This window comes from Aegilops tauschii, chromosome 3 (assembly GCF_002575655.3).
Source record: "Aegilops tauschii subsp. strangulata cultivar AL8/78 chromosome 3, Aet v6.0, whole genome shotgun sequence".
NCBI classification, from domain to species: Eukaryota; Viridiplantae; Streptophyta; class Magnoliopsida; order Poales; family Poaceae; genus Aegilops; species Aegilops tauschii.
In genome coordinates this window covers 597,359,566-597,431,654 of record NC_053037.3, presented here as the reverse complement: position 1 = coordinate 597,431,654, position 72,089 = coordinate 597,359,566, and the positions used below count along the sequence as shown (strand labels likewise).

The following is a 72,089-nucleotide window of genomic DNA, read 5'->3' as shown; positions in this document are numbered from 1 at the left end:
GCTTGATACGTCTCCAACGTATCTATAATTTTTGATTGCTCCATGCTATATTATATTCTGTTTTGGACATTATTGGGCTTTATTATTCACTTTTATATTATTTTTGGGACTAACCTATTAACTGGAGGCCCAGCCCAGAATTGTTGTTTTTTGCCTATTTCAGAGTTTCACAGAAAAAGAATATCAAACGGAGTCCAAACGGAATGAAACCTTCGGGAACGTGATTTGCGGAGCGAACATGATCCAGGAGACTTGGACCCTACGTCAAGCAACCAACAGGGAAGCCACGAGGTAGGGGGGCGTGCCTACCCCCCCCCCCCCCCAGGCGCGCCCTCCAGCCTCGTGGGCCCCCTGTTGCTCCACACCCGTACTCCTTCCTCCTATATATACCTACGTACCCCCAAACAATCAGATACGGAGCCAAAAACCTAATTGCACCGCCGCAACCTTCTGTACCCACGAGATCCCATCTTGGGGCCTGTTCCGGAGCTCCGTCGGAGGGGGCATCGATCACGGAGGGCTTCTACATCATCACCATAGCCCCTCCGATGAAGTGTGAGTAGTTTACCACAGACCTTCGGGTCCATAGTTATTAGCTAGATGGCTTCTTCTCTCATTTTGGATCTCAATACAATCTTCTCCCCCTCTATCGTGGAGATCTATTCGATGTAATCTTCTTTTCCGGTGTGTTTGTTGGACCGACGAATTGTGGGTTTATGATCAAGTTTATCTATGAACAATATTTGAATCTTCTGAATTCTTTTATGTATGATTGGTTATCTTTGCAAGTCTCTTCGAATTATCAGTTTGGTTTGGCCTACTAGATTGATCTTTCTTGCAATGGGAGAAGTGCTTAGCTTTGGGTTCAATCTTGCAGTGTCCTTTCCCAGTGACAGTAGGGGCAGCAAGGCACGTATTGTATTGTTGCCATCGAGGATAACAAGATGGGGTTTTTATCATATTGCATGAATTTATCCCTCTACATCATGTCATCTTGCTTAAGGCGTTACTCTGTTCTTATGAACTTAATACTCTAGATGGATGCTGGATAGCGGTCGATGTGTGGAGTAATAGTAGTAGATTCAGATAGGAGTCGGTCTACATGTCTCGGACGTGATGCCTATATACATGATCATACCTAGATATTCTCATAACTATGCTCAGTTCTGTCAATTGCTCAACAGTAATTTGTTCACCCACCGTAAAATACTTATGCTCTTGAGAGAAGCCACTAGTGAAACCTATGTTCCCCGGGTCTATCTTCATCATATTAATCTTCCAACACTTAGTTATTTCCTTTGCTTTTATTTTACTTTGCATCTTTATCATAAAAATACCAAAAATATTATCCTATCATATCTATCAGAGCTCACTCTCGTTTGGCCTCAGCTGGATCTAGAGTTCGTGGGACGTTAGCGAGCTGAACGTGTGCAGATTGCGGAGGTGCCGTACTTTCGGTACTAGGATCGGTTGGATCGCGAAGACGTTCGATTACATCAACCGCGTCACTTGAAGCTTCCGCTTACGTTCTACGAGGGTACGTGGACTACACTCTCCCACTCGTTGCTATGCATCACATAGATCTTGCGTGATCGTAGGAATTTTTTTGAAATTACTGCGTTCCCCAACAGTGGCATCAGAGCCAGGTTTATACGTATATGTTATATGCACGAGTAGAACACACATGAGTTGTGGGCGATAATAGTCGTCCTGCTTACCAGCATGTCATACTTTGATTCGGCGGTATTGTTGGATGAAGCGTCCCGACCGACATTACACGTACGCTTACGCGAGACTGGTTCTACCGACGTGCTTTGCACACAGGTGGCTGGCGGGTGACAGTTTCTCCAACTTTAGTTGAATCGAGTGTGACTACGCCCGGTCCTTGTTGAAGGTTAAAACAGCAAACTTGACGAAAAATCGTTGTGGTTTTGATGCGTAGGTAAGAATGGTTCTTGCTAAGCCCGTAGCAGCCACGTAAAACTTGCAACAACAAAGTAGAGGACATCTAACTTGTTTTTGTAGGGCATGTTGTGATGTGATATGGTCAAGACGTGATTATATAAATTGTTGTATGAGATGATCATGTTTTATAACAAAGTTATTGGCAACTGGCAGGAGCCATATGGTTGTCGCTTTATTGTATGAAATGTAATCGCCCTGTAATTGCTTTACTTTATCACTAAGCGGTAGCGATAGTCGTAGAAGCAATAGTTGGCAAGACGACAACAATGCTTCGATGGAGATCAAGGTGTCAAGCCGGTGACGATGGTGATCATGACGGTGCTTTGGAGATGGAGATCAGAGGCACAAGATGAGGATGGCCATATCATATCAATTATATTGATTGCATGTGATGTTTATCCTTTATGCATCTTATTTTGCTTAGTTCGGCGGTAGCATTATAAGATGATCTCTCACTAAATTTCAAGGTATAAGTGTTCTCCCTGAGTATGCACCGTTGCTACTGTTCGTCGTGCCGAGACACCACGTGATGGTCGGGTGTGATAAGCTCTACGTTCACATACAACGGGTGCAAGCCAGTTTTGCACATGCAAAATACTCGAGTTAAACTTGACGAGCCTAGCATATGCAGATATGGCCTCGGAACACTGAGACCGAAAGGTCGAGCGTGAATCATATAGTAGATATGATCAACATAGTGATGTTCACCATTGAAAACTACTCCATCTCACGTGATGATCGGACATGGTTTAGTTGATATGGATCACGTGATCACTTAAATGATTAGAGGGCTGTCAATCTAAGTGGGAGTTCTTAAGTAATATTATTAATTGAACTTTAATTTATCATGAACTTAGTCCTGGTTGTATTTGCATAACTATGTTGTAGATCAATAGCTCATGATGTAGCTCCCCGTTTATTTTTTGATATGTTCCTAGAGAAAAACTATGTTGAAAGATGATAGTAGCAATGATGCGGACTAGGTCCGTGATCTGAGGATTAACCTCATTGATGCACAGATGAATTATGTCCTTGATGCACCGCTAGGTGACGGACCTATTGCAGGAGCAGATGCACACGTTATGAACGTTTGACAAAGCTCGGTATGATGACTACTTAATAGTTTAGTGCACCATGCTTTACGGCTTAGAACCGGGACTTCAAAAATGTTTTGAACGTCACGGAGCAAACAAGATGTTCTAAGAGTTGAAATTGGTATTTCATACTCATGCCCGTGTCGAGAGGTATGAGACCTCTGACAGTACTTTTCCTACAAGATGGAGGAGAATAGCTCAACCAGTGAGCATGTGCTTAGATTGTCTGAGTACTACAATTGCTTGAATCAAGTGGGAGTTAATCTTCTAGATAAGATAGTAATTGACAAAGTTATCTAGTCACTATCACCAAGTTACTAGAACTTAGTGATGAACTATAATATGCAAGGGATGACGAAAGTAATTCCCAAGCTCTTCGCGATGCTGAAATCGGCGAAGGTGGAAATCAAGAAACAGCATCAAGTGTTGATGGTTAACAAGATCACTAGTTTCAAATAAAAGGACAAAGGGAAGGAAAGAGGAACTTCAAAGAAGAATAGCAAGCAAGTTGCTGCTCCCATGAAGAAGCCCAAAGCTAGACCCAAGCCTGGAACTGAGTGCTTCTACTGCAAAGGAAATAGTCACTTGAAGTGGAACTACCCTAGATACTTGGCGGATAAGAAGGATGGCAAAGTGAACAAAAGTATATTTGATATACATGTTATTGATGTGTACTTTACTAGTTTTTTTTGCAACCCTTCAGTATTTGATACTGGTTTAGTTGCTAAGAGTAGTAACTAAAAACAGTAGTTGCAGAATGAACACAGACTAGTTATGGGCAAACTGACGATGAGTGTTGGAAATGATTCCAAGGTTGATAAGATCACCATCGCACACTCCCTCTACCTTCGAGATTAGTGTTGGACCAAAATAAATGTTATTTGGTATTTTCGTTGAGCATGAATATGATTGGATCATGTTTATTGCAATACGGTTATTCATTTAAGTCAAAGAATAATTGTTGTTCTGTTTACATGAATAAAACCTTCTATGGTCATACACTTAATATAAATGGTTTATTGAAACTCGATCGTAATGATACACATATTCATAATATTGATGCCAAAAGATGCAAAGTTGATAGTGATAGTGCAACATATTTGTGGCACTGCCGTTTAGGTCATATTGGTGTAAAGCGCATGAAGAAACTCCATGCTGATGGGCTTTTGGAATCACTTGATTATGAATCACTTGATGCTTGCGAACCATGCCTCATGGGCAAGATGACTAAAACTCCGTTCTCCGGAACAATGGAGCAAGCAACTGACTTATTGGAAATAATACATACTGATGTATACGATCCGATGAGTGTTGAGGCTCGCGACAGGCATCGTTATTTTCTGACCTTCACAGATGATTTGAGCAGATATGGGTATATCTACTTGATGAAACATAAGTCTGAATCATTTGAAAAGTTCAAAGAATTTCATAGTGAAGTGGAAAATCATCGTAAGAAGAAAATAAAATTTCTACGAACTGGTCGCGGAGACAAATATTTGAGTTACGAGTTTGGTCTTCATTTGAAGCAATGTGGAATAGTTTCGCAACTCATGCCACCGGGAACACCACAGCGTAATGGTGTGTCCGAATGTCATAACCGTACTTTATTAGATATGGTGCAATCCATGATGTCTCTTACCGAATTACCACTATCGTTTTGGGGTTATGCATTAGAGAAAGCTGCATTCCCGTTAAATAGGGCACCATCTAAAAATCCGTTGAGACGACACCGTATGAACTGTGGTTTAGCAAGCTGTCGTTTCTTAAAATTTGGGGTTGCTATGCTTATGTGAAAAAGTTTCAACGTGATAAGCTCAAAACCCAAATTGGAGAAGTGCGTCTTCATAGGATACCCAAAAGAAACTGTTGGGTGCAGCTTCTATCACCGATCCGAAGGCAAGATCTTTGTTGCTAAAAGTGGATCCTTTCTAGAGAAGGAGTTTCTCTCGAAAGAAGTGAGTGGGAGGAAAATACAACTTGATGAGGTAACTATACCTGCTCCCTTATTGGAAAGTACTTCATCACAGAAATCAGTTCCAGTGATTCCTACACCAATTAGTGAGGAAGCTAATGATGATGATCATGAAACTTCAGATCAAGTTACTACCGAACCTCGTAGGTCAACCAGAGTAAGATCCGCACCGGAGTGGTACGGTAATCCTGTTCTGGAGGTCATGTTACTTGACCATGACAAACCTACAAACTATGAGGAAGCGATGATGAGCCCAGATTCCGCAAAATGGCTTGAGGCCATAAAATCTGAGATAGAATCCATGTGTGGGAACAAAGTGCAGACTTTGTTGGACTCGCCCATTGATCGGCAAGCCATTGAGAATAAATGGATCTTAAAGAGGAAGACGGACGCTGATAGTAGTGTTACTATCTACAAAGCTCGAATTGTCGCAAAAAGTTTTCGACAAGTTCAAGGTGTTGACTACAATGAGATTTTCTCACTCGTAGCGATGCTTAAGTCTGTCCTAATCATGTTAGCAATTGTCACATTTTATGAAATCTGGCAAATGGATGTCAAAACTGCATTCCTTAATGGTTTTTTTAAAGAAGAGTTATATATGATACAACAAGAATGTTTTGTCAAATCCTAAAGGTGCTAACAAAGTGTGCAAGCTGCAGCGATCCATCTATGGACTGGTGCAAGCATCTCGGAGTTGGAATATAAACTTTGATAGTGTGATCAAAGCATATGATTTTATACAGACTTTTTGAGAAGCATGTATTTACAAGAAAGTGTGTGGGAGCACTACAACATTTCTGGTAAGTATATGTGAATGACATATTGTTGATCGGAACTAATGTAGAATTTTTCTGGAAAGCATAAAGGAGTGTTTGAAAGGAATTTTTCAAAGAAAGGCCTCAGTGAAGCTGCTTACACATTGAGCATCAAGATTTATAGAGATAGATCAAGACGCTTGATAAGATTTTTCAATGAGTACATACCTACACAAGATTTTGAAATAGTTCAAAATGGAACAGTCAAAGAAGGAGTTCTTGCCTGTGTTGCAAGGTGTAAAGTTGAGTAAGACTCAAAACCCAACCACAGCAGAAAATAGAAAGAGAATGAAAGTCATTCCCTATAACTTAGTCATGGGTTCTATAAAGTATGCTATGCTATGTACCAGACCTATTGTGTACCTCACCATGAGTTTGGCAAGAGGGTACAATAGTGATCCAGGAGTGGATCACTGTACAGCGGTCAAAATTATCCTTAGAGGACTAAGGAAATATTTCTCGGTAATGGAGGCGATAAAAGAGTTTGTCGTAAAGAGTTACGTCGATGCAAGCTTTTGACACCGATCTAGATGACTCTAAAAGTCTCGATCTAGATACATATTGAAAGTGGGAGCAATTAGCTAGAGTAGCTCCGTGCAGAGTATTGTAGACATATAAATTTGCTAAATACATACGGATCTGAATGTTGCAGACCCATTGACTAAGATTCTCTCACAAAGCAAAACATGATCACACCTTAGTATTCTTTGGGTGTTAATCACATAGCGATGTGAACTAGATTATTGACTCTAGTAAAACCGTTTGGGTATTAGTCACATGGCGATGTGAACTAATCACATTGTGATGTGAACTATTGGTGTTAAATCACATGACGATGTGAACTAGATTATTGACTCTAGTGCAAGTGGGAGACTGAAGGAAATATGCCCTAGAGGCAATAATAAAGTTGTTATTTATATTTCCTTATATCATGATAAATGTTTATTCACTATAGGGAAAACCGTAGCAGTAGCAAGGGTATTTTGCATATCAGTAGCGCGGGACGTCGCGCTACTGATAAGGCGCTACAGCTAACGTGTAGTAGTAGCGCATGTCGTCCCACGCTACTGCTATACATGGATAGCAGTAGCGCGCTTTGGTGAAGAGCACTGCTGCTAATATCTGCAGTGATTTTTAGAGGGAAGCACTACTGGTAAGGCAGCGCTACTGCTAACTTTCTTCCACTCGCTACTGCTAGTTTTATTATTTTTTTCTGCATATTTGTTTTGTATTTGAATAGGCTTTATACAATAATCTTTAGCATATCATACACATACAAATGTAATCATAGCATATACATACAACTAGTCTCATCAAATCATGTCATCATCATAATCATCATCCAACACAAAGTGGTCTCTCGTCATCATCTCGAAAATAGCGATACAAGTCTCGATTATTTGCAACTACATCGTCATCCATATCTAAACAATGATATATGCGAGAAGAGCTATCACTTTGAGTGAGAGCGGAACTATGCAGTACATGAGGTCGTATCCCTCTCTCGCATTAGCGTGAACCTAAACTAACTACTGCCTGTCGCTTGGAAACCGGAAACCGGTACACCTGGGCCTGACACTCCGGCCACTCGTCGTATATATACTCCTGGCGTAGCACTTCTTCCCCATCAATGATCTATGCACCTGCATCGTCACATGAGTCGATGATATGCAACATATATAGTTGAGCAACAGAAAGAGACAGACTTGGCAAAAATAGAAGCAACATATCAAAAGCATAAATAACAAAGTTGATCGTACCCAAAATGCCCTAACTAGAGTGATCGTCGCTAGTCGGGGAGGACGGTTTAATTGCATCACAAATAGAGTTTCGTCGTGCATAACTCAAAGTTTCGTCATACAGAAAGTATGGACTAAACGGACACATTGTCATATATCGACAATCACTCCAACATGTCGTGCCATCCATCCAAGTTAGGGAGATAGTCCCCGAGCCTAGTGAAAGGCTTCAGGTCGAGACGCTGAGAGGCTACCCGTGTTCGGACGTCTTCCCATGACATTTGTCCTTCTTCGTAGAACATCCCTGTTTTCCGACGACCTCCTTCACGATGATTTGGGCAAGTTCACACTGGATGTGATAGAACTCAGCTCGAAGTCGATGATCCTCGATATCTCCTACGTTCTTTGCCCATTGCAGAATATGGGCATCGCCGGATGTAGGTGACATGCGAAGGTTCTCGTGATCCCGTCTGTACTCCAGCATGTGGTGTAGGACATAGAATCCATCATTAAGAGAATCACTCGGTTGCTGGATGCAGCAGAAGTCGGTCTTATGGCCGAAGGCGAGCCTGCCGCCCCTTCTCTTCTTGTCCTTGACCTCTCCACCCCGTGCTTCGTAGTAAAACATAGCACTGTCGAGAACATCCTTGATGTGGGTGTACTCCTTTTTGTGAATGTTCTTCGACAAGTCCAAGTAAAGAGCGTGGGAGTATCGGGGGTAGAGGATGATGAGGACGACGCGCCCGCCGCTGCGCAAAATAAGTACACCTCAAATTAATTAGCCTCAACCGTGCAAATCAAAGGAAGGATATCCGCGCGGATGACTTATAGGGGATGATAAGGCACGAGAATCGCCTCCTTGTCCTTATTGGTGATCATGAAATTGATGATGTATTCCCTCGCGTATTCACGGTGCTTTGCGCAGACTCCCAAGAAGCCCTCGTGCATGAAGTACGGGTCAGCGACACAGATATGAGCTATCTGCTCAACCCCAATGATGTAGTTCATGTGCAAGGCATAAAGGCGGACAAACGTAAAATCCAGCTTCTTCACGTGAAACATGTCGAATATGTAATCGAATCAAAGGAAGAACTTATCCGCGGGGAAGAAGTCGACGTACAACAATTGCCTTCTTATTTTAGACGTTGTTGGGCCTCCAAGTGCAGAGGTTTGTAGGACAGTAGCAAATTTCCCTCAAGTGGATGACCTAAGGTTTATCAATCCGTGGGAGGCGTAGGATGAAGATGGTCTCTCTCAAACAACCCTGCAACCAAATAACAAAGAGTCTCTTGTATCCCCAACACACCCAATACAATAGTAAATTGTATAGGTGCACTAGTTCGGCGAAGAGATGGTGATACAAGTGCAATATGGATGGTAGATATAGGTTTTTGTAATCTGAAAATATAAAAACAGCAAGGTAACTAATGATAAAAGTGAGCACAAATGGTATTGCAGTGCGTTGAAACAAGGCCTAGGGTTCATACTTTCACTAGTGCAAGTTCTCTCAACAATAATAACATAATTAGATCATATAAAAATCCCTCAATATGCAACAAAGAGTCACTCCAAAGTCACTAATAGCGGAGAACAAACGAAGAGATTATTGTAGGGTACGAAACCACCTCAAAGTTATCCTTTCTGATCGATCTATTCAAGAGTCTGTAGTAAAATAACACGAAGCTATTCTTTCCGTTCGATCTATCCCAGAGTTCGTACTAGAATAACACCTTAAGGCACAAATCAACCAAAACCCTAATGGCACCTAGATACTCCAATGTCAGCTCAAGTATCCGTGGGTATGATTATACGATATGCATCACACAATCTCAGATTCATCTATTCAACCAAGACAAAGAACTTCAAAGAGTGCCCCAAAGTTTCTACGGGAGAGTCAAGAGGAAAACACGTGCCAACCCCTATGCATAAGTTCACAAGGTCACGGAACCCGCAAGTTGATCACCAAAACATACATCAAGTAGATCACGTGAATATCCCATTGTCACCATAGATAAGCACATGCAAGACATACAAGTGTTCTCAAATCCTTAGAGACTCAATCCGATAAGATAACTTCAAAGGGAAAACTCAATCCATAACCAGAAGATAGAGGGGGGGAAACATCATAAGATCCAACTATAATAGCAAAGCTCGCGGTACATCAAGATCGTGCCAAATCAAGAACACGAGAGAGAGAGAGAGAGAGAGAGATCAAACACATAGCTACTGGTACATACCCTCAGCCCCGAGGGTGAACTACTCCCTCCTCATCATGGAGAGCACCGGGATGATGAAGATGGTCACTGGTGATGGATCCCCCCTCCGGCAGGGTGCCGGAACAGGGTCCCGATTAGTTTTTGGTGGCTACAGAGGCTTGTGGCGGCGGAACTCCCGATCTAGGTTATGTTCTGGAAGTTTGGGGATATATAAGAGGTGTTGGCATTGGGAACAAGTCAGGGGGTGCATGAGGTAGGGGGCGCCCCCAGGGGGTAGGCCCCCCCGACCCTCGTGGTGGCTTCGGGACTCTTCTGGTCCATCTCCGGTACTCCGTGGGCTTCTTCTGGTTCAAAAACAACCTCCGTGAATTTTCAGGTCAATTGGACTCCGTTTGGTATTCCTTTTCTGCAATGCTCAAAAACAAGGAAAAAACAGGAAACTGGCACTGGGCTCTAGGTTAATAGGTTAGTCCCAAAAATCATATAAAATATCATATAAATGCATATAAAACATCCTAGATTGATAATATAATAGCATGTAACAATCAAAAATTATAGATACGTTGGAGACGTATCAAGCAATCCCAAGCTTAATTCCTGCTTGTCCTTGAGTAGGTGAATGATAAAAACATAATTTTTGATGTGGAATGCTACCTAACATATTTTTCAATGTAATTTTATTTATCGTGGCATGAACGTTCAGATCCAAAAGATTCAAGACAAAGTTTAATATTGACATAAAAATATTAATACTTCAAGCATACTAACCAAGCAATTATGTCTTCTCTTAATATTGGCCATGCTTCATTTTTGTCACACAAAATGCTCCCATCATGCACAACCCCGATGACAAGCCAAGCAATTGTTTCATACTTTAGCATTCTCAAACTTTTTCAACTTTCACACAATATATGAGCACGAGCCATGGACATAGCACTATAGGTGGAACAGAGTATGATGATGGAGGTTGTAAGGAGAAGACAAAAAAGGATAAAGTCTCACATCGACGCGGCTAATCAACGGGCTATGGAGATGCCCATCAATTGATGTCAATGTGAGGAGTAGGGATTGCCATGCAACGGGCGCACTAGAGCTATAAATGTATGAAAGCTCAACAAAATAAACTAAGTGAGTGTGCATCCAACTTGCTTGCTCACGAAGACCTAGGGCATTTTGAGGAAGCCCATCATTGGAATATACAAGCCATGTTCTATAATGAAAAATTACCACTAGTATATGAAAGTAACAAAATAAGAGACTCTCTATCATGAAGATCATGGTGCTACTTTGAAGCACAAGTGTGGAAAAAGGATAGTAACATTGCCCCTTCTCTATTTTTCTCTCATTTTTTAATATTTTTTATTATTATTATTTTTTGTTTGGGCCTTCTCTCTTTTTTTTATGGCCTGTTTTTTTCGTCCGGAGTCTCATCCCAACTTGTGGGGGAATCATAGTCTCCATCATCCTTTCATCACTCGGACAATGCTCTAATAATGATGATCATCACACTTTTATTTACTTACAACTCAAGAATTACAACTCGATACTTAGAACAAAAAATATGACTCTATGTGAATGCCTCCGGCGGTGTACCGGGATGTGTAATGAATCAAGAGTGACATGTATGAAAAATTATGAACGGTGGCTTTGCCACAAATACAATGGCAAGTACATGATCATGCAAGGCAATATGACAATGAAGAAGTGTGCCATAATAAACGAAACGGTGGAAAGTTACATGCCAATATTTCTCGGAATGGCTATGGAAATGCCATAATAGGTTGGTATGGTGGGTGTTTTGAGGAAGATATAAGGAGGCTTATGTGTGATAGAGCGTATCATATCACGGGGTTTGGATGCACCGGCGAAGTTTGCACCAACACTCGAGGTGAGAAAGGGCAATGCACGGTACCAAAGAGGCTAGCAATGATGGAAGGGTGAGAGTGCGTATAATCCATGCTCAACATTAGTCATAAAGAACTCACATACTTATTGCAAAAATCTACAAGTCATCAAAACCAAGCACCACGCGCATGCTCCTAGGGGGATAGATTGGTAGGAAAAGACCATCTCTCATCCCCGACCGCCACTCATAAGGAAGGCAATCAAAGAACACCTCATGCTTCAAATTTGTCACACAACGGTTACCATACGTGCATGCTACTTGACTTGCAAACCTCAACACAAGTATTTCTCAATTTCCAATTACTCAACTAGCACGACTCTAATATCACCATGTTTATATCTCAAAACAATTATTAAGTATCAAACTTCTCATAGTATTTAATGCACTCTATATGAAAGTTTTTATTATGCCCATCTTGGATGCCTATCATATTAGGACTAGTTTCATAACCAAAGCAAATTACCATGCTGTTCTAAAAGACTCTCAAAATAAAATAAGTGAAGCATGAGAGATCAATAATTTCTATAAAATAAAACCACCGCCGTGCTCTAAAAGATATAAGTGAAGCACTAGAGCTAACGACAAACTACTCCGAAAGATATAAGTGAAGATCAATTAGTAGTCGAATAATTATGCAACTATGTGAAGACTCTATAATATTTAAGAATTTCAGATCTTGGTATATTATTCAAACAGCACGCAAAATAAAATAAAATAAAATGACACTCCAAGAAAAACACATATCATGTGGTGAATAAAAATATAGCTTCAAATAAAGTTACCGATGAACGAAGACAAAAGAGGGGATGCCATCCGGGGAATCCCCAAGCTTAGGCTCTTGGTTGTCCTTGAATATTACCTTGGGGTGCCTTGGGTATCCCCAAGCTTAGGCTCTTGCCACTCCTTATTCCATAGTCCATCAAATCTGTACCCAAACCTTGAAAACTTCACAACAGAAAACTCGTAAGCTCCCTTAGTATAAGAAAATAAATCACCACTTTTGGTACTGTTGTGAACTCATTATAAATTCATATTGGTGTAATATCTACTGTATTCCAACTTCTCTATGGTTCATACCCTCTGATACTACTCATAGATTCATCAAAATAAGCAAACAACACATAGAAAACAGAATCAGACAAAAACAGAATAGTCTGTAGTAATCTGTAACTCAATACTTCTGTAACTCCAAAAATTCTGAAATAAATTGGTGGACGTGAGGAATTTGTCTATTAATCTTCTTCAAAAGGAATCAACTTAAAATCACTCTTCTGTAAAAAATGACAGCTAATCTCGTGAGCACAAAGTTTCTGTTTTTACAGCAAGATCACATTAACTTTCACCCAAGTCTTCCCAAAGGTTCTACTTGGCACTTTATTGAAACAAAATCTATAAAACATGATTACTACAGTAGAATAATCATGTTAACACGCAAAAACAGTAAGGGTAAATATTGGGTTGTCTCCCAACAAGTGCTTCCCTTTAATGCCTTTCTAGCTAGGCATGATGATTTCAATGATGCTCACATAAAAGATTAGAATTGAAACATAAATAGAGCATCATGAAGAATATGACTAACACATTTAAGCCTAACCCACTTCCTATGCATAGGGATTTCGTGAGCAAACAATTTATGTGAACAAGAATCAACTAGCATAGGAAAGCAAAACAAGCATAACTTCAAAACTTTTAACACATAGAGAGGAAACTTGATATTATTGCAATTCCTACAAGCATATATTCCTCCCTCATAATAATTTTCAGTAGCATCATGAATAAATTCAACAATATAACCATCACATAAAGCATTATTTTCATTATCTACAAGCATAGAAGATTTACTACTCTCCACATAATCAAAATTCTTCTCGTTCGGAATAGTGGGAGTATCATAAGAAACTCGAATACTATAAATTGTTTCCACATTAAAAGAGTAATGTTCAGAAAAAGGGTAATCATAATCATGAAAAGTTTTGTAAATATAATCAGCACTACTTTTTATAACATAAGTATCATCACAATAATCATCATAAGGAGCAACTTTGTTCTCATCATAATCAATTGAAACCTCTTCCAACATAGTGGAATCATTCCTAAATAAAGTCATGACCTCTCCAAATCCACTTTCATAATTGTCACAATAAGATTCAACACCCTCCAAAATAGTGGGATAATTACTTCCTAAAGTTGACACTCTTCCAAACCCACTTTCATCAATATAATCATCATAAATAGGAGGCATGCTATCATCATAATAAATTTGCTCATCAAAACTTGGGAGACTAAAATATCATCTTCATAAAACTTAGCATCCCTAAGCTTGGGACAAACATTAATTGCAGCAAATAAATTCTCAAACATGTCATTCTCATCATTAATAGTATGGATAGCACCAATAATATAGCAATTATCATCATCACAATGAGTAATAGGAGCAACATCATTTGGGAGGGATACCTTTTTACCTTTGCTTCTCAGTCTTTTATTTTTCTTCTTCACATTATGTGTGGGTTTAATCCTCTTTTTGGAGCTCCTTATTAATGAGATTGGTTGAATAGAAAACTCATCCTCGTTACCTTATTCATCATAAGAAAGAATAGGAGGATACGGGGAAACCTCTTCCCTTTCATTAGTATTCTCTTCATCTTCTATTTGTTTTCTTGTCTTTATGTAAATGGCAGTATAAGGATTTTCAATGCAATTCACCGCACAATACATATAAATTTCCTCTAGATCAAAATCAAGAACTTTATCAAGGATAAATTCTGGAAGATCCTTAGTTATACGTTTCATTTCTTCATAACCCAGAAGAAACTAAGTTCATTATGATGCGCAAGGGAAATCAAGTCATCACAATTTTTGGACATGATTTGATCATGAAACAATTTGCATTGGATATTTAAATGACCATGTTCATTGCAAAGTTCACAAGGATGGCTAAGATAATTTAAATTTTCAGCACAAACATCTAGCCTTTCTTGCAACCATTTAGTTTCTAAATACTTATGCCTCCTGCAAAATCTATCTTCCCTATTTGGTGTGTACTTGCAAACTCTACGCACTCCACAAAAATGACATGCTTATAAGAGACATTTTCATCATGACTAGTGCAATCATCATTAGTACTATGGATATTCAAAGAGTTCATACTAACAACATTGCAATCATTCTCATCATTCAAAGATTTAGTGCCAAACATTTTAATGCATTCTTATTCTAGTACTTGGGCACAATTTCCCTTTCCATCATTTTCACGAAAGATATTAAAAAGATGAAGCATATGAGGCACCCTCCATTCCTTTTTTTTGTAGTTTTCTTTTATAGAGTAAACTAGTGATAAAACAAGAAACAAAAATATTCGATTGCAAGATCTAAAGATATACCTTCAAGAACTAACCTCCCCGGCAATGGCGCCAGAAATTGCTTGATGTCTACTACACAACCTTCTTCTTGTAAACGTTGTTGGGCCTCCAAGGGCAGAGGTTTGTACGACAGTAGCAAATTTCCCTCAAGTGAATGACCTAAGGTTTATCAATCCGTGGGAGGCATAGGATGAAGATGGTCTCTCTCAAACAACCCTGCAACCAAATAACAAAGAGTCTCTTGTGTCCCCAACACACCCAATACAATGGTAAATTGTATAGGTGCACTAGTTTGGCGAAGCGATGGTGATACAAGTGCAATATGAATGGTAGATATAGGTTTTCGTAATTTGAAAATATAAAAACAGCAAGGTAACTAATGATAAAAGTGAGCACAAACGGTATTGCAATGCGTTGAAACAAGGCCTAGGGTTCATACTTTCCCTAGTGCAAGTTCTCTCAACAATAATAACATAATTAGATCATATAACAATCCCTCAACATGCAACAAAAGGTCACTCCGAAGTCACTAGTAGCGGAGAACAAACGAAGAGATTATTGTAGGGTACGAAACCACCTCAAAGTTATCCTTTCTAATCGATCTATTCAAGAGTCCGTAGTAAAATAACATGAAGCTATTCTTTCCGTTCGATCTATCCTAGAGGTCGTACTAGAATAACACCTTAAGAGACAAATCAACCAAAACCATAATGTCACCTAGATACTCCAATGTCACCTCAAGTATCCGTGGGTATGATTATATGATATGCATCACACAATATCAGATTCATCTATTCAACCAATACAAAGAACTTCAAAGAGTGCCCCAAAGTTTCTACCGGAGAGTCAAGACGAAAACGAGTGCCAACCCCTATGCATAAGTTCACAAGGTCACTGAACCTGCAAGTTGATCACCAAAACATACATCAAGTAGATCACGTGAATATCCCGTTGTCACCACAGATAAGCACATGCAAGACATACATAAAGTGTTCTCAAATCCTTAAAGACTCATTCCGATAAGATAACTTCAAAGCGAAAACTCAATCCATTACAAGAAGATAGAGGGGGAGAAACATTATAAGATCCAACTATAATAGCAAAGCTGGCGGTACATCAAGATCGTGCCAAATCAAGAACACGAGAGAGAAATCAGACACATAGCTACTGGTACATACCCTCAGCCCTGGGGTGAACTACTCCCTCCTCGTCATGGAGAGCACCGGGATGATGAAGATGGCCATCGGTGATGGATCCCCCCTCCGGCAGGGTGCCGGAACAGTGTCCCGATTGGTTTTTGGTGGCTACAGAGGCTTGCGGCGGCGGAACTACCGATCTAGGTTATGTTCTGGATGTTTGGGGATATATAAGATGTGTTGGCATTGGGAACAAGTCAGGGGGTGCATGAGGTAGGGGCGCGCCCAGGGGGTAGGGCGTGCCCTCCACCCTTGTGGTGGCCTCGGGACTCTTTTGGTCCATCTCTGGTACTCCGTGGGCTTCTTCTGGTCCAAAAACAATCTCCGTGAATTTTCAGGTCAATTGGACTCCGTTTGGTATTCCTTTTCTGCAATACTCAAAAACAAGGAAAAAACAGAAACTGGCACTGGACTCTAGGTTAATAGGTTAGATCCAGAAATCATATAAAATAGCATATAAATGCATATAAAACATCCTAGATGGATAATATAATGGCATGGAACAATAAAAAATTATAGATATGTTGGAGACGTATCAGGGTGCATTGGTCCCGGTTGATGCCACGAACCGGGACCAATGCTTCGTGTATATAAGCAGCACTTGTGAAAATTTCCATTCAGTTCTTCGATCTCTCCGACGACGCCGCCAGGCTGCCCATGCCCCGTCGTCGCCGTCGCTACCCCCGACGCCCCCGACGCCGTCGTCGCCCCTGCCACATCGTTGGCGTCGTCGTCGCCGCGCCCTGCCCCCGACACCGTTGCCACGCCTCTGCCCCGGGCCCTCGTCACCGCGCCCCTGCCCCGAGCCCTCGCCGATGCGCCCGACGCCGTCGCTGCGCCCCTTCCCCCGACGCCGTCACCACGCCCATGCCCAGGACCCTCGCCGACGGTCCGGCCGCCCCCCTTATTTCATCCCCGTCCTCCTCCCTAGCTAGCTTGCTCCTTCATATACATTTTTTTCATATGATTGTTAGATGATGTTGATGATAGATATGATGATGTTGATGATAGATGATGTATGCTTTTTTCGTTCATATAACTTTTTTGTTCATATGATGATTTTTTTGCATTTTAGAAAAATGTATATATGTATGTATGTTCTCCGTATATGTTCATGTATATGCAAAAGTTCAATTTTTAGAAAAGTTTTATCTATGTATGTTATTTGTATATTTTCATATGTGCATTTTTAGGTTAGTGCATTTTAGGTTAGTTGATATAGTGCATTTTAGGGTAGTTGTACTGTTAGTGCATTTTAGATTAGTAGATTTTAGGTGAGTGGAGAGGAAAAAGGAAAATAAGGAAAAACAAGAAAAGAGGAAGAAGGAAGAAGGAAGAAGAAGAAAGAGAAGGAGAGGAAAAACAAAAATAAGAAGAGGAAGAAGGAGAAGAGAAGAAGGAGAAGAAGAGGAGAGGAAGAAGAGGAGAAAAAAATAAGAAGTGGAAGAAGAAGAAAGAAAAGGAGAATAAGAAGGAATAGAGGAGGAGAAGAAAAAATAGAATAGAGAAAAATAGTAATATTCTATTTTTTCTCTATTCTATTTTTTTTCTCCTCCTCTATTCCTTCTTCTTCTCCTCTTTTTTTTCTTCTATTTTTTCTTCTTCTCCTCTATTCCTTCTTCTTCTCCTCTTTTTTTTCTTCTTCTTCCTCTTCTTATTTTTGATGGGGAACGAGGGTGTCGAGGATCGCCGAGCAGTTCAGGGTCGGGAACTAGGGTCGAGGGTCACCGAGGGGTCGAGGTTCGAGGATCGCCGAGGGGTCGAGGGTCGAGGTTCGAGGATGGCCAAGGGGTCGAGGGTCGTCGAAGAGTCAAGGGTCGAGGGTCGAGATTTATCAAGAATGCCCCCATTATGGATGTGCACAAGTTGATCCAATTTTTTTCTGATCTCATATATATATATATATATATATTCTTCTATATGTACGTTGTCTGTCAAAGTATTGAAGAAATCCATGGCTACATCATTAGCCGGAAGTAACAAACCTACGATGCTACGAAGCTCTTCAAAGTTGTTTTGGATAGGAGTTCCGGATAGAATAATTCACTTTTTTGTACGAATTTCAGCAAAGGCCTGACAAATAGCGATATTCGGAAGGCTCTTGCTGAACTTCGTACCAAAAAGCTAATTATCCTATCCGGGACTCCGTTCCGAAACAATTTTGGAGAGCTTCGTATCATTATGCGCCTGTTACTTCCGACTAATGATGAAGCCATGGTTTTATTGAATCCTTCGACACTAGACAACGTGACATATAGGTAGATGAGATCCGCAAAAATATGGACCATTTTCTGCACATCCAGAATGGCGCCATTTTGCTAAATCCCTTGTTTGACATTCATGAGAGAGGCGGTCCGGACGTCGGACATTCATGTGAGAACTCCAGTAACTCTTTAAACATGAGGGGGGACGTCGATCAACCCCCTCTTGCCCGACCAAACCCTAGAAGCATCGAGGCCACCCCAAACCCTAGAAGCGTTGCCGTGGCCACCCCAAACCCTAGAAGCGTTGTCGACGCCACCCCAAACCCTAGAAGCGTCGAGGCCACTAATTAATATTCCTTGTTGTGATTAGCTAGCTAGGTCTATATTTGCCACTAATATATCCAGCTCTCACATTTGTATATTAATTGCCATGTTGTAATATTTGCAGAAACTATGGAGCGAACAAGACTTGGAAAAACAACAGTTGTTGGGGGACATAATCCTCGGCGAAGGTGATGTCTTGTCGTTTCTCAATGACACCGATGGTCTGGACGGAGAGGGTGAAGGCTCCGGTGAACGAACAATGGAGGAGGAAGGACATGATCATGATGGCTCCGGTGACCAAACGGAGGAGGGAGCTGTTGCAAAGTCCGGCGAGGTATATATATTAATTAAGCCTGTGTTGACTAGCTAATTGATGCATTAATTGTTTTGGTATGTACATATATTAACTCTTCTTTCTTCTTTTATAGCCCTCCGGATTGAGCCAAACTTCGGTAACGAGACGATTCCCGAAGAAAATGTTGCGCCAGGATGAATGGTTCACGATCACAGCAATCTCGGACGATGGCCAACCGATTGAACCCAGGTGGACCAAGGAAGCATTTTCTGCTCAGTGCGGAGCCATTGTTAGGGACATCATCCCGATCAGCATCCAGCTATGGAATAAGCCTAAGAACTAAGACCCTCAAGTTTCTTATGTCACCGATAGACAGAAAGATGATCTTTGGATCTCGCTGAAGGAAAATTTCACCCTACCTCCAGAGGAGGATCCGAATAAGCCAGTTATAGAGCCACTGGTCAAGGCGTGTGCTCTTAAGAAGATGGCAGATCTATTCAGGAGGTGGAAAAATGAGTTAAAATAAACGTTCGTCGACAAAGGGAAGACTCCATAATTCACCGGCCGATTTGAGAAGATAAGAGATCGCTGGCCCGCATTAGTGGCCTATAAGACATCGGACAAGAGTAAGAAGATGTCAAAGACAAACAAGATAAATGCTGCAAAGAAGTTGTATCACCATCGCAGGGGGTCAGGCGGCTTCTTGAAAGCCCGGCGGTTGTGGGACAAAGCCGAGAATGACCTGATTGCTAAAGGGGTCGAACCAGAGACATTGAACTGGCTAGACAGTTCAAGGACTTGGTTCTTATGGGTTGGGGGAACTTTGGACCCTGAAACAGGGAAGTGCGTTTGGACGGACGAGCAACATGCAATACCCGTCAAGAATTTTCAGAAGTATATCCCCGCAGCGCAGGACAGGATGTTCATTCTCGACAGAGAGAAGGACGAGATGACTGAGGACCTCGGGAATCCAGAGCACCCTGGACGAACACGAGGCACGTCAGGCTCCGTTGCATGGAAGGTTGGGTTTCCCGGCGCAGGTGGTTACAAAACCCAGGAGAGGAAGAGGAAACGGGAGCTGAGCGAAATGCAGAAGCTCAATGCAAGAGTACTAAAGGTAGAGGAACAAGTTGAGAGCCAACGAGCTACCGACCAACCATCTCAGCGGCACGAAGCTACCCCTCCATCTTAGCGGAGAAGCAGCGTGGCTTCCACGGAGCTCGTTCAGCAGCCTGACTTCACGGCTCCTAGCTACCCCGTGGATGCTCTCACGGAGGCTCAACATTGCCAGCTTATGACGAAATGCTAGAACCTCACCTTGAAGGCTATTATCGGCTCAGTTGCACCTCCTCAACCCGACGGGACTTTTCACTACCGTCTGATTCCACATGGCTATGCTGTTGTGATGGTGAATGAAGTAATGAAGGGATTTGATGAGCTCGAGCTTGACCACCCTACAGGTGAAGGGTAGATTCAGCTGGCTCTTGCTCTAAAGACTCCAGGTCTATGGCGGAAGGAGTACATCAAGCTTCCAAACTGGACGCCTCCGCCCTCCTCCTCCTCCTTTGGCGAGTCAGGGCACTCCGCCTCCTCCTCCTCCAGCGAGTGATCAGGGCACTCTGCCTCCTTCTGCGGCTACCCCAGCGCGTGAGGCCACTCCGCCTCCTCCGGCGCGTCTGAGGAGTCCGCCTCCTCCTCCAACTCGTCAGCAACGGCGGAAGACAGACGCCGCCGCTCTGGCTCCTCCGGCGCGTAGGAGCACTCCGCCTCCTTCTCCGCCTCGTAAGCAACAACGGAAGAGAGACGCCACCGCTCCGCCGACTAGCAGTACAGCTAGAGGCGGGAGGCAATACAGATACGGTCCATCTCTCAAGGCTCCGGAAAAGTTACCATACGAGAGGACCGAGGAGGAAACCGCGAAGATCTATGAAGCCCAAGTGAGGGATTTTTTTGCAAAGAAACCTCCACCTCCGAAGGAGATGATAGATCCGGTGAAACTGAAGCGCACTATCGATGCCCTGAAGTGACCACCACCGCCTCCGCCGGATTCCAACTATGTCCGCTGTCTTAAAAAGACATATCAAGATGCGCGGAACTCGGGAACTACTTCCAGTGATAGAAGGTTAGCAGAACAAAGAAGTGGGAAAAATACTCAGCTCGGCGAATAGGCGGACCAATCGTGCCCCCCGCTCAAGGTGTCTAGCGATATCGTTGCTAATCTGCCGGGGATGGTGCCCGGTACCAATCCTGCTGATTACCTGAACGATGATATAGTGTTTGAAACAATGGAGGTGGAAGAATTCAGATACCAGTACGGGAAGCCTCTCTTCAAAGATGGAAGTCCTCCTCTAACAATGATGATGTGAAGATTCCATGAATGGTACTTGGAAACCTGCAGGGAGTCTGGGAAGGATGTTTTGACGATGAAAATTAAAGAGGAGCACGACCTTGTTGGAACTAGTCTGGTCTATGTTGAATTTGACGAGTTATGCCAATTATACAATCAAAAGGCCCTCGACAAAACACTCGTGACTTGCTACTGTCTGTAAGTACTACTTCTATAATTAAGTCTCTTTATATAGCTCAGCTCTTTCATTGCATGTGTATATATAATTATCCTCACTATATTATGCAGACTGAAGATCGTCGAATGCAGAAAAGCACAAATCTATGACATTGGGTTCATTAACCCAAATATCATACATGAATGGATGGTTAAAAATAATGTCAAAGAAACCGAGCACAAGTTGCTACAATCGTTGCTCAAAAATCAAAACAAATATATAGTACTCTTTCCTTACAACTTCAAGTGAGTGTTACTGTCTTGTGCATATTATTTCCCTTATTACTCGAGGTTATAGTAATATAACTGATGAGTTATGCATGCATGTGCAGCTTCCACTTTATTCTCCTAGAGACTAAGCTTGAGCGGGGAGTAGTAACCGTCTTAGACTCGAGACGAAAAGATCCCTAGGACTATGCGGACAAGACTCAAATGCTCCAGAAGTAAGTTCAGTCGATCATTATTGCACCATATCGCAAACTTTGTTCATTTCCTGATATCAAGTAATTATTTTCTTTGTCTGGCAGGGTTTGGAAAGAGTTCACCGAAAGGACTCCGGGACTGCCGAGCGAGCTGCGATTTACACACCTGAAAGTAAGTACTACTACCTAGTTCCGCGTATCTCCCATTGATTCTAACTAGTTTCATCAATACCATTTAGCATTCTTGCTTATCAGTTTGATTGACCTTTATTTCTTGTAAAGTGCTTGTGGCAGGAACGTGGGAATGATTCTTGTGGATACTACCTTTGCGAGTTCATCCGCCACTGGACCTGTGAGCGGGGCTACTCTGAAAAACAATATGAAGTGCGTAAGCAAAAATATTCACAATTTTATTTTATTACCATCATTTGTGTTGAGTTTCATTCATATACATGTATTGACCCTCTTCTTCAATTTAGATCTAGCAAATGCGGGATGAACTCCTACCACAAGATCACATACGAGCAATTCAAGAGGAACTGGATACCATGTTATCAATAAAGCAGGAGAATACCATGTGGAAATTAATATAGAGATGAGATGTTAGGCATTGTAAGAGATCTTATATTGCTAGTAGCATCGGATAGATATACGAAAACTTGTTGTTCGACCAATCTCTCGGAGAAGGAGAGGTCGATCACTTCTCTCTGTATATGTTCATGAAGATCTTGTGTATTTAATGGTTCCTTCATTTTCTTACTAGCTAGCGTGTGGAGTTCTCTCTATACGTATTGTAGCTAGCATCGACCAAGCAACGGAGATAAGAGAGGTCACTTCTCTCTATTAGCTAGCTAACACAATATATGAAACCCCTAAATTAACCCTCCAAAACCACCTAACCCCCCCCCCTTTCAAAAAAAACAAAAACCCCAGCTCCTGAGCTGCTGACGTATGGATGACTTTTGGTCCTGGTTGGTGTTACCAACCAGGACTAAAGGCCCTCCTGCCTGGGCTCGCCGCAGCAGCCACGTGGAGCACCATCTATCCCGGTTCGTAAGCGAGCCAGGACAAAAGGTGTTGGGCTTTAGTCCCGACCCTTTAGTCCCGGTTCCAGAACCGGGGCTAATGAACCTCTGGAACCGGGTCAAATGGGTCGTTTTCTACTAGTGTCACTTTGTTCGAGAATGGGTAGTCAATAAGCTGTTGAATGTTCGTTTTGTTCCTACTGGTGATCAAGTTGCAGATGGGTTTACTAAATCCCTTTCTTTGAGGCAACTGGAGGCATTTCCACGCAACCTCAACTTAGATAAGTTGTGATTGATGGGGAGTGTTAAACATTGTACATATGGTATAACAATAAACCGTATATTGTGTGTGTGCGTGTAGTTGTTGTACTTCTAGTTAGGCTGTTGAGATTAGATCTTATCCTTGTTTGTAACTTGGAGATCAATCCACGCCATAACAAACTTGTAATCCTGCGGCCTTTGTGCCTATATTAACACGCACGCGTCCCTGCTAGCAGCATACTCTTAAGCCTCATTTTCTACACATTTATTGTGGGATTACACTAAACAAAGACGGAAAATACATGGACAACAAGTTTATCAAATCAGATTTTCTGGAGAAGTGCCATGGACAAGAAGACTCTTCTCACCTGTGCCTCTCCAGGTCCTCCATTTTTTAGGGAAACATTTGGGGACGGTGCGCCGGCCGAAGCTTCGGCCAGTCGCGTCCCACACGCGAACGCTGTAACAAATCCAAACGCGACACGTAAGGTGCAGGGGCCACCACTTCCATTGTCCTGTTTTCTTCTCCACTCGTCCTGTTTTCTCCCTTATCTTCTCGCCTGAGCCCCCCTCGCGCTGCGCTGCAGTTTTTTTTCGCCGCAACCTCCTCGACTAGGCCCGACAGCATCTCACCGGAGATGAGCTGCCAGCGGAGGTGGCTACCAACCCCCTCCTCCCACCCCCCCCCCCCCCCCCCGAGGTAATTCTTCCTTCGCGCGGGCACCTCCCTGCTACCTCTTGAGCACTATGTTGGTTTTCCCTTGAAGAGCAAAGGGTGATGCAGTAAAGTAGCGTAAGTATTTCCCTCGGTTTTTGAGAATCAAGGTATCAATCCAGTAGGAGATAAAGGGGTTGTCAATCCCTTCACGGTCAAAGCTCAAGTCCCTCGTACCTACACAAACAAATAAGAACCTCGCAACCAACGCGATAAAGGGGTTGTCAATCCCTTCACGGTCACTTACGAGAGCGAGATTTGATAGAGATGATAAGACAATATTTTTGGTATTTTTATAGTAAAGACTAAAAGTAAAGAAAGCAAAATAAACGGTAATAGAAATAGCTTGTTGTTGGGAGATTAATGTGATGGAAAATAGACCCGGGGGCCATAGGTTTCACTAGTGGCTTCTCTCAAGATAGCATAAGTATTACGGTGGGTAAACGAATTACCGTCGAGCAATTGATAGAATTGAGCATAGTTATGAGAATGTCTAGGTATGATCATGTATATAGGCATCACGTCCGTGACAAGTAGACCGAAACGATTCTGCATCTACTACTATTACTCCACACATCGACCGCTATCCAGCATGCATCTAGAGTATTCAGTTCATAAGAACAGAGTAACGCTTTAAGCAAGATGACATGATGTAGAGGGATAAACTCATGTAATATGATATAAACCCCATCTTTTTATCCTCGATGGCAACAATACAATACGTGCCTTGCTGCCCCTGCTGTCACTGGGAAAGGACACCGCAAGATTGAACCCAAAGATAAGCACTTCTCCCATTGCAAGAAAGATAAATCTAGTAGGCCAAACCAAACTGATAATTCAAAGAGACTTGCAAAGATAACCAATCATACATAAAAGAATTCAGAGGAGATTCAAATATTGTTCATAGATAATCTTGATCATAAACCCACAATTCGTCGGATCTCGACAAACACACCGCAAAAAGAAGAGTTACATCAAATAGATCTCCAAGAGAATCGAGGAGAACTTTGTATTGAGATCCAAAGAGAGAGAAGAAGCCATCTAGCTAATAACTATGGATCCGAAGGTCTGAGGTAAACTACTCACACATCATCGGAGAGGCTATGGTGTTGATGTAGAAGCCCTCCGTGATCAATGCCCCGTCCGGCGGAGCGCCGGAAAAGGCCCCAAGATGGGATCTCACGGGTACAGAAGGTTGCGGCGGTGGAATTAGGTTTTCGTGGTGCTCCTCGATGGTTTGGGGGTACGTAGGTATATATAGGAGGAAGAAGTAGGTCGGTGGAGCCACAAGGGGCCCACGAGGGTGGAGGGCGCGCCCTGGGGGGTAGGCGCGCCCCTACCTCGTGGCTTGCTTGTCTATTGCTTGACGTCCACTCCAAGTCCTCGGGATCACGTTTGTTCCGAAAATCACGTTCCCGAAGGTTTCATTCCGTTTGGACTCCGTTTGATATTCTTTTTCTGCAAAACACTGAAATAGGCAAAAAAACAGCAATTTGGGTTGGGCCTCCAGTTAATAGGTTAGTCCCAAAAATAATATAAAAGTGTATAATAAAGCCTATTAAACATCCAAAACAGAATATAATATAGCATGGAACAATCAAAAATTATAGATACGTTGGAGACGTATCACTCCCCCATCCATGTTTCTCTGCATAAGACAACGAGGACGGAGGCACGGGCGCAGCGAGGAGTTGCGACGGCGGCGCATGGCGACTGCGGCGACCTCGACGGCGGATTGCTACGACCGCGCGACAGGTGATGTTGCAACTGTGGCGCAAGTTGCTAGAACCAGACGACAGAGGAGCTGCGACCAGCGGTGGAATTTGTTACAACCATTATGCGCCTATGATGCGACCCCGATGACAGTGACAACGCTTTTTTTGTTGCAACAGCGTAGTGTTTTTGCTACTACCAGCGACATAAATTGCTACCTCCAACGGCGATTTTTGTTACATTCATTTGTGAATACGATGCTACCCAGACGACAGAGACATTTTTTTGCTGCAACCGAACAATGTTTTGCTACTACCGACCACAGGATTCGCTACATCATTCATGAAGAAGATGCAACCCTTTGACAACCACGACAACGTTTTGCTGCAACCACACAGAATGTTTGCTACTGCCATAGATAGTAATTGTTACCACCATTCACGGCGGTGACCGGTGACTGGAAATCAGAAAAGTTGCAACCGGCGACGAAAAAAGTTTCAACCCGCTAGAAAAAAAGCTTCGACCGGTGATATAGAAAGCTTCAACCGGTGACACGAAACGTAGAAAGCTACAATCGTTAACACAAAAGTTTCAACTATATATTTCAAAAGCTTCAACCAGAGACCGGCGACGAAAAAGCTGCAGCGGCGAGCCGTTGATGCACATGACTGTTTCTATGCACCAATGGTGCTGCGACGGATGCTGGAACCGGCGGCCCCGCCATTATTGGACCTAGCGGCCGCCATTACCGCCTGTTTTTGATGCAGCTGGTACCTTTTTTGCTGCAGCAGAGACGGCGAGTGGCGACGGCGAGCGGCACGGCGAGCGGCAGCCATGGCGAGCCAACGATGCGGCGAGCCACGAGGAACACGGGGTGCGGCAGACGGCGCCGGCGGCTACAGTCAACGATGCGCGGCGGATGAGGAAGACGACCATCAAGTCCACATCGAGCCCGTCTGATACGTGCATGATCGAGCGGTTCCGCACGCTCCATGTTAGACTGATCCAGTGGCCCAAGCGGGACCGGCCAAAAGTTTCAGTCGATGCGCCGGCACCTATTAGCGCCCTTTTTTCTAACAGCCACGACCCTGGCGCCAAAAGCCAGAAGGCAAATCACTGCCGACCGATGCCCCCAAAAAAATAGACCAACAAGGAAGGAGCCCGGCGGAATTAATATGTGAGACACCAAGTTTTAAATCCACGAAATAAATTCCATCCACAGGACTCGAACATTGGTCTGCCAAGGCACGCAGCCGTACTCTTGCTATTGGGCCGATGCACCAGATTGTGCCCAGACGCGTTCATGGTGTATACCCATCCCCCACAACCATCTGTCCTCTTCTTCCTCCGGTGACCATGGTATGCCAAACATGCAGAGCTCTCGATGTGCGACCAACAAGTGGTGTCACGAGAGCAGAGACTCCCGGCGGCTCCCTCGAATGCCCATAGCAATGCTGACGAATGCCGCAACCACCTAGATTTGCCGCCTCCAACGTGGCATCGGTGGAGACGTGGGGTGGGACCATGGGAAGGCATCATCGTTGAAGGAGGAGGCCGTGTCGTGGTTAGGCGCCGTGGGAAGGCTAAATTTCGTGTTTTGACCCTTTTTCGATACCTATTCAAGATTTGACCCTAATTTGAATTTTTTTCGAGATCTGACCCTTTTGCTACCGCCAGGGTCCATGGCGGTAGGTTATAAGTGCCTACCGACAAGATCCCTGGCGGTAGGGTTGCATGCCCTACCGTGAAATTTTGCTAAGTATTGAACATAGTGTGTGCTCGCGCCTACCGCCGAGCACCTTGGCGGTAGGGTTGTACATGCTACCGCCATTCTGTTTGGCGGTAGGGATGCTTCCTACCGCCAAGGTCCCTGGTGGTAGGCTATTACACCCTACCGCCATGGACCCTGGCGGTAGCAAAATGGTCAGATCTCGAAAAAAATTCAAACTAGGGTCAGATCTCGAATAGATATCAGAAAAGGGTCAAAACACGAAATTTTGCCCTGTGGGAACGGCGGGTCGTGGGGGTGTACAAGGAGGCCGTGTCGGGGACTCAGAGCGACCATGAGTAACTTTGGTTTTTACTCATTCCATGGGGACAAGGATTTGGTTTTCGGTTTGCCAATTTTACCACCTCTGAAAGAAAGGGACGAAATTTCGCATTTCGTATTTTTTAGAAAATTTCAGACGAAAAGAACAATCCAAAATTTGAATTTTACAAGAAAAATGGCGAAATATGAACAAAAAATACCGAAATTGTACCCAAAATTGAAATCTTGCAGCAAAATGAACAATAACAGTTCTTTGATTGCTTATACATTCACGTATGGCTTCAATTCAACGCGTCGTGGATGAGAGAAGCCAGCGGGCACTCAACCACGAAGCCCATCCGCCTCACCAGCTTTGCCGGCTGCCGCACAAGCATGGGTAGATCGCCAATCGCGTCATGGACAAGCCGAGGGTGGTGTGCTTGAGGAGGAGGCGGCGACTGAGCACATCATGCGCCAGGTAGGCGTCGCCGCTTATAGAGGAGACTTGTGGAGAATTTGTTTATTCTTAGTTCGGGGCTCTGTTTTTTTAGGCAATCTCGCGAAGCTTTTATTTCAAACCGTCACAATGTTTACAGGGACGAAGGAAATCCCCTCCGGCTGACCTAGCCATACATGACGACCAGGCCCTAACTTTAAAGCATGCTTCGCTAGATTGTGAGCCTCCTTATTGGAGCTCCTAAACTCATGAACTATATTACATGAAATAAAAGAAGTAGCCGTCAGCTTAATCTCTTCGATTATAGCTCCGTAGGCTGATCCACTCCCCGTCTTGATTTCTGACATAACGCCTTGGCAATCTGAAGCTAAATGTATGAGGTTCAGATTCAGATCCTGAGCTAGAGCCAAACCTTCCCTGGTAGCCAAAGCTTCAAGAGTCGTTGGATCACTGTTATTTTCGAAAACATAGGCCGACGCACCTAAGAAAGAACCTTCGCTGTTTCTGCAGATCGTGCCCACCGTTCCATGGTTTTCTCCTCTGCTCACTGCTGCATCCATATTAAGCTTCATAAAATTCTCAGGTGGTGCTAGCCATCCCGATCGTCCCGACACTGCACTCCCACGAGATTAACCCTTCTGAGGTAACGAAAGGAGCTCTCCCAGGTAAGTATTAACGAAGCCATGAACTGCAAATGGGCTTTTGAAGATATCCTCATGTATTGCCTTGCGCCTCGCCCCCAGATGGCCCATAGGGTTATTGCGAACCTGATAAACTCCTCCGATGATAATGTTCTGCCCACTACAAATATCCACTCCTTGGGACCTTTCTGTTGGTTGATACTTGATACGTCTCCAACGTATCTATAATTTTTTATTGTTTCATGCTACTATATTATCTGTTTTGGATGTCTATTAACCGAAGGCCCAGTGCCAGTTTCTGTTTTTTTGCCTATTTCAGTGTTTTGCAGAAAAGGAATACCAAACGGAATCCAAACGGAATGAAACCTTCGCGATGATCTTTCTTGGAACAAACGCAATCCAGAAGACCTGGAATTGAAGCCTGGAACTCCATGAGGCGGCCACGAGGCAGGAGGGCATGGCCCCCACCCTCGTGGGCCCCACGGAGCTCCACCAACGTACTTCTTTCGCCTATATATACTCTTATACCCTAAAAACATCAGGGGAGCCACGAAACCACTTTTCCACCGCCGCAACCTTCTGTACCCGTGAGATCCCATCTTGGGGCCTTTTCCAGCGATCTGCCGGAGGGGGAATCGATCACGGAGGGCTTCTACATCAACACCATAGCCTCTCCGATGAAGCGTGAGTAGTTTACCACAGGCCTTCTGGTCCATAGTTATTAGCTAGATGGCTTCTTCTCTCTCTTTGGTTCTCAATACAAAGTTCTCCTCGATGTTCTTGGAGATCTATTCGATGTAATACTCTTTTGCGGTGTGTTTGCCAAGATCCGATGAATTGTGGATCTATGAACTTGATTATCTATGAATATTATTTGGTTCTTCTCTGAATTCTTATATGCATGGTTTGATATCTTTGCAAGTCTCTTCGAATTATCGGTTTATTTTGCCCTACTAGATTGATCTTTCTTGCAATGGGAGAAGTGCTTAGCTTTGGGTTCAATCTTGCGGTGTCCTTTCCCAGTGACATCAGGGGCAGCAAGGCCCGTATTGTATTGTTGCCATCGAGGATAAAAAGATGGGGTTTATCTCATATTGCTTGAGTTTATCCCTCTACATCATGTCATCTTGCTTAATGCGTTACTCCGTTCTTATGAACTTAATACTCTAGATGCATGCTGGATAGCGGTCGATGTGTGGAGTAATAGTAGTAGATGCAGAATCGTTTCGGTCTACTTGACACGGACGTGATGCCTATATTCATGATCATTGCCTTAGATATATTCATAACTATGCGCTTTTCTATCAATTGCTCGGCGGTAATTTGTTCACCCACCGTAATACATGCTATCTTGAGAGAAGCCACTAGTGAAACCTATGGCCCCCGGGTCGCTTTCTTATTATATTCCATCTCCTTTATTCACATCGCATCTCGTTTACTACTTTGCAATCTTTACTTTACAATCTATACAACAAAAATACAAAAAATATTTATCTTATTATCTTTATCAGATCTCACTTTTGCGAGTGGCCGTGAAGGGATTGACAACCCCTTTATCGCATTGGTTGCAAGGTTCTTGATTGCTTGTGCAGGTACTAGGTGACTTGCGCGTTGTCTCCTACTGGATTGATACCTTATCGCGTTGGTTGCGAGGATTTATTTGTTTTGTGTAGGTGCGAGGGACTCGCGCGTAGCCTCCTACTGGATTGATACCTTGGTTCTAAAAAACTGAGGGAAATACTTACGCTACTTTGCTGCATCACCCTTTGCTCTTCAAGGGAAAACCAACGCATGCTCAAAAGGTAGCAATACTTAGCTGGTCCTGAATGGCTTCCGATGATAGCGCCCACGTACTTCACGACATAGGACTGTCCAACAATGCATGTCTCCATGAGTCATGAACTCCACATAAATTGCATGCTGTAGATGTGGCCATGTTTCGCCTATGTAAGACTGCACTAGACGGAATCAAGTTTTTTGCCAATCTCCACAAGAAACCCCTGATCTTTGAAGGGACCTGCACCTTCCACAGCACCTTCCATTCTGCTCCTTCTACTTCTTCATTTGATGAGCCCTCGCGTCCCTCTAGCCACGCTTCTCTGTTAAGCTTCGTGTGGACGAGCATGCGCTAAGCTGAGCTGATTGAAAAGTGGCCACGGGGCTCCTCACTCCACGCCCAAAAATCAGCAACCCGACGAGTGCATAAAGGTATCTTGACAATTGCCTCCGCATCAAATGGTGTGAAACCAGCCCGCACAAGCTGTTCTTTCCATGTAGCTGTTGTTATTTCTATGAGCTCTGAAACACGCCGAGGCGGATCCTGAACCAAGGAAGTGATCGGCCTTCTGAAACTCTCACTTGGTATCCAGTTATTATTCCAAATAACCGTATCTGCCCCATCTCCTATGCGACGAATAATGCCCTGAGCCACTATGTCTCTTCCATCAAGAATACCTCTCCAGATTTGTGAGGGATGAGATCCCAACTCTGCATCCAAAAGAGATCGATCTGGGAAGTATACTGCCTTCAGTATTTTCGCACTCAAAGACTCTGGATCATCCATCACCCTCCATGCTTGCCTAGCCAAGAGAGACAAGTTAAAGAGTTCCAGGTCACGGAGTCCCATACCTCCCATATATTTTGGCATGGTCATTGTATCCCATGCAACCCATGCCGGTTTCCTTCTTCCTCCCTTGCTTCCCCACCAGAACTGCCGGATTATAGCTGTGACACTCTCACACAGCCCTCTTGGGTGTCTGAAACAAGACATAGAATAAACCGGTATTGCCTGGGCCACTGCTTTTACGAGCACCTCCTTCCCGGACGCTGACAGTAATTTTCCCATCCATCCTTTCACTTTCTCCCACACTCTATCCCTCAAATATTTGAACGTGCCATTCTTGGAGTGTCCCACCTCAGTTGGCATACCCAGATAACGATCACTGAGAGACTCTTATTATACACCTGAAGTTTGTCCTTAACCCCGTCCCTTATTGTTTGAGGACAACCTTTACTAAAGAAGATGGACGACTTTGCATTGTTTACTTTCTGTCCGGAAGCCCCACAATAGGAAATGAGTAGGTTTGATACCTTCTCTGCACCCTCCACACTAGCCTTGAAAAGCAATAGGCTGTCATATGCAAATAAAAGATGGTTAACGGCAGGAGCCGTGGGTGCCACCTTAATACCTGCCAACAATGATGACTGAGAACTGAATTTCAGGAGGCACGAAAGGCCCTCTGCTGCAATCAAGAAAAGGTAAGGGGAGATAGGATCTCCCTGCTGAAGTCCTCTAGATGGGTGGAAATTCTCAAGTTTCTCCCCATTAAATAAGACTGAAAAAGAGATACTGGAGATCATAGACATGACTGTGTCAATCCAAGCCTGTGCGAAACCCAGCTTGACCATAATTGCTCTCAAATAGTCCCACTCCAGTCTATCATAAGCTTTCATCATATCCAATTTTAGAGCACAATAACTATTATTTTTTGACTTTTTCCTCTTCATAAAGTGCAAGTACTCATAAGCACAAATTATATTGTCTGTAATCACTCTCCCTAGCACAAAAGCTGACTGTTCAGGAGATATAATGTCTGGTAGTATCTGCTTCAATCTGTTGGCCACTGCCTTTGAGGCTATTTTGTACAGAACATCGCATAAGCTTATCGGTCTGAATTGCGAAAGGAGAGTGGGGTTATTCACCTTTGGAATGAGAACCAAGATGGTCTCATTAATGAATTCGGGACTCTCCTCCCCTCTCACAATCCTTAAGACAACATTAGTCACATCATCTGCACACACATCCCGGTGTTTTTGGTAGAACTAAGCAGGGAAGCCGTCAGGACCTGGAGCTTTTGTAGGGAACATCTGGAAGAGTGCAATTTTGACCTCTTCTCGAGTGTACAGAGCACAAAGATTAGCGTTCATTGCAGCTGTGACCTTGCATGGTACATGTTCAACACCTTGCACCCCCTCTGATGTGTACAGATTTTGATAGAATGCATTCACCATCGACTTCAACTCAGCTGGGTCACTTACCCCCACCACCAGCGTATTTTCAAGGGCCCTTATCATATTCTTCTTTCTTCTCAAGCTAGCTCGAAGGTGGAAGAATTTTGTGTTCTTGTCACCCGATGAACGCCATTCCACCCTGGCTCGCTGCCTCCACATGATCTCCTCTCGATGATAAAGCTCTACCAGTCTTTCATTAATCTTGAGCTCCACATGTGACGGTGTCGATCGTAGAGGGTCCCCCCTTAGTTCCTCTAATCTCAGTTTAAGATCGTTGATCTCCCGTATCACACTTCAAAAAGATTGCCTGCTCCACCTAGTTATCCCTTTGGAAACAGTGGCCAATTTATCGTGCAACTGTTTGACAGTCATACACGGGCCCGATGCTTCCCATTCTGAGCTTACAACCCCTCCAAAACCTTCATGTTTTTCCCACATTGCCTCGTACGGAAACAATCTTGTTCGTGTTGCAGCTTGAGCTCGGTCGAAGTCCAAAACGATTGGGCCATGATCAGATGTAGCCGCTGCATGTTTCTCCAGGCTCGCTAAAGGGAATCGGGTCAGCCATTGAGGGTTAACCAACACCCTGTCTAATCTACATCTAGTGTAGGTACCGCCAGCCACCTTTTTTTTCAGAAGTCCAAAATCTTCCTTTATGTCCAATGTCCATCAACATGCAAACATTCGTAGCCTTGCGGAAAGCTTGGATTTGTGGGTTGCTACGTTGTCCAATCCCCTCATGTTTGTTTGGACATAGCACCTTGTTGAAATCACCCATGCATAACCAGGGCAACGAGCTCAAAGTGCTTATATTTTCTAACACTGTCCACGTCTGATGCCGCAAGTGAGTTTGGGACTCTCCATATACACACATCATTCTCCATATCTCCTGTTCTGGTTCCTCAACAGACACATCAAGATGATAACAAGATTAACACAGAACTTCAATCTTTATTTCATTTTTCCAGAACAAACATAAACTACCACTTCTCCCTTGGATATCAACTGCATAAGCTTTATCATACCCCAACGTATTTGCTAAATTTTCTACCCTAGATCCTTCGATCTGTGTTTCAACAATGCATAAGAGGGTAGGGGCAAACTTCTTCGCAAACTTGCGAAGTTCTTGGACCGTCGCGGCGTTGCCCACACCACGACAGTTCCAACATAAAGCACTCATTGGGCCCGGCGGCCCTCCTCGAAGGAGCCCGCCAAATTCTTTACTGGAATACTTGAGCTTTCCTTTTCCTCGCCTTCTGTCCTCGAACGCTTCGGGTCTCTGTTCGGAGGGGGGCTAACAATGCTGGTGCCGACAGGAACGAGAGCTAGTGCCTTTGGATCTACCTTCTGTTGCTCCTTCAACATGTTGCCTCTACTCAGGTCGTCCCGTTCAGCCCTCTTCCTACTTGGATCATCCACAGTCATATCTTCCATCCCCGGGTATACCTATTCATCACGTTCTTCATCTCTGTAGAACTCCGCCTCTTCATCTCTGGCTGCACCTCTGTTTCCTCTACCCCGGCCCGCTCTTCGGCCTCCACGGCGACCCCTTTCACCTCCCGGGCCTCGTCCTCTCCTCATGGACCATGATGCACGCAAATCCTTGAACACCAGTGCAGACTTAGGATGGATTCCATCTCCGTACTCCTTGAAGGTATGGCCCAAGTGACCACAAACTGCACACCAATCCGGCAATCGTTCATACTTGACCCTATAAATTTGTCTCCTTGTGTCCCTTATTAATGACACCGCGTTCTTTAGGGTCCTATGTACATTGATCTTAACCCATACTCGGTAAAAAAAATCCCGTGACATCATGTGAGCCTTTCTCGGAGAACAGAACTTCCCCTACCTTGGCCGCAAGAGAAGGCACCAGATGTGCATAAAGATTTGGGACATCGTGTATCTGAATCCATATATCCAAAGTATCAAGCTTAACTTGGGATGGTTGAGTCACCCCGTCATAGGGGGTTATGATCACAGCATGCCCCCTATAGTTCCATGGCCCTTCCTGCATCACTCTTTCCCAATCGCCTAGCCAACTAAATTGAAGTGTATATAGATTCTCCTCCAGGGGTTTGAAGTTCACTTCCTGTGCAAGATCCCAAGTTGCTCGCATGTTTCTGAAGAACTAGCCTTGACTGTAGGGTTTATCAATATGAACCCTAGCCACCGCCATCCACCTAGCCGCGTCCTGAGGGATAGAACCCTCATCGACCATGACATCATCAATATCATCCTCACGCAGCCCAAGCTCCGCCATCATCTTCTCTCTCTCTATGACGCCGATGAGGAGGCATCGGCCGTCGCCGATCCATGTCCCGTATTCGCCGCCATACGTCAAAACCTAGCCCGCATATGTGAATCGCCGGGCTTCCGAAAAACCAGGTGCCCTACACCGGGCCATCTTCCAGGAGAGGGGCGACGGGGACCAGAAGCCCCAGCCGCACCTTACAGACTGATCGGCGGGAGGGAACAGGGTAGATCTCAACGGCGGCCGCCAAACGCCTCGGAGAGCATAAAACCCTAACGAGAGAGAACAGTTGTATAATGAAGAGGAAAGAGATAAACCCTATGAAAAGTTCAGGGCTCTGTTGGTTCCTTTTACGTCACTGGAAGGCCAATGGAGGTTTGGGCCGGAAGCTGGGTTGGGCCAAAAATTCAAATAAGACCCAAATGTTTGGGCCGGCAAACATATCTACCAGTCCTGGGCGAAATGGCCGAATTTCGACTGCAATTCGTTTTTTGGGCCGAAATCGAAAACACTACGTGCGTGTTGTGAGTTCTGCTGCCGTTTGTTCTCTGTTTATTTTTTCAAGCTCAGTTGTGAAATGTCTAACCTCCATATGTTGTCGCACGGTCATGTGAAAGGACTTACATTTCGTTGTCAAACCATTAAAGATAGTGTCCTTCCAATTTTGCTTTGCTTAATTTGGATGCAAACTATTTTCCATTGATGCACGCTGACGTGCAAGAAAGACTAAACATCCATCTGCACATTAAGAGACACCAAAGCCACGTCCGAATAAGCATATGCCTGCGTACTTTCCATTAACATGGCGCTCTCTCTTGCTCACACAAATAGCGTATGACAGCGTAGTACAGTAGTCATTAGTGATTAATGGTCATCATAATGTGATGGCGTAGCTGGCTACCTATATACCACTCCGCTCATGTTTATAGGGCAACCAATGAAGCGGCATATCTTATCTCTCTCTTCTTTTCTTTTTCTTTTTTTTTGCGAGAAGGCATATCTTATCTCGATCTCGATATCTCATGCACGTACGTACGTTCCTGCTGTTCATGCATGCATAGTTAGCTTGTGTACAGCGCGCTTGCATGCACATCTACGTACGTAACTAATTCTAATCAATACGCATCACGAATGAATCGTATTCCTACTGTCCTACACGGAGTACGTACGTACTGGCCGGAGATATACCGGCCGAGGCACGGAACGGTTTATTTATATCCGGCCGTAAATGGTGGCTGAGACTAGCCATATTCAGCTATGCCACCATCCAGCTGGGATTAATAAAATCTTGCACTTTAGCTTTAATGAAGGTTGGTGACATCAGACATACTATATGCATGCACACATATGACCACACAAAGAGAGCAACGGATTTGAGATCTGTTTGAAAGACTTTTGCAGGGTGTGTCTTAACACTGTTGTCGATGTTTAGATTGTCACATAGTATATGCATGCATGATATATCCAATCATCACCCATGATATATTATTTGCGTTTTCTTTTTGCGAAAAGGCTTAAGGCCATTATTATGAATCATAGGAACTTACGAACAGCCATACACAATTATAAAATTACAATCAAAGCTTTACGGGTGTCGAAATCTTCTTCCTCCCACGTCCATTGCCGTCATGCATTGAGCAAAGCTTGGTGCCACCTCTGGGCCTCCGGCTTGGGAGAGCAAACTTTTTGAAACCAGCCTTGTCATGATTATACATCGTAATATATATTTATTTTACGATTATACGTCATAATATATATTTAACATGATGAGCAATACAATCATGCATGTTGAAATTGACCATTTTTACATGGTTACACATGTAAAAAGGTAGATTAATTGGATAATTTATTTAGTTGAAAACAAGGAAACATGTTAACAAGTGCGGTTCGAGGGGGTACGGGGGTCATTGCCCTTCGGTGTTGATACAGATCGGCGGGACTTAGAGGGATGGTGTGGCGACGGTAAGCAACGGCAATGAGGAGAGATCGAGGGGAGGATGGGGCGGTATGCGGCAGCCCCCGTCGACTGCGGGGCTGGAGGCAGGCGGTTAGGGTGGGGCAGGTGGGGGGCGTGCCGAAGGAAGAAGATAATGAGGTTGAAGATGAGGAGGTGGTGCCGCGATCATGTCCGTTGGATGGTGATCCAATGGCCTAGAATATAAAATGATGTAGTTTTGTTCCATGCATATGTTGTACTATATAGGCAGTCCAACTTATGCAGAGTTTTATCGGTCAATATTAAGAGTTTGGTTTTCCTAATATTGGCTGCCTCTTACATGCATTCCGTTCCTCTCAGCAAGACATATGTGCTGCACGCAGTCAGTACACCTTGTACGTACGATCCATGTGGATACAAGAGATCAGGTAGCTGCCAAATAGAGTACTGATGCACGCACGGCTGTACAATTCGTCTCTATCCGTACGCCGATTTGAGCAAGTTGGCAACTAATGCATGCGTATATTAAGCAAACCTACATGGTACAGAACAGCGCAGGATGAAACATCGGACAGCCGAAACCGAATACATGGTGCTCATCAGCAGTACTAGAAAACGCAATCCAACAAGCAGAAAAAGGATAAAAAGAAGAATGCTGCCTGCCACCGCGGTCGCCCTCGCTACCAACCATTGGAGGGCCGGCGCCCGCACGTCTGTCCGCGGATAAATAGGAGATTTAAGAATGCTGCATTCTGGCACCCACGCCGACCCCCCCCCCCCCCCACCCCCCGCAAATCTTCCAATTTAAAATTTTCAGATATGAAATTGAAACAGAACCAGAAGAAATTTAACGGAATTTGAAATATTACATGAAAACTAGACAAGATTTAACGAGTTCGATACATTACATCCAAACTAACAAATATTATACTAGTCTAAATTAAGGCCTAGCGCACAAACCGGACGGTCACCTCATAGGTATGGCCTCCAAGGGCACCGGCGATGCCGACGTTGACTCCATCGAAGGGCTTTCGTTAATAACATACAGCGCCGTGGAGGACAAGGGCCTTGGCGACATGTGACGGTGAGGCCCAGCGGACGAACGAGCAAGCAGTGGTAATGTGTCTGCTCTGCCACGGATTGGAGTCTGAGCTCCTGCAAGATCAATCGTTGCGGCAGGGCGGCGGCATGGTCAAGTGATAGGCATGGGGCAGCTATATCATCTAGCATTGGTTGCGCTCCTCCTCGGTCATCTTCTTTCTCATCGCGTCGGGAGGAGGCCGGTGACTAAGTGGTAGGTGGTGGCTAGGATCTTTGGAGGGAAGCAGAGTTGAGTAACTTTTTTTTTTGAGACAATCAGAGTTGAGTGACTCATAATGAGGGTGGTGGCTGGTTAAAATTGGGGGCTGGGCCCGGCTGTTGAGCTGACGCGGCGAATGTCCGGACTCCCCTACCCGACCCCTCAATTTGGGGCCGGCCTGGGTGGATCTCATACGTAGGAACACGTCCGGCCCAAAGTACGTAGGGGGTCGGTATGGAAGGCCTAACATTTTTGGGAAGGGGAAAGACAGAGGTTGGGAGGGAATCGGAAGGGGATTGAGAAAGCTGGCGGCAGGGGAACCTTAATCCGCCAACTCGCTCAAGTGGGGCTGAAAGAACTAATTAATTATACAGAGATCAAATCAGAGTAATGAGTTTTTTTGTTTGTTTGCATGGTAGAGAGTAATGAGGTTTTCTTTCTGAAAGAAAATGGGTGTGCATGCATGTCTATACCCATGTCCTTACGTACGGCACATCCAATACTTACGTTAGTATAATCCTTCCACGCCTTGACTACTACAGCGTCAGTTTAATCCTTCTTTCCTAATGAAGTTGAGCCTGTCCTGACTGCAGTAGCTGGCAAATCGTAATGAAGTGATCACTCAAGTTTAATGTACCTAGACGTGCAAGCTGCATGCAGTCACTATACCTTGTAGTTGTACGCTCGATATGTCCGGGTCAAATTAAATTGCAACTAGTAGCTATAAACGAGAATCAGTTTGAGGGAAGACGCCTCTCAAGGGGCGATCGGCTCATATATATATAGCAAGATTACAAGTCTTGGAGACCAAGAAAGAATCCTATACGCGTATATGTACAACCGTATACAAACGGAATACGCGTGGTTAGCTATACAAAATCATACTTTAACACCCCCCCCCCCCCCCCCGCCCCCGCAGCTTGTGCGTCGGGCGAACGCATAAACTGTACCAAAAATCCTCGAAGAGGTGTGACGGCAAGCCCTTCGTCATGATATCGGCAAACTGCTGCGAAGACGGCACATGAAGAACCCGAATCTGACCGAGAGACACCTTCTCACAAACGAAGTGGATGTCGATCTCGATGTGCTTCGTGCGGCGATGCTGGACCGGGTTACAAGCCATGTAAACAGCACTGACGTTATCACAGAAGACAACTGTTGCGGACGGAAGGGGACGATGAAGCTCGAGAAGAAGCTGGCGAAGCCAGCAGCACTCAGCCACGGCATGAGCCACGGCTCTGTACTCCGCCTCGGCACTGGAGCGAGATACTGTGGCATGGCGTTTGGAGGACCAGGACACCAGGTTGTCGCTGAGATAGACACAGTAGCCAGAGGTTGAGCGTCGTGTGTCGGGGCAGCCGGCCCAATCGGCGTCGGAGTAGGCGGTGAGCGAGGAGGCAGGCGTGGAGTGAAGCTGAAGCCCGAGGTCGAGAGTGCCACGAACATACCGAAGAATCCGCTTGACGAGGTTGAGATGTGGCTCCCGAGGAGCGTGCATGTAGAGGCACGCTTGCTGAACGGCATGAGCAATGTCGGGATGGGTGAGTGTCACGTACTGAAGCGCCCCGGCAAAACTCCGGTACTCAGTAGCATCAGTGACGAGGGGACCCTCATCGGTAGAGAGCTTGCAACGACTGTCGATGGGCGTCACACACGGGTTGCAGTCCATCTTACCGGCGCGCTGAAGAAGGTCGATGGCGTACTGACGCTGTGAGAGAAGCATCCCCGAAGTAGAGCGGGACACCGAGATCCTGAGGAAGTAGGACAAGTCCCTGAGATCGGTCATGGAGAACTCGCGGTGGAGCTGGTCGGTGATGTGTTGGAGAAGCCCGGCGCTGGAGGCGGTGAGGATGATGTCGTCAACGTAGAGAAGCAGGTAGGCCATCTCGGTACCGTGCCGAAGCACAAACAGAGACACGTCGCTCTGGGAAGCCATGAACCCAAGGCGATGAGCATGATGAGCGAACCGCTGGTACCACGCGCGGGGCGCTTGCTTAAGCCCATAGAGGGACTTGTGAAGCAGGCAGACATGCTGAGGCCGCGTGGGGTCGATGAAGCCGGGCGGCTGCTCACAATGAACCACCTCATCAAGATCGCCATGGAGGAAAGCGTTCTTGACATCCAGCTGATGAACCGGCCAGTCATGGGAGACGGCAATGCTGAGCACAACGCGGATCGTAGCCGGTTTGACAACAGGACTAAAAGTCTCGTCGTAGTCAATACCAGGCTGCTGAGAGAATCCACGGACCACCCACCTGTCCTTGTACCGAGCAAGACCACCATCAGCGCCAAACTTGTGCTTGAAGATCCACTTGCCTGAAACAACGTTAGCACCAACCGGACGAGGAACCAGAGACCAAGTGCGGTTCTGAATGATAGCATCGTACTCCTCGGACATAGCAGCACGCCAAAGAGGGTCCTAAAGAGCGAGAGATAGGTTTTAGGAATAGGTGAGATGACGGAGTGCTCGGCAGACAGGTTGAGTTTGTCAATCGGCTGAACTATACCATGCTTGGCGCGCGTGAGCATGGTGTGAGTGTTGATGGCAGGAGCGGTACTGCTACGGGAGCGACGGGGAGGGGGAGGGGTGGCGGTGGTGGTGGTGAAGGGGACCGGCCGGGGGACGCGGGTGGCGTGGGCGCGGGTGAGGCAGGCGTGTCGGTGATGCGCGTGGGGGGTGGGGAGGCCGGGCCATGAATAGTGGGCTGGGCCGGGGAGGCCGGCGCCATGCTGGGCTGGCCCGGTGGGGTTGTGATGACAGCGGGAGCCGGGTGCGTGGCGGCGAGGTCGAGCAGAAAGTCGAGGTCGGCCGGGGATGTGTCGGTGCGATCTGTGGCAAAGGGAAAGGTGTTTTCGTCAAGGACGACGTGACGGGAGATAATGACGCGGCGGGATGACAAGTCAAGGCATCTATAGCCGTGATGTGATGTAGGGTAACCGAGGAACACGCACGCAGTGGAGCGCGGAGCCAGTTTGAGAGATGCCGTGGCGGATTGGTTTGGGTAGCACAAGCACCCGAAGACGCGAAGGTCAAAGAGGGAGGGTTTTTGTTGGTAGAGGAGGGTATATGGGATGCGAAACTGCAGGGCTTGGCTAGGACGGCGATTAAGTAAGAAGGTGGCCACAGTGAGAGCCTCGGCCCAGTAGAAGGAGGCATGTAAGCCTGGAAGAGGAGGGTGCGGATAGCACGCTCAGCCTTGCCGTTTTGAGGAGAAGTGTACGGGCAAGACATGCGTAGGTGAGTGCCGTTGCGGGCAAGGAACTCGACAAAGGTGGAGTTAACAAACTCAGTGCCGTTGTCGGTTTGGAAAGACACGACCGGAAGGTTGAATTGTATGTGTGCGTAAGCGACAAAGTTAATGAGAATATCACATGTGTCGGATTTCTGGCGGAGTGGGTAGGTCCACATAAAATGAGAAAAATCATCGACAATGACCAAATAATATTTAAAGCCAGATTTAGTAGCAGCGGGTGATGTCCACAAATCACAATGAAGTAATTGGAACGGAACGACACAAAATGTGGATGATCTAGAGAACGGTAGACGCACGTGCTTGCCAAGCTGACATGCATGACACACTTGAGTACTTTTATTACATGGGATAGCAAATTCTGATGATAAATGTGACATAGTCACGACCCGGATGTCCTAAGCGACGATGCCATAGCTCCGATGCGGTGGTGGTGGCGACGAGTCCAAATGGCGAGGTGGTGGTGGTGGTGTTGGCGAAGAACTCGTGGATGGACCGGGGCTACTGCAGCGAATAATCTCGCGAAACCACACGGGTCATATTCAACAGAAACGGAGTTATCAATGGTAAACTGATGAGTAGAAAGAAGATTTTTGATGATATCGGGAACAACTAGAACATTGTTAAGATGGAAAGTGTGGCTAGGTGTGCGGAGAGTAACGTGGCCGGTGGCGGTGATGGGAAGAGGATCGTTGCCAACGGTTACACGGAGGGAAGGGGGAGGATATGAGGAGGTGGAGAGTATACCAGGGTCGGAGACCATGTGCGAGGTTGCGCCGGAGTCCATCAACCATGCGCCTGGTGTAGAGGGGCCGGCGGCTGGAGAGCCGGCAGTGGCGTTCAGGGCGCCGACGAGGGCGGAGCAGTCCCTTGCCGGGCCGGGGTTGTACGGCGCCGCAGGTGGTAGCGAGTTAGTGCCCCAGGCCTGACCGTGCAGCGGTGCCAGTTGGGTCGTGTAAGCGACCTGTCCTGGGGGGACCCAGGTTGACTGGCGGGGCGGCGGCACTAGTGCGGCGGACCGCGGGGCCGGCCCAAGGATGCCAGCGCCCCCGGTGGGAGGAGCCGGGGCGGCGTAAGGGCGCCAGGCGGGCTGCATCGGCTGGGTCTGGCCGGTGTACAGGTTGAAGCAGATCCACGGGCCGGGTGCCGCGGGGGGTGAGTGGTGTTGGAGTTGGCCGCACCCCCGCCGGCGTTCTTCTTCTTCTTCGACCAGCGGCCACCGTTGCTGTTGTGGCCGCCTGAGTTGCCGTGGCCGCCTGGGTTGCCGCCGGTGGAGGAGCCGGCGGTGTTGCCGTAGAGAGCGACCTGAGATTGCACAGAGCCACCGGGAACGGTGTTGGCGAGCTGGTTCTCGCGCAGAAGGAGGATGGAGCGCGTCTGCAGGAAGGTCGGAGGCGGAACTTGCATCGTGACGAGGGTGGTGATGTCGGAGAAGCGCGGGTTGAGGCCCCGAAAGCATGTGAGGACCAAGGTCTGGTCCTGCACGGGCTGCCCCACGTCTGCCAGCGTGTCGGAGAGGGCCTTCAGGCGGTGGCAGTAGGCGGTGATGGTGAGGTCGCCCTAAACGATGGCCGGGAACTGCGCCTCGAGGTAGACGGCCCGGGTGAGTTGGTTGTCGAGGAAGAGGTTCCGGATCAGCGCATAGGCGTCGTACGCAGTCTGATCCTGGGCCATGATGGTGTCCAGGATGTCGTCGCTGATGGAGCCGTAGAGCCACGAACGGACGACGTAGTCCTGGCGCTGCCACTCGGCCGTGCGAGCGTCCGGCGGCGTGACGGCGGAGATGTGATCCATGAGCTCGTACTTGCCGAGGAGGACGGTGATGAGCATGCGCCACTTGGCGTAGTTGGACTGCTGCAGGTCGAGGACGGGGACGTGCGTCTTGACGCTGGCGACGTGGACGGCCTGGGAGGCCGGCGACGTGAGGGCGGGCGCGGTGGCAGCGGCGGTGGCGGCGGAGGTGGAGTTGATGAGGGTCCCGGAGGTCTGCGCCCCGAGCATGGACAATGACGATGCGGAGGTGGACATGGCGGCGATCTGGGAAGGTGGGAGGAACCGCGGCGGCGCCTAGGGTTTAGGGCGGCGGCGGTTGAGGGTGGGGCGGCGGAAGCTAGGGTTTTAGGAAAGAAAGGCTGATACCATATAAATGAGAATCAGTTTGAGGGAAGACGCCTCTCAAGGGACGATCGGCTCATATATATATAGCAAGATTACAAGTCTTGGAGACCAAGAAATAATCCTATACGCATATATGTACAACCGTATACAAACGGAATACGCGTGGTTAGCTATACAAAATCATACTTTAACAGTAGCTACTTCCTCCGTTTCTAAATATAGGTCTTTCTAGAGATTTCAACAAGTGACTACATACGAAGCAAAATAAGTGAATCTTCACACTAAAATATGTCTATATACATCCGTATGTGGTAGTCCATTTGAAATCTCTAAAATGACTTATATTTAGGAACGGAGGGAGTAGTTCAGATCTCGTGGTGAAAAGATCGATCGATGCCACAATTCCTCCTTACACGCATCCGTTTAATTCAATCTGACGTGCAAGCAAGCTAGCTAGTTGCCGGAAAATGAACCCTGTGCTGTTGGAAAAAAAATAAAAATAGCAACGCAGTACAGATGTAAACACTCACAGATATGTTTACGCATTCATACCTATGAACGCAAGTCAGACACATCCTATCTCTATGAGCTCTTTCGAGAGTGTCTTGAGACAAACGAAGTATTGTTGCTTACCACTGAAAGAATAAAGTCGTTAAACTAAACAAATTCAAAAAAATATGACCACCTATCGAAATTCTAAGGCTTCAACCTGGGTGGACAGCGCTTTGATTGATCTTCTAGAGGACAACCGGGGAAATGTGTCTTGATTTAGCCGATCATCGACGCATGCATGCTCATGTAAATAGGGCGTTGGCAATACAAAAAATTCATGCAATGACACAGTTTATTAACTACTGCTGGAGTACAATTAATGTCTGGTTTTTTCTCTTAGTTTCAACTTTAGAGTGATTTTGTGGTGCATGCAATACAGTAATTATTTGAGAAGTAAAAAAAAACGTCTATCTATCCATTCTTATTCAAGCTATATTTTGGGCATTTCGCATTGCCCTGCCTTCCACAAAAACTCCTTTTTTATAATTATAATATTTGAAAATAAGCTACAAATCGAACAAAATTTCAGGTGCACAGGTAATTTCACCTGAGTACCAAATTTTGTACCTTGAAATATTAGACTGGCTAGATTCAAAGTGAATTCAAGTTGGTTAAAATTTGCTGGAAATTGAAATGTCGAAAATTTTCGTGAGACCTGAAATATCCCTACCTTGAGAAACCTATAAACTATTTTCGTTGATGAACGCATCACCCGTAAGTGGCTAAGTGCGATACCTAACTTCTCCTCCATCTTACAGTAGATCCCTCTCTGACCACAAGAGTACACGCATGACACAAATGGTATATTGATTGACAATTTGAGATCCCTAATCTGAAGCTAAAATGGTAGAGCACGCATGCATCGTCCTTTGAGAAACCGTGCAATTAACTTCCTCACATGTCCATCGATCAACCACCGATGGATCACGTCCCCCTTACGCTACACTGCACTATAAAAACATGCACCCCTTGCTTTGCATCATCATCCAGTCAGCCTCAGCTACCTCACCACCACACGGCTAACGACCTAGCGCTGCACCAACCAACCAGTAGTCAATTAAGCAGCACTCGACCATGGCGCCCAAGCAGCTCCCCGCCGTCCTCCTCGCCGCTTGCGCCACGCTCCTGGCCCTCGCTGCGCCGTTGCTCGCTGGCGACCCGGACATGCTCCAGGACGTCTGCGTCGCCGACTACAAGTCCCTCGGCGGCCGTAAGTTGTGCTAGCTCTTCCATCCATACTTCGTGTGCACATGAATAGATCATGCCTGAATAGAAAGTAATGCATGCATGCATGTATGTATTTGTGCAGCACTGCGGCTGAACGGATTCCCGTGCAAGAGGCCGGAGAACGTGACGGCGGACGACTTCTTCTCCGCCGCGCTGGCATTACCGGGAAACACCGGTAACCCGGTCGGCTCTGCGGTGACAGCGGCGAACGTGGAGAAGCTCCCGGGGCTCAACACGCTGGGCGTCTCCATGTCGCGCGTGGACTACGCACCGTGGGGCGTGAACCCGCCGCACACCCACCCACGCGCGACCGAGATCATCTACGTGCTGGAGGGCTCCCTCGACGTCGGCTTCGTCACCACCACCGGCAAGCTCTTCGCCCGTACCGTCTGCAAGGGCGAGCTATTCGCTTTCCCCCGCGGCCTCGTCCACTACCAGAAGAACAACGGAGGCGCGCCGGCCGCCGCCATCTCGGCCTTCAACAGCCAGCTTCCGGGCACGCAGTCCCTCGCCCTAGCGATGTTCGCAGCCTCACCACCGGTTCCTACCGACGTGCTGGCCAGGGCGCTCCAGATCGACGGCGGCCTGGTGGAGGCCATCAAGTCCAAGTTCCCGCCAAAGTAAACAGCATGCATGCATGTCTACGTGCTTACGTGCTCCTAATAAACACGAAGGACCACGTAAAAGTGCAGTTTTAATTCATTTGCTTGACAATATCTTGTGTCGGTGCATGTTTAGTGAAGGGCCTCGTCGGTTTTACTGTTAATTGTTGCTTTTTCTTCACGAACCTACTGGTTATTAATTTGTATGTGTCCATTATTGGTGAATGAATGTGCCTGATTGCTTGAATTGTCATAATACGTTTAGGCAATGAACAAGATATAGTCTGTCGCCCTGTCTCACTCTCTTTGCAGATCCATTCCCAAGACTTCATTTGAAAGTTTCGCTGTGTTGCCATGAGTTGGGCTCGCAGTATTCAGCCTTAGTCTTTGGTCTAACAGAAATATTATTCGGGTGGGTTTTTGCCCCATGTACACCTTAGTTCAAAATAACTATCAGTGGATCGATCTTTTCTTATGTACGTCGTAGCACATCGAGTATAACTGGTGTTATTTCGGTGGAGTTCCGTATTAGCATTTAGTTCCAAAACATACTTTTCACGTGTCTACCCAATATCTAGAAAAGGTTTTGAAATGTGTCAAACTCCAAGTATAAATTATGATAGTTAATATAGTGACGTAAGATTGTATGCAAAATTACCATATGTGTCCTCCAACAAAAAACAACTAGATGCATCTTAAACATGTACACTATATTGTAAGTACCGGTTGGCTGGAGGGTTTCTGAGCTGTTGGTTGTAGCATGTATCCCCAATAGATATTAAGCTCTTTGGCGTTAATTTGGCCCTTTCTCTAAAAGTATATGTGAGTACCTATTCGTTTCTTTCTGTCCATGGCATTTTGTTTCTAAATATTGTGAAGCAGAAGCAAAATACATTTTAACTATCGAGCGAGCATTAACGTGAAGGCTAAAATTCCTTCTTATGCACATTCAACTGGGCCGTTATGTGCTCAGGAATATTTGATTAATAATTTTTTTACATTGCTCAGTTGACCAAAATTTTCATAAGGCAATCGGCCAAGTTTTTGTCTTGCGGTTCTTGCTTTATTTCTCTCTGATGGCTAAGGTAATTCTTGTGCTGACCATACGTGAGAATTAGTTGATATTTTGTTATATCTCAACCATCTAGGTAATATACGGCCCCTATAAACCCGATTACATTGAGAAAAAAGAATTATCATTATGTTCCTCAGAAATGATGTTGTTTATACAGTAGTGGCAGACCCCGCTGAGAATGCCAGGGGTCAAAAGTAAGAACATAAAATGTTTGCGTGGCGGGGGTGGGGGTGAGGCAAATGAGTGTAGTTTCGTAAATCCAAGCCCCCAAGTTGGTTTTCTTTAATGAATATACCAAGGATGGGGGCGGTGCCCCCCCCCCCCCCCCCCCTTCCCTCCTACAATGCATGTAAGTAAAACAAATATAAATTTTGCAGTATGGAAATGTATTTCTTGTTTTTTCTGGTAGTAATCTATCCTTTTGTGAAGGTTTTATTTTGATCTTACAGGTAAAGATTGTTGAGCTTGCACGTCACCGTGTAGGTGGCCAGAGCCGCGGAGAAGAGTGTGAAGAGAAGATATGGCTGCAGCATCGCCATAAGGCGGTAGTACCCTGGCGTGGAGTGAAAATTACGGGCCACTGGCAACTAAACAGTTGAGGTTAAACAAGGGAAGAAGATCTGGACCAAAATACGAGCACCCAAGTTATTTTTCTTCAATGAATATACAAAGGGTGGGGGCGATGTCCTCCCCCCCCCCCCCCCCCCCCTCCTCCTCTTGCAATCCATGTTGGTAGAAAAATTATAACTTTTGGATTATGGAAATAGTTTTCATGGTTTCTCTGGTAGTAATCCATTTTGTGAGGCTTTTATTTTGATCTTACTGGCCGAGGGGGCTGAGCTTGCACGTAGGTGGCCAGAGCCGTGGAGAAGAGCGTGAAGAGAAGATATGGTTGGCTCAGCTCTACGTGTGTACGTGCTGCTAATAATGACGAAGGAGCACATAAAAGTGCAATTTTAGTTCATTTGCTGGAAACTATCTTTTATATATTTTGATTATTTTGTGTCGGTGCATGTTTTGAGATGGGCCTCATCGGTTTTACTATTAATTTTTGCTTTTTTCGTTAACCTATTGGTGATTAATTTGTATGTGTCCATTATTGGTGAATTAATGCGCCTCATTGCTTGAATTTCATGATATTTTTAGGCAATGAACAAGATATAGTCAATTTCCCACGCTTTGTCGATCTCCCAAGACTTTATTTCAAAGTTTCGCTGTGTTGCGACGAATCGGGACCGCAAGGTTGAGCCTTCACCTTTCGTCTGCTAGAAATATTGTTTGGGTGGGTTTTTGTCCCATGTACAAATTTGAAAAAAAATCTTAGTGGATCAAAATTTTCATATATTCATTGTAGCACATCGAGTATAGCTGGTGTTATTTTGGTGGAGTTCCACATTTGCATATCGTTCCAAAGCATACTTTTCACGTGTCTGCCCAATATCTAAAAAAGTCTTTGTAATGTGTCAAAAACTTCAAGTATAAATTATGTTAGTTAATATACTGACGTAAGATTGTATGCAAAATTATAACCATATGTGTCCACATAACAACAACTTGATGCATCTTGAACATGTACACTATATTGTAAGTACCGGTTAGCTGGAAGATTTTGGAGTTGTTGGTTGTAGCTTTTATCCCCAATAAATATTAAGCTCTCTGGCCTTTGGCCCCTTCTCTAAAAGTATATGTAAGTGGCTATTCGTTTATTTTTGTCCATGATATTTTGTTTCGAAACATTGTGAAGCAGAAATAAAATGCATTTTAACTACCGAGTGAGCATTAACGTGAAGGCTAAAATCCTTCTTATGCTTAGTTCCAACCTCAGTTGTATAACAACATCCAGTGGGCCATTATGTACTCAGGAATCTTTGTTTAATAAAATTTGCTATTGCTCAGTTGACCGAGATTTTCATAAGGCAATCGCCTGAGATTTTGTCTTGTGATTCGTCCTTCAGTTCTCTCTTAGGGCAAAGGTAATTCTTGTGCTAAACATACGAGAAAATTGGTTGATATTTTGATATATCTCAACTAACTAGGTAATAGTTCGGATTGTGGAAATATTTTTCATGTTTTTTTGGCTAGAATTTGTATCCTTTTTGCGAGGGTTGTATTTTGATCTTACTAGTATAAATCATGTCATACTCCCATCATTCCTTTTTATTAGGTTTATTTGGCTTTTGAAAAGTTGAACTTGTTCATGTTTGCTCAAATTTACAGGAAAAACTATCAGCAAATAAAATACTAAATAAATAAAAAATGAAAATATATTTCATGATAACCATAATGATCCTAAGTTAGTATAGTAGATGATGATAGTTTTTCTATATACTTGATCAAAGATAAACAAAAAGTTCAACATTTTAGAAAAACTTATAAACTTTATAAAATATAAGATATAGGGAGAACCTATTTCGAAATCAAGTTTGGCTTCCGGGTGCACATGCTCTTGCGCATGAAAATGATTTTTGAAATTTAAAAAAAAATTCCAAAAAAAATTCCAAGTGTTCATAGTCACACCCAAGTGCTACCTAAATTTTTTTAGGAAAAATGGTAAGCATTTTGGCCTGTGAAAAAAAAACAAATTAAACACCAACTGTTAACCCCAAATGTCACCCCAAATTTGTTTTTTGTCACTGACGAAGCATTGCTGCTCCTTTTAGATGAAAAATGTCAAGGATCCTTGCAACACTAACACGAACATCTGCTGAAAAATCAGTTTTTTTTTAATAATTACTATTTTCTCTAGTTACTGTTCATGCGGGAGCAATGCTCCTGGGAGCCAAAATGCCTCCCCTGAACCTATTCGTCTTCATAATACAAAGGTTTGAGTACACACACTTTCTAGAATGTTACTATTTATGGACCTAGGGTGTAATTGATAAGATTTGTGCATAGTTCATGGGGCATAAAACTTTTTGTTTTTGTTTTTGAGGATTTCAGTCAAGTGACGTGCTACATCCACATACCCTCCAAACCATTTAAGGCCTGGAGTGGAAAATATGAGGCACCGGCAAGTAAACAGTTGAGGTTAAACAAGAAAACAAGATCCGGGCCCGAAGCTTGAATTTTTTTATTATATTTTTGCAAAAAGATTCGGATCTATGTTTGAAATGCCGAAGGAGAACAATAAAACAAAAGCTAGCTTACCAAGCGGCCACCTTGGTAAGCTAGCAACAAAAAATTACAATCAATGGGGAAAAAACAACAACAGCTAGGGTGGCTGAAAACCCATCGACGGGCTGGCTTCACGTCCACCTCAGGTATTTATGTTTATGCGAAATAGCTATGCAAAATAATATGTACAGTATCATAAATCACGTGATAAAGAAAAGAAAATGCATGTAGTTGAACAATTAAAATCTGTGTCATTTTCTGACACTGATATAATTAAATTGCATGTGTGCTAGTTTGCATGGATAATACGATCATTTGCCCGACAGTTAGCGTATCAAGCAACACTGTTTGGCCCGAAAAAAAAAGTAACACTGCTCACTGTCGCGCCTCTCATCGTACATCACTTGGGTAGCTGGCTCTACCAACCTCTCACGTACACCAAAGCTGAGGGCCTTCCTCTTCTCACACCTAATTGGTTAGCCAACTTGCTCAGGTGATCAACCGGTCCGGCCATCGATCATGTTATCATCAAGTTTATTAAAGTAGGAGTACCTACTACACAGGGTCTTTACATCTACTATACTCCGTCTCATGATATAAGATGTTTTGGATATGTCAGTATGGACCACATACACACTGAAATGAGTGAACAAACATAGTAAAACATGTCTATATATATCCAACTCAGAAAAAAAAGTTAGAACTTATTATAATTTGAGGAGGAGGGTGTAGTAAATGTGTACGTGCAATGCTCATTGATATTAGGCAGCATGGAGATATCAGGTGTTGTCTAGGGCACATCTAGATGTGCCCTGGTTATTGCACATTTAAGTGGCCCAATAACACTACAAAAAAAGACAAAAGACAAAAGAAATTGTCTGCTCGAATCTTCATGTAAAATCAATGGTATATGACTTAGATGTGCAATACTTAGGGCACATTTAAATGTGTTTTAGAACTGAGTATATGATAGTTAATAATAGGCAGTATATTATCTGCACGTATATATTTGGTAGGATAATATTTTTGCATTAATTATATGATTAGCACTGGCATTGATATCTCTTATGATATTAATTGCATGTAAACAGGTTAAGTGTTCGCCATTGGAGCAGTCTCGGTTGTTGGATTGACCAGCTTTGATCGCCGAGATTAGTTGGATCTGCTTCTTTGGTCTTTTTATATTGGTACAGATACAGATGTAAATATAAATATAAATACGGTGAACAGTCTATACCTGTTTTGGATGATACAATATCTCTTACTCAAACTCATTGCCTTTTAGTGATTTCATGCTCTCCATTCAACTAGAGTTCCAAGATGAATAGATGATGGAACGTAGTTTTGTGCTTACAAACCTGACATGATGAGGTATGATTGTGTTGATTATTTATGTATACGAATACTTACTATTTTGGGTTTGTCTACTATCTTGGTGATCATGCAAGGTGTTACGTCTGTGAAGTTTTTCATGCATTGTCATAGCCAGATGTTCGACTTGCTTTCCTTCACATGAGGGGTTTCCCAAATTGATTCATTTATCACTCTATACTTCTCTCTTTGTATTTGATGTTTTTGCAAGGTACTCGCTTCAAGAGTGTAAGATTTGCACACAAGCTCTAGTGACTTCTCACCATCTCTCTGGGAATAAATCCTTGTTATTATTGGATAAAAACAAGAAATGAGGATGCATGCAACTAACACTTAATAACAGCTTTCAAGATATGTGTTTAGTTCTGCCTGGTAGTAGATGCAGTGTCAATAACCAACTTTTTTTCATTTTAGCTCTCAAAGCGTGACTCCAAGTTTTGCCTGGTAGCAGATGCCTTTGGGTCACTTGGGCTTACCTTCTCTGGAGGGAAATATGAAAGTGGAGAAGTTTCGGTGCATAAAAGGCAAGTTTATGAAGCGGTTAGCTAATTGGATAGAGAAATACTTATCTTCTGGGGGCAAACAAGTTTTGATCGAATAAGTTCTTCAGTCCTCTAATATATGCGTGGGTGTTTTAAAATCACATGCATGCCTTTCTGTTGACCTAGTTCATATCTTTAATGACTTCTGATGTGGAGTGATAAAGAGCGTGGGAAAGCTCATTGGCTATCTTGGGACAAGATAACTAGACCAAAGGGGCATGCCGGAATTTGCTTTTGGGATTTGAGAGTTTTCAATAAATCCCTATAGGAAAGTTAAGTATGGTGCTTCCAAGAGTTCCCAAGTAGTTTACTTGCTTTTCTCCTAAAGGTTCATATTTTTCGCAATTTGGCAATCTATGGCAGTTGTACCACCCGACAGACAACGTAGGCCAGTGATAGATCAGCCCATTAAAGCCGTCATGCTGAACCGCCTCACACAGAGTGCATCTCTAGATGTTCATCTCCTTTACCTGCCAGAAATAAGTGTTCTATATATGTCATTTGTAATATTAACTTCAAGAGCTATAAATTTATATGAGGTGGATGAATCTCCAGTGAACTAGGATTCAGGGTACATGAAAATTGTCAAACTGTAGCTATATCCTCTGCACACATCACTATAAATACAATTGCATGTCACATTCACATCATCATTTCACATTGATCATTTGACACACATGACAAAGACAACATTATTGTGAGTTTGTGACTCACACATCGATGTTAGTCAAGAGATACATTGAAGTCTTAGAAAGAAAGACAATTAAATTTAGGTCGCCCATTACACTATTCTCAGTCGGTTTCTTGGTCATGTCGTTGCCTTCTCTTTGTTCTCGTCTTTATTTAAGTGGACACATGCCTATATCAACATAATGCTTAAGAAAAGAAGATTCAACAGAACATGGTTACAATGCAAAATGTGATGTATACTCTGCAGTAAAAGAGCATTTATCAAATTATGACTGATAGGCAACAAAAACTTCAGCCACCACTGGTAACAAAACCACTGATGATGTGTGCCATGGTGCGATTGCCACAATCATAAGTCACTCCACTTACGGGTACATTGCCACAATCATAAGTAACCATTCTTCCACAAACCCTTGATCTGTGACATATACCTTTCTCCCAACTCAGAAACTTGGCATGCATTGTCATGTCCAAACTGTACGTCCAACCTCCACATGCATGTTATCGTTCGTACGGTCGTATTACACTGACACGATGGTTGCATTTAGTTATACATGCTTTGCTTAATTTGGATGCAAAAGATTGCCATGGATCGAAGCCACATTAAAACCGTACTCCACGTCCAACTAATTTCCCCATACGTCCATCCGTCGCGTCTCCGTTACGCTGCACGGCACTATATGTGCATGCGCGCTGCATGCTTCCATTCTCATCTCCACTCTCACTAGTCGAGCTAGCAGAACTACTCGCTACACCCACACAGCTAAGCTAAAGAGTGAAGACCAAGTATTCTAGCAGTACTTGACAATGGCGAGCAAGCAGCTCCCGGCTGTCCTCCTCGCCGCCTACGCCGCGGTCCTGGCCCTCGCTGGCGACCCCGACATGCTCCAGGACCTTTGCGTCGCCGACTACAAATCACTCGACGGCCGTAAGTGTGATCGTCCATGTACACTATCTTTCCTACTTGCTTCTATGGATAATGAATGGATCAGAATGTGCAGCGCTGCGGCTGAACGGGTACCCGTGTAAGAGGCCGGAGAGCACGACGGCGAACGACTTCTTCTCCGACGTGCTGTCCGTCCCTGGCAACACGGGCGGCAACCCGTCAGGCTCCGTGGTAACGGCGGCGACCGTGGACAAGGTCCCGGGGCTCAACACCATGGGCGTGTCCATGTCTCGCATTGACTACGCACCATGGGGCGCGAACCCGCCGCACACCCACCCGGGGGCCAGCGAGCTCCTCCTCGTCCTCGAGGGCTCCCTCGACGTTGGATTCATCACCACCACCGGCAAGTTTGTCGGTCGCACCGTCTGCAAAGGGGAAATGTTTGTCTTCCCACGCGGCCTCGTCCACTTTCAGAGGAACAACAACGGTTCTCCCGCCGCCGCCATATCGGCCTTCAACAGCCAGCTTCCGGGCACGCAGAAGTGGGCTGAGGCATTGTACACTGCCTTGCCGCCGGTTCCAGCCGACGTGCTAGCCAGGGCGCTCGATGTCAACGACTGCATGGTCGAGCCGTGCGTAATATAATCAACTATTAATGTCCATGCCCAGCACTTGAATTTACTCGACACCTTTTGTATACTTTATTTATGATGTTTATGCCAATTTTTGTCATTTCGCTGTTTACTGTTGCTTTTTCCTTATGGCCTGCTGGTGATATATATGTATGCATGGTTTTGGTTTATATATATGTACTACCCCAGATTTTATTAATTGTTATTTTTGAAATGATTGTGTCGAGAGTTCGACCAAAATGTAACTTTATGAAACATAGGTAGCATGGAAAATCATAGAGTGTGCTTGACTAAACAGTTTTTTTAGAAACACAATACAAATGCAGATCCCATGCTTATAAACAACAGACGTACACTCACGCTATGAACGCATGCTCACACATCCTATCCCTATATCCCTATAAGCACCTTCAAGAGACTAAACCGGTAAATCTTTAGTTCAATGAGTTGGTAAGAGAAAAAACTCTAAATGTGTTTGAACTGGAGCTGGACAATTTTGGCTGTCTATTTGGTTTTATCCTTTGGACTAAACTTTAGAGAACCCTCTAATAAATACAGGCTATCTACTCGTGAAGATCCAATGGCCCAAAGCGATGTATACGGTTAGAATTGGGTTAGATCTTAGAAGCACAGGGTGCACAGCTCATTCAACTCGAGTGAATAGGTGATTTGAGAGCAGTCTTGGAAGATCTTATGTTTTCAGTCTGCCAAACAGATCATGGTGACCCACACATTCTCTTTCTATACTGACAGCATAGACCGCCTCCTTTTGTCCGCATGCCTGTTTTCCCCTTCTCCCTTCGTGCTCATAGAACGACTCCACTACGGTTCTAGCCTCCGCACCCAACGCTCGCCCACGTCCTCTTCCTCTGCAGGCTCACCCTCCACCTTGTCATGTCATGACTTGAAGTTGACTGAAATTGATAAAATTGAGAAAAATTGAATTTGGCACGCCGATAATGAATACGCGTCTGAGTTAACATATCGTACTAATAACTAGATCTGTCTTTTCATTTTTGGATAATAGAAAAAGAAATAAAAGTGCCACGGTGAAATGAGGCATTCTGTTTGAAATGGCACGACTTTGTCACAACTAGATAGAGACTCCACGCCTTTGTTGCGGAAAGCTTGTTATAAGAAATGCATAAATATGTTCTGAAAATAAGTATAGCTAGTGCAAAAGCAACCGCGCGCAATTGTTCTCAGTTTAAAAAAAATGTAGTATGTGACCAAATAATTATAAGAAAATAAAGCTTTTGGATTGAACTTCAATGAAAGGCCATGTTATATAAAAATGTGAAGCATCAAGTACATAGATTTGCTCCAAACTTGTGACTCACATTCATGACTTGTTTCCCGACAGGAAAGGCATGCTTGAATTGATGAGGTGGCATTTGTTTGCATGGATAGATCAATGCAATAAATGTAACTTATGACTGCATGCATGACTTCCTGATGTGGTGTGACTGCGGGGAGAGGAAAATTAGGTCATGAGTTACAACTATTTAGAGAAAATATATGATATCACAAGTCTGAGGCATATGGTTGCATTGAGCCTTCTTTTTCGGTTTCCTAGGAGCTTGGTGGTTTTGTCGATAAAATCAAGAAATCGTTTTGTTACCAAAATAGTAATCACAAAGTTGCTAATAATGGTATCCATTTGGCAAAAACAACAGTTTCTTTAACAAAAAAAATGCGGCGTCGTTCTTCGACTATCGATCTGTAATCTTGTACCCTTCTCCCGCTTAGCAATTGTGCATTCATTATCATCTCCAAAATGAGGGGAAAATTACGATGTATGGTTGCTGACTGTCTAACCTCCACATGTTATCATCCGTGTATATGGTCACATTACACTGACATAAATTTCTAATCGATGTTTGCTTTGCTTAATTTGTATAAAACAGATTGCCATGGATCAAAGCCAGATACAGAAAGCGTACATCCAACTAACTTTTCGTCACATGTCCATCGATTGATCGCGTCTCCATCACGCTGCACGGCACTATAAGTATATGTGCTGCATGCTTCCATCCTCATCGATCATCTGCAAGAGCTCAGAACCAACCACGAGTTCTTGAGCAGTACTTTACCATGGCGCCCATGCAGCTCCCAGCCGTCCTTCTCACCGCCTGCACCGTCCTCCTGTCCCTCGCCGTGCCATCGCTGGACCCCGACATGCTCCAGGACGTCTGCGTCCCTCGACGGCCGTAAGTGTGATTGCGGAGGCGATGTTCGCCGCCTCACCGCCGATGCCCATGGAAATGCTGGTCAGGGCGCTCCAGGTCGACGGTGGGGTGGTGGAGTCCATCAGGTCCAAGTTCCCAAAGCAGTAGCCGGCCGGCCAAGCTTGCATGGTATTGGTGTTGTACTTTTTTTGCGGGATAAACTTCCGTTTTATTCATGTTCGATCATGAGAGTACAACGAACACTAGAAATAATTAAAATTACATCCCAATTCGTAGACCATCTAGCGATGATTATAAGCATTGAAGTGAGCTGAAGACGCGTCGCTGTCATCGCCCCGTTCCTCATCGGAGCCGGGCAAGCCTTGTTGTAGTAGGCAGTCAGGAAGTAGCCGTGCTAAACGTAGAACCAACGCACCAGAACAGCAATCGCCACCGATGAGAGTGTAGATAGGAAGGATCCAACCTGAAGACACACGAACAAAGACGAACGACGAACAGATCCGAGCAAATTCATCAAAGACAAATCCACCGAAGAAACACCTTCACACACCCACCGACGATGCTAGACGCATCACCGGAACGGGGGCTAGGCGGGGAGACCTGTATTTCATCATCGAGGAGGCACCGCCGTCTCGCCTTCCCGAATAGGACATAAACCTAACAAATCTTTAAAAAAAATCTAAAAACAGAGCCCTCCCACCGGTAAGGGTCGAGATCCACTCCGCCCCCATGGCCCTAAGGCCACGTGAGACGAGGCAAACCGGCGCCGGCGTTGACGGAAGGCAGAGGAACCCTAGGTTTTTGGGTAGGTGGCGGCTGGCTAGGTCGTCCACACACCATCAGTTTCCAGTTTTTTCCATAGAAGTTATCTATAATGACCTGGCTTGTTCGTGATGTACTAATAAAGTAAAAATGATGATCAAGGACCTCGTAAAAGTGTGATTTTAATTGTTCTGGATGCAGTATACTCGCTTTTATTCGTTGATTTTTATTGTGTCGGTGGGTGTTAATTTCGTGAATGCAATGAGCCTTGTCAGTTTCACTAGCTAGTAGTGTTTAACTGTCAGAATCACTCAAAATCTTACGTCAGATTTTTAGCTATTGGGATCGAACGTATCCTGGACCATTGGATCCAACGTGAATCTTGGAGCATGTGAGAGCAGCCACGTCATCGAATTTTTCGCTCAGAAAATCAAGGGGCTGTCGCGTATGCTTCCGTCTCCCCGCGATGCACATGTCTTATCCATTTCTCCTCAGGCTAGTCATAGTGGGAGTAACTTAGGTAGTAACATAACACATTCCAAGATAATTTTGCTTATGTGGCATGGAGTTAATGAGGAGAGAGATGCTTGTGCTAACATAATATGTTACTGTAACATAACACACCCTGAGGTAAAATGAATCTATACCTCAACTAATGAAGGTTTGCATGTTATCATCCATATGTTACTACCCATTATAAAGGTAGTAACATAGACTAGTGACATGCATATGTTACTAGTCTATGTTACTCCCCACTAGCCCCACTCCCAAGGCAAACCAGGAAGAGATAGTGGTGCCTCTTTCTCCACACAAATTTTAACATAGTATGGAATTCTACGCACATAATTTAATTTCACTCTAATTGAACATGCTAGTACATGTGGTGCCTCTTTTTGTACGGCTGCATGCAACATTTGCATTAATAAACACCGTCGTACGAAGCAGAAAACTAATTAATTCTTGTAGAGAAGAGATAGTGGCATCATATCGATGCACATTATATTTTTGATAGTGACCTTGTACTAGAGGGAGAATTTAAAGTTCTCTGAGTTTAAGAAACTATAGATAAAAGTACCATATATATGATATCCAATTTATACTATGAAAATATATGGCGGATGATTTGGTATTGTGGATGATATTTTTTTTCTATGTGTTTGGTTAAATTTAGAATCTTACTAGCGTTGATGTGGTAGTAAGAGATTATGACGGAGTGGTGCTCCCTTCATTTTGGGACTTCCTGCCGTGCTCCACAACTGTGGAGGAAGCGGAGAACCAGACTTGTATTGCAGGATTGTACATTTCAGTCACTTTGCATAAGCCTTCCGTTCTGAAGAATGCCTGCCGGTTCAGGAATATTACTTGTCAATAATGCCTTAGATGGGCCGGCTCTTGTTGACACGAAGAAGGAAGCACTAGAAGCGTTAGGAGTTCTTGCTCCAAGTCATCAATGCACTATACGAGAAATCAACTGAGAGAAGAACAACGTGGCCTATGAGATTGCTAGGTTTTGTTCAAATCATAGAGTTATGGATTGGTAAATGGGGATGACCCGTCATGCGTTACAAAATTTGTAACGAACGATTGTAATCTTTTATCCTAATTAATATATGCAGTGTTAAAAAAAATTACTAGCAATGCTACACCTATGGACTTTTCCGAAGCGGATTTGTGTAACTGACCTTCTAAGTTATTTCCCATAAGATTGATATATTTGCTTAGTATTAAACAACACAAAGTCAGAAAGAACTAACAAAACATTACGTCTTTAGGAAATTGAACGCAAAATAAAAACAGCAAAAACAAACACAAAACAGAAAACATAGTTTGAACGTGAGCAGTAAATTAATGTTGTACACCATACACTAAACACTTTCATATACACATTTAGCTTCACTTCTTATAGCAACTCTACCAGAGCCGCCATATTTGTAATCACCATCCAACATTTATGAAGCACACTTGATATGGGTATGGAGGATGCCGGGCTCGTGCACAAACGTGCAGTCACCAAAACGACAGCCTCTATCTATTTTTCTCTTGTTGCATTAACTCAATAGTAAATGCCTCGATTGAATGGCTCAAAAACATCATTTTAAGATAATATTGCATTACATAGGGGCAGAAAAGTTGATCAGTGATTTTACATCGATAAAACTAAATTAATTATACTAGACTACTTGTAGCCATGGCGATTGCGATGAAGGGATTGGTTGTTGGTGCTTTGTCGGGGACGTTCGGGAATGCTTCAACAAGGGCATGTATGGCCTGGAATTCTTCCTCGACAACCGGATTTCGTGCCATGGGGCTGGGTACGGGCGTGGAGATGGAGACGAGTGCGGTTACGGGGTCCGTGCCCATCGCCTCGAGGAGGCCCAGTGCGACAACAGGAGATCTGGTTCACCTGGCTCAGATTACTCATCCCCAAAGCTGGAGGTAAGGGGCAGTTCGTACTGCTGCACCATGGGTGAAGGTGGCTTGGAATTGAGGAGAGAGGGGATTGGGATGGACCGGTGGGTGGGTTCGAGTAAGGGAGAGAAGGGAGGGTGGCAACCTTCTATAGGCCACTGCGGGCACCTTCAAGGGGCACGCTTCCCAGTAAGAAACTTGTCCATCCGACGGGCCGCCAAGAAAATCCGATGGAGCGCGAGTGTGGCATTAACGGCTAGGTGGTTGCTCGCCTATGGTGTATTGCAGGTCGCACAACTCAAAATTTGGTCGTGGCTCGAGGAGGAAGTTGAAACTTCCCACCGACGGTTGGGATTTTTAGCGAGCTTCATACCGAACCTTCACATTCTCCAAATATAGAGGTTACGAGGTTGTTTATGGAGCGTCTATCATAAATTCTGGCGATCCAGAGGCATATAGAGACTTTGCGGGTGCCATTTTAGCCCAATTTCTTTTTTGATGGTTATTAGGACGATTGGTCCAATATTGCAACTCTGCTAGACTTCAGTACATACTGAACATTTTGCGTTTACGTGAATAGGCCTGTACACAAAATACATGTGAACGTGCACACAAATATAGCGTGCACGCCACCATATAATAAAAAGAAAGAGACATGCATGCCAGTTGAGTATTATATAACTAAAGATGTGTGCCATGTGCTGACACTTATGTACAAGATGCATGCATGCGTGGGGGGTTTGCATGGATAGTTCGTATGTACGATATGGTTTGCACCGTCAAAAAACGTGACAAGCAACGATGTTTGTCCTGAAAAGGAAGCATTAAGCACTGCTCACCGTCGCACCTCCCACGTACTACGTACATCCCTAACAAACACCGCCAACCCATACGATCGATCAAGCTCGTAGTACGTACGTTGCCTCCTCTTCTTCTAGCTCACACTTGATTGGTCATTAAGTGTACTGATCACATGAGACATGACAGATAGACCCATCGTTCACGCGTCTTCATTAGGCTACCGTCCAGTGGCGGAGCCAAAGGGGGGGCGAGCGGGGGCCAGACACCCCCTATCGATCGGCCCCCCTCAACGATATTCAACGGGGACTAGGCTGGATTTACAGAATTCGAAAGATTATATCACCACTTTCTATAAAAATTTGTTTGGTCCACCTGATAACTCCTCTGTCTCATTAAATATTGATAACCCAACTAAGATTCAGGAGAAATATGAAAAAATTCTGATTGAAGAATTTTCTTTGGAGGAAATTAAGAAGGTTGTCTTTAAAATGGCACACAATAAATCACCTGGACCAGATGGCTTCACTGCTGAATTTTATCAGCACTACTGGGAACTGGTGAAACATGACCTAAAAGCTTTGCTGGATGACTTTGCTAGTAGGAAAATTGACATTAGTAGATTAAACTATGGGATTATAACTTTAGTCCCAAAAGGAAAAGATGCTAATAAAATGCAGAAATTCAGGCCAATTTGCTTGATGAATGTTTGCTTCAAAATTATTACAAAAGTATTAATGAACAGGCTGAACTTGGTGGCTGCTGATGTTATCTCCCCTGTTCAGACTGCTTTTATTAAAGGTAGATATATTATGGAAGGAGTTTTGATCCTCCATGAGGCTTTGAATAGCATAAAAAAGAAAAAGCAAAGTGCTCTGCTTTTGAAAATTGATTTTGAAAAGGCATATGACAAAATCAAATGGTCTTTCCTCTTTCAAATGTTGAGAATGAAAGGGTTTCCAGACAAATGGATTGATTGGGTTATGGAAACTATTAGAGGGGGGAAAGTTTGTGTCAAAGTCAATGAGAATCTAGGGAAATATTTGCCTACTCACAAGGGTTTAAGGCAGGGGGATTCCCTGTCCCCTCTGAACTTTGACCTGGCTGCTGATGCCCTGGCAATCATGTTAGACAATGCCAGAGAGAGTGGGCTATTGAAGGGGGTTTTAAATGAATATACTCCAAATGGGGTTAATATGCTACAATATGCAGATGATGCCATATTTCTATTACAAGATGATATAGAAAGTGCACATAATTTGAAATACATTATGTGCTTGTTTGAACAAATGTTAAGGCTGAAGATTAATTTTCATAAAAGTGAGCTTTTCCTGTTTGGAGAAGCCGTTAATAAGAAAGATGAATATGCAAAAAATTTCACATGTCCAGTGGGTGCCTTGCCCATGAAATACTTAGGACTGCCTATAGATAAAAATAGAATTTGCAATAAACATTGGAAACCTCCAGAGAATAAGATGGAGAGAAAGTGTGAAACCTGGCAAGGCAGACTGCTTGCTAGCGCAGGGAGGGTCATACTGATTCAGTCATCTCTGACGGGCATACCATATTTTATGATGTCCTTTTATGGGCTCCCCGCTGGGGTAGAAAAACGCATGGATTTCTTTAGAGCCAGACTGCTGTGGCAGGAGAATGACCAAAAAAGAAAATACCATCTAGTAAAGTGGTCTGATGTATGCAGACCAAAAGATATGGGGGGTTTGGGAATTCAAAATCTTGCATGTATGAACAAAGCATTGCTTTGTAAATGGTGGTGGAAACTTTACACAACTGAGGGGTTGTGGCAAAATATTATTTGGAAAAAATATGTTAAAAATAAAAACCTGGGTAATGTACTGGCCAAACAGGGAGATTCCCAGTTTTGGAGGGAGGCACTGAAATATAGAGATCACGTTGCCTCTTTGTGCAAATTTAGAATTGGAAATGGAGATAGAACACGCTTTTGGGAAGACTGGTGGATTGGCTCTGCCCCACTAAGTAAAAACTTCCCTAGACTCTATGAGCTTTGTTTTGATAAAAAGAAAACAGTTAAGGAGGTGTTGGAAAACAGCTTAGATAATGTGCATTTTAGAAGAACTCTGATAGGAGATGCTAGAGAATTATGGGAACATATTAAAGAAGCTTGTAGTTCAATAACTCTAAACGAGGATAAAGATGAGGTAAAATGGTCTTTGACCAAAAAAGGGATATATACTGTAAAATCCTTTTACAGACACTTGATTGAAAATGGTGTCAAATATCCACACCTTTACATGTGGAAGATCAAAATGCCACCCAGAATCAAGGTTTTCATGTGGTTGGCTCTTAGGAACAGTACACTTACCGAAGACAATCTGCTTCGCAGGGGGTGGAAAGGGATGACAGATGTCCTTTCTATGGCCGTAAAGAAAATATTAATCACCTTTTCCTATCCTGTTCAGTTGCTAGATTGTTGTGGAACATTTTGAAATGTGCTTTCAATTTGAGAAACATTCCAGAAAACCTGGATGTAATAATGAAAACCTGGGTAAAGACCTTTGGAAAAGATGAAAAGGGTTTGGTCATGATAGGGATTTCAGCGATCGCTGGACTATTTGGAAGCTAAGGAACGACATTATTTTTTATAACAACAGGGTGAATGATCCTTGTGTACGTGTTAACCTGTTTCTCAAAAATCTAAATGATTGGAATGTTTTGCAGACAAACCTCGTAAGAAGTAAGATGATGGAGGCTGGAGTGAAACAAGTAAGCGAGGTGGCGGAAGAAGTGTTCAAAGCAGCTCACGGATGGCGCGTGAAGACTGGGAGGATCCTGGGGTGACGCTAATCAACTTCAGGACGAATCTGTTGCTGCGATGAATAACTACTTTCACTGCAATCTTGCTTGCTTCCTTCTGTTCTCCAGTCAGCCTATGATCTTTTGTTGATGTTAAAACTTTAATCAGGATGTATGTCTCTGTCTAAGAATGTCACTAGTAGAAAAAGGGTCAAATGTCAACCACATTAGTGCCGGTTTGATTTTGAGCCGGCACTAATGTGTGCATTAGTGCCGGTTCCAACGGCTAGCCGGCCGCTCTCATTAGTACCGGTTCGTGGCTAACCTTTAGCACCGGTTCGTGCCACAGACCGGTACTAAAGTGAGTGGTGACAGGATGTTGTCAGTCCGAGGCCCCTCCAGAAACTTTAGTACCGGTCCGTGGCACGAACCGGTGCTAAAGGTCGTCCTACATAAACCCTTCGCCACCCGAGCTCGCTCTGTTCTTCCCCTTTTCCCTCTCCTCTCTGTTCTTCCCCTCTTCCTCTCGAGCTCATCACACATTTTGCCCAAAATTTGTCAAGATTTGAAGGCCCCCATCCATTCAAATAATCACAAAGGTTAGCAACTTTGTCCTTTCATCTCTCATTGCTAGATTAGCTCTTGCAATGCTTTGTATAGTGATTAATTTATGAGTTTAGTAATTTGGGAGGAAATATATGTGCTAGTATTTGATTTATATGCAATTTGAGGTCAAAAATAACACTTAGTTTGCATATGTAGGTGTGGTTTACTTAGTGCCTTCTAAATCTCCGTCGTAACCACAGTCGATCGCCAGCACCGTTCCGTCGCCGGCACCATCTTGTGGTGAGCCTCTTGTTCATGAATGTTTTACATTACAAAATTGATGTTTGTGTGATTTGGATATATAGTTACTCGTATAATTATCTTACCCGTACGTTGTTTGTTATACATAGTGCCATGGTTTTCATATCCGTCCCCGTCGGCCCTCGTCCTTGTTATGATTCGGATGTGGTATATTCTCTTTTAAAACTAGTTGTTGCATTTCGTGTTTATGACAAATTATGCCCATCAAGTTGACATAGATATTTTTGTCTAGGAGGTTTCTGAACCGGAAATTCCAACCGACCCTATTGTCGACAGGTTAAATTTAGTTGAAAGACAAAACGAGTATTTGAAAGAAAAATTGAAAAGAATTGAGGGGGAGAAGATGGAATTGGAGTTGCATGTTGCCGATGTCGTCGATGATCACAAGATCAAAATGGAGAAAATGCGCTTGAAGATTAGAAAGATTAGAAAATATGCTATTGATAGCGAGGCTTGGTACCATTATGCTGTTGGATCAATTGTTACCTTAGTTGCGATCTTGATCGCATTTGTTGTTGCATTTAAAGGCTTTAGTTAGAGAGTTATTTGTTTGTTGCATTTAAGTCTTGTACGAACTTTATGTATGAACTTGTATTAATTTGGTCTTTTCGGTGTTGTGTAATGAAGATGAGCCGACACTGGATGCACAATGACCGATGCTCTCCCGAGTTTATTAATGGCGTGCAAACTTTTCTGCTTGCAGCTGAGGCAAACAAGCGGGCAGATGGTTCTATGCCTTGTCCATGTTTAGTCTGTAAGAATGATCACAATTACTCTACGTCAAGAACCATTCACGTCCACCTGTTTAAGTCCGGTTTCATGCCCCACTATAATGTTTGGACCAAGCACGGAGAAAGAGGGGTTATGATGGAAGACAATGAAGAAGAAGAGGACGAAGACAGCTATCCTGGCCATGGGTTCCCTGAATACAATGATACAACAATGGGGGAAGAAGCTGAGCCGGCAATGCGGGAAGAAGCTGAAGAAGAGGCATCAGATAAGCCCGCTGATGATCTAGGTCGGGCCATTGCCGATCCAAAGAGAAACTGCGCAAGTGATTTGGAGAAGAAGAAGTTGCAGCGCATGTTAGAGGATCATAAGAAATTGTTGTACCCGAATTGCGAAGCTGACAAGAAAAAATTGGGCACCACACTGGAATTGCTGCAATGAAAGGCAGAGAATGGTGGTACCTGACAAGGGATTTGGAAAGTTGCTAGTAATGATAAAGAATATGCTTCCAAAGGACAACGAATTGCCCGAGAGTACGTACGAAGCAAAGAAGGTTGTCTGCCCTCTAGGGTTAGAGGTGCAGAAGATACATGCATGCCCTAATGACTGCATCCTCTACCGCGGTGAGTACGAGGATTTGAACGCTTGCCCGGTATGCGGTGCATTGCGCAATAAGATCAGGCGCGATGACCCTGGTGATGTCGAGGGCAAGCGCCCCAGGAAGAAGATTCCTGCCAAGGTGATGTGGTATGCTCCTATAATACCACGGTTGAAACGTTTGTTCCAAAACAAAGAGCATGCCAATGCGATACGATGGCACAGAGAAGACCGTAAGAAAGACGGAAAGTTGAGAGTACCCGCTGACGGGTCGCAGTGGAGAAAAATCGAGAGAAAGTACGGGAAGGAGTTTGCAGATGGTGCAAGGAACGTATGGTTTGGTCTAAGCGCAGATGGCATTAATCCTTTTGGGGAGCAGAGCAGCAACCATAGCACCTGGCCTGTGACTCTATATTTGTATAACCTTCCTCCTTGGTTGTGCATGAAGCGGAAGTTCATTATGATGCCAGTGCTCATCCAAGGCCCTAAGCAACCCGGCAATGACATTGATGTGTACCTAAGGCCATTAGTTGAAGAACTCTTACAGCTGTGGAATGGAACAGGTGTACATGCGTGGGATGAGCACATGGGAAGAATTTGACCTAAAGGCCTTGCTGTTCGTGACCATCAATGATTGGCCTGCTCTCAGTAACCTTTCAGGACAGACAAACAAGGGATACCGCGCATGCACGCACTGTTTGGATGATACCGACAGTATATGTTTGGACAATTGTAGGAAGAATGTGTACCTGGGACATGGTCGATTTCTTCCGAGCAGGCATCCCGTAAGAAAGAAAGGCAAGCATTACGAGATAAATGGTAATACATTTTACACGATCGCCCAAGATAAGAAGAGCACTAACCAAAACAGTGGTGTCCTCTTTGATGCAACAACCAAGACGGGAAAGGAAACATATTATGGTTACATAGAGGAGATATGGGAACTTGACTATGGACGTGGTTTGAAGGTCCCTTTGTTTCGGTGCAAATGGGTCAATATGACACGAGGCGGGATAACGGAAGACCCACAGTATGGAATGACAACAGTGGATCTCAACAATCTTGCGTATGCAGACGAACCATTCGTCCTAGCTAATGATGTGGCACAGGTTTTCTATGTGAAGGATATGTCTACCAAGCCGAGAAAAAGAAAAGATAAGGAAGCGAATGCATCAAACGATGAGCCAAAGCGCCACATAGTTCTTTCTGGGAAGAGAAACATCGTGGGAGTGGATGACAAGACAGACATGTCAGAAGATTATGAAAAGTTTGATGAAATTGCTCCATTCACAGTGAATATTGACCCGAGCATCCAGTTAAATGATGAAGATTTTCCATGGCTACAGCGCAAAGGGACCCACGCGAAGAAAAAATTTCACACCCAAAGTTCTGGGATGTGATCAGCTTCACTATCATCACTTTCTTCTGTGTTTCACACCCAGGAGGGAATCTCTGTAATAGTTAGGGTAGTTATGTGTTTTGGCATTTGAAACGCGAAGAAATTTGATGTGCAAACAAATTCTTTCATGCATTTACTGATTTTTTCAGCTAAATGACCCTGAAATTGAAAAGCATTTCAAATGAACTCAGAAAAGGTTGAAAGTTGGCATGGTATCTTAATTGCACCCACATAGCATGTGCAAAAAAGTAGAGAGGGTTACTGCAAAAACTGGATGCACTTTATGTACAAAATGGACAATCTCCTTCGAAGTATCAGGGTTTCGGACGAAAACTCATCCGTTACAAAGGCATTTCATTTTTTAAATAACCTAAGCATTACCAAATTGAATAGAATGATAAAACACACTAATATTAAACATAAAAAAAGAATCACTAAAAAATCTATTTTCAAAGTTAAGTTATTCACAAACTAGTGATTCACACAAATTTCAAATAATTCAAAATGTAAACTATTCAAATTTGTAAACTACCGGCACTAATAGAAAGTTTGTAATTTTTTGTACCTAAAGCAAAAATATTCCCAAAGAAACTCTAAATACAGCAAAAAACAACTCAAAAATAAATAAACAAAAAATAAATAAAGCAAAAAAATAAGAAAATAAAAAGCCGACCTACTGGGCCAGAGCGGCCTACATACGACTAGAAACCCAACCTGTAGTTGGGCCAGGATGCAGGCCCGCAAGCCTAGTAGGACCACAGGCAGAGTAGGAGAGGTAGGCCCAGAAGGCCTGCTATTGAGAAGAGCTCAATGCAGTGCCCGCGCCAGGGCTTATAAACTGGTCCTGGCGCTCCTCAACTAGCGAGGTGGGACTAAACTTCTGCGCCCCTCGCCTGGCAGCGCACACCCTTTAGTACCGGATCGTGGCTCCAACCGGTACTAAAGGATGGGTCTTTAGTACCGGTTGGTGCCACCACCCAGTACTAAAGGGTGTGCGCTTCCCGCCGCTTGGCCTGGCCAAAACAGACCTTTAGTACCGGTTGGTGGCTTCAACCGGTACTAAAGGTTGTTCTATATAAAAAAACACTTAACAAAATCAGTTTCTCATCTCTTCCTCTGCTTCTTTCTCCTCTGCCCCGTCGCCGCCGCCCCTCGTCGCCGCCCCCGTCGCCGTCCACGTCGCCGTCCCCGTCGTCCCCGTCGCTGCGCCCCGCCCCGTCCTCCCGTCGTCCCCGCCCGGCCCGTCCCCGTCGTCGCCGCCCCGTCCCCATCCCCGTCGTCACCGCCCGTCTCCGTCCCCGTCGCCGCGCCTCGCCGGTGAGCTCCTGCCCCGGCCGCCATGTCCCCCCCCCCCCCCCCCCACACACACACATTGTTATAGCAATGTTAGCAATTTTTCTGTTTTTTAGTTATAGAAATATTAGAAATGTTAGTTATATAGAAATGTTATAAATTTTTCTGTTTTTTAATTATAGAAATATTTGTAGAAATGTTAGCAATTTTTCTGTTTTTTAGTTATAGAAATATTAGAAATGTTAGTTATATATATAGAAATGTTAGAAATTTTAGAGTTAGTTTTAGCTAGATGAATTAGATTAATGTCAAATTGTTAGAACTAGCAAAGTGGTCCGCCCGATGTGCGGGCTAGAATTTTAATTTGTCTAAAGAAAATTGAACCGAATACAATGATGTTTAGAAATATAAGACTTGTGATCATAGTTTTATCATAGGTATGTTTGGTTTTTTGTTGATATATATAAATGGGTTGTCCATTTATCATTTACCTGCTAATGGTGCATGATGTACTAACATTTTATGACCAGTCGCGTCATCCAAATCATATTTGCATCATTTTCTGTTGGTTTGGACCACGCTGCATGCAGTTTGGTCAGCTTGCTGAAGTACGACACCAGGTTCTGCAATCCTTCCATATGCGCATTTCTTACCTTTTGCATTCTGTACATCAGGTTCGGTAGAAGTGAGGCTCTCCCAGTAGCTCTTTAGGAAGATAACGGGCTCAGTAATGGAAGCCTGACCCTTATGGTGTACTACATCATTACAAAGCAGATACGAGACATGTGTTCTGACTCCTAGGTGCACCTAGTCGCAGAGTGAATTGCCTAATCTAAAGAAAAGGAATACTTACAACATAAAAAATTCTATAAGAAATAACACATGTACGTGTTGTGAGTTTTAATATGCCTATAACACATGCACCTAGTCCAAAAGAAAGAAGTTTTTTTTGTGTCCTGTATGAAAAATACTATTCTGTTCTTTTTCACCTGGGAGTGTGCTCATGGATATACCTTCGAATTTCCACCAACACGCAGATACATCTTGTTGAAAAGTAAAATCAGAAGTTTTTTTTGTGTCCTGTATGAAAAATACTATTCTGTTCTACATTTGTTTTTAGCTTTAAGACATAGTTTTGGTTGTAGTTCGGAGAATTTGGCCACCATAAATGGTTTACATTATTCTTCCAATCTTTTTGTAGATCAAAGGGGTCGAGTGGCGTTGTGATGGGCATACAAAGAATAACTGTCCAGCTTGTGTAAGTACTGCCGTTTTTAGGCTGCTAAAGGACAGGGCATACTGCAATAAATTAATGTCTCCCATCTCTATATAAATCTGCAATTCTGAAACAACCAAATGATAAAATCTCTATATAAATATTGATCAGCTAAAAAGTAATCTTAGTCCAACGTTGGAAGCTGGTATTAGGAATTACGACTGGCTTATGGGATGGATTTCACGACAAATCACTATTGCTTATCCTCTACCACCTCTTTGAAGATTATTTGTGCTGGTTTGCTGCAAGATTTTGTTGATATATCCTTGACCTCAACTTGTCATTATGGCGTTGCCAATATAAAGAACTCCAAGACCATAATAAGCTTGCCCGAAATCAAAGGCCAATAATAGCAGTCTAAGAGCAATACAACCATCCAACGCATGAGATTTAGAAGATCTATAGCTTGCATATCATACGCAAGGAAAATACCTTTTTTAGCAGGTGGGGTACACACAGCAGTTGGCAACCTTGTTTTGTGCAACTCTGTTTGCACATGGTACGAACAGATCAGAACTGATTAAACCTTCCCAGTCCCATATTTTGTTCTATTGCTCGTCTGTTGATGTCCTTTCCTCCGGCAACCATCCGCCGGCAGCCATCTATGACAATCTCTTGCATATTTATGCATTAATTTTTGCTTGGCATCCCTGCCGCCAATCTCTGCTGCTTAGTGGCCGTTCTTTTTATGCATCAAAATAGATATAACAGGCAGTGAAGAACAATAATACCTAGATCTATTCCGTAAAGGGTCATCCAGTCCTGCCAGGCTTCCACCATGGTTGGCCTCCCGTATGCATCCACGATGGCATAGAGAGGAGACTGCGGGAAGGGGTACGATTTCTTCAGGTTGAGGACACATCCTCACGCCAAGGAGAGGCTCGATTGATCTTGGTGGTTACCCAATTGCCCGATCTGGCTTCCATGAGAGGATTCGAAAGATGGATACGTTTTTCCTTTGGTTGAGGGAGATAATGAATTGCTATTCCGTTAGGAATGTGAAAGAGATGTGGACTTGAGATTAAGGGATTAATGGAATTGGTCAGCAGCGATCTATTAATGACAAATTATGAGCAAAAACAACACACATTGCTTGCTGGAAAAAAATTCCACCCATAGATCAACCAATGGCATAGAGTTTGGATTGTACATCTAACCTTTGATCAGGAAAGTAGACAGGTTACCGCTGATGATTGGCATCGCAGCTGAAGAACACTTGTGGGCGTGTGACATTGGTCTTCTGCGGAAGCAGCCGCGACAGCTCGTCAAACTACATGTGCACACCCCACCATAATACCCAACAACCTGTCCTTGCCGGCATTGTCGAAGATTCTGGGTGTGCACCTCAATACAAATAGGAAGCGGAGAGTAGAGATGTCATGGTTCTTCCCTACTCCTTCGGGCTCACCTTTATGGATTGTCCGCAGGCGTGGCTGCATAAGGATTGCAAGTGAATAATGATATATGAACATTGGTTGTGCATGCCTCAGTTCGCTAATTAATTCCAACAACCGGGATGAAGTAAGCTAACATGATTTGGGATCTGCTGGTTGTATAAATCTGAGTCTATATGTTCCAATTGATTGGCAACACAGCCACGTACACAGCCAGAAAGCCTAGGCACGCAAGCTAATCAACTGGCCGCCGGCCGGAAATGCCAGATAATCCATGGACGTAACACACATGAATGAGTCGAATTTGATGATTCACAAAACCTAGATGGGAAGTACCTGTGTTGGGGTCGCCGCATGGGTCATCAGCTGCATCTCCGCATGGGCTGTACATGTGACCAGATGGGTCAATAACTTGTTGTGCATGGATGGTGCAATTTCAGGTGCTGCCTGATGAAGTCCGTATAGAGAGGAGAAACAATGGTGCCGCATCCACTGCTTCCATGGCCCAGGAGTGTATCGTGAGGGAGAGGGATTTCCCCATATTTTCTAGTACTCGCGAAGGAGATGTATCTTTTTTTTATCTAAGAATAACGAGATAGACTTGAGAGGATATGTTTCTATGTAATGGTGGGGTCGGTGAGATGGCATTGGTGGGTAATTTCTCTAGCTTTGAAGTATATCTAATGGCTGTAATTTTCCAATGCACAAAATTAATGGCTAGATGTTTCTGATTTTTATAAGATTTTGTAGTTTATTCTCTTTTTTCTAGTTAACCCGTCAAATACTTTTTTTAACCCGTCAAATACTTTTTATATATAATAGATTTGCATATAGAATTTTAGTTATCACAATCCAATCATTTAAAAAATGTTACTTTTTGCGGGCATATAGTATTTGTTCTCGATGATGCCCGGCCCGCATCCTCGCCGTCGACCCGTTCGCCACGACGTCCGGCTGACCCATGTCCGGGACTGGGCTCCACCGGGCTGGCACTGGGAGGTGCTACCTGGAGGGGCGCGTCGCTTGGTGAGGAATCCGGCCTCGGGTCCCGTCGTCGACCCTGATCTCCTTTGGTGGCGTTCGCGTGGGCCACATTCGGTGCAGAGGGAGCCGGCCCCGCCGGAGGTGG

General features: G+C 44.2%; 2 protein-coding genes across 2 annotated transcripts; both read left to right on the top strand.

Moving 5' to 3' along the window:
• Positions 1-45,301: 45,301 nt before the first annotated feature.
• On the top strand, positions 45,302-46,412 carry LOC109763064 (germin-like protein 1-3). Its single transcript, XM_020321928.2, has 2 exons — positions 45,302-45,546; positions 45,646-46,412. Exons 1-2 carry the CDS (start codon positions 45,411-45,413, stop codon positions 46,185-46,187), a joined length of 678 nt encoding a protein of 225 aa, XP_020177517.1. The 5' UTR covers positions 45,302-45,410; the 3' UTR covers positions 46,188-46,412.
• Positions 46,413-53,676: 7,264 nt separating this feature from the next.
• On the top strand, positions 53,677-54,689 carry LOC109763065 (germin-like protein 1-3). The gene is made up of 2 exons (XM_020321929.3): positions 53,677-53,885; positions 53,959-54,689. The coding sequence occupies exons 1-2, from the start codon at positions 53,765-53,767 to the stop codon at positions 54,486-54,488; spliced, it is 651 nt and encodes a 216-aa protein (XP_020177518.1). The 5' UTR covers positions 53,677-53,764; the 3' UTR covers positions 54,489-54,689.
• The last annotated feature ends 17,400 nt before the right edge of the window (positions 54,690-72,089 follow it).

Coding starts and splice junctions, on each gene's coding strand:
- LOC109763064 (XM_020321928.2), top strand. CDS start 45,411: ATGGCGCCCAAGCAGCTCCCCGCCGTCCTCCTCGCCGCTTGCGCCACG. Junction 45,547..45,645: donor CTACAAGTCCCTCGGCGGCC/GTAAGTTGTGCT, acceptor GTATTTGTGCAG/CACTGCGGCTGAACGGATTC.
- LOC109763065 (XM_020321929.3), top strand. CDS start 53,765: ATGGCGAGCAAGCAGCTCCCGGCTGTCCTCCTCGCCGCCTACGCCGCG. Junction 53,886..53,958: donor CTACAAATCACTCGACGGCC/GTAAGTGTGATC, acceptor CAGAATGTGCAG/CGCTGCGGCTGAACGGGTAC.